The sequence below is a fragment of the Chiloscyllium plagiosum genome, chromosome 11 (genome assembly GCF_004010195.1).
Source record: "Chiloscyllium plagiosum isolate BGI_BamShark_2017 chromosome 11, ASM401019v2, whole genome shotgun sequence".
Lineage (NCBI taxonomy): Eukaryota > Metazoa > Chordata > Chondrichthyes > Orectolobiformes > Hemiscylliidae > Chiloscyllium > Chiloscyllium plagiosum.
This window is the reverse complement of record NC_057720.1, coordinates 80,330,378-80,402,466: the sequence shown is the minus strand read 5'-3', so window position 1 is coordinate 80,402,466 and position 72,089 is coordinate 80,330,378. Positions and strand designations below refer to the sequence as shown.

General features: G+C 42.4%; 1 long non-coding RNA gene across 1 annotated transcript; it reads left to right on the top strand.

Moving 5' to 3' along the window:
• Window positions 1-24,826: 24,826 nt before the first annotated feature.
• LOC122554614 lies at window positions 24,827-51,938 on the top strand. Its single transcript, XR_006313038.1, has 3 exons — window positions 24,827-24,899; window positions 39,695-39,775; window positions 51,772-51,938. It is a non-coding gene; the product is annotated as an uncharacterized LOC122554614 (long non-coding RNA).
• Window positions 51,939-72,089: the final 20,151 nt, after the last annotated feature.

Genomic DNA, 72,089 nt, shown 5'->3' with positions numbered 1-72,089 from the left:
TGTCTGGGTGGAGTTGCACATTCTCTCTGTGTCTGCGTGAATTTGCTCCAGCTTCCTCCCACAGTCCAAAGATGTGCAGGTTAGGTGAATTGGCCACACTAAATTGCCCATTGTGTTCAGGGATGTGTGAATTTGTCAGGGAAAAATGTAGAGTAATGGGTCTGGGTGGGATACTGTTCGGAGGGTTGGTGTGGATTGTTGGACCAAAGTGCCTGTTTCCACACTGCAGGGATTCTAATTCTAGCTCCACAGAATTAGGTTTTGAACCTGCCTTCCATTTTCTCTGCAGGGTGATGAGCAGCTTCAACAGGGTGTATAGTGGATGGACACTCAGTGGGCTGTTGAAAGGGCTTCAGGTAAGATTCCACTTAACACAAATCCATGAGGTAGGACAATGCCCGAATCTCAAAGTGGCAATGTATTGGAATCAGAGCAGAAAATGCAAACTCAGTTATTGATTATTGTGCTTGATTTGCACTGGGCAGATTTCAAATCCATTTCATGTGATGCTAGCCACAACAGAGTCTTCTCCTGCAAAATCTTGCAGACAGCTTAGTTATACAAATAACAAGCTCTGTGAACTGATTCAACTTTTACTGTTTTCTAAGTATTTGCGTCAATGGTACTTCACTGGGCACTTGGGTGCTTCTGTGTCATCTGCTTGTAAATAAATGTTGTGGTTCAGCTTGAAAGCCTCGATCTGAGGTTATGACATTGACTCCATTTTTCAGGGTGGAAACAAGGCAGAGTTATCTATGTGTATGAAGACTCACTATATATTAACAAAGATTTAATTGTTACAGTCGCCCATTCACAATACACGCAGGTAATTCTAGTGCTTAGCAGCTCATTCTACTATAGAACTGCAATGAGCATGAGTCAACAGTGTTGGAGTGAAGGCCAAATTTTCCATAAGAAGGGAAGGAAAATGTTAAGTGGAGGAGCACTACGAGGATTGCCTATTCTCCATGATTGCCTAGAATTTCTGGGAACCGAAAGGTCAATCTTCAGGCCATGCCAGTAAGTGACTTAGGAGGAAATTCATTGAGTGTTTAAAAAAAAAAGAGCAAAAAGGCCTTTGAACAATTATGTTTGTTAGTTGGAAAATAAAATTGGTCATGGCAAATGTTTTTTCAACTGGTCCAAAATGACCTAATTGGGCAATGAAAAGTCAATCCATTTGCTGATTGGCAGTGGGAATGGACATATCAGGTGATCAATGAAAGTACGGGGAGGGTAGAATCAGGTGGTCGCATACTGAAACTCCACAAGGATTGCATCAAAGCAGAGTTGGAAACCGTTGGAGATGTCAAGCATCTTCCTTTCCTCCAAAAGGTGTTGCCCTTCCTTTGTCGTCACAAGAGTTGAAGTGCGTTGACAGAGAAGAGAGATCAGTCCCTCTCGAGTCCTCAGCTTGCAACCTGAGCTTTTAAAAGTAAAGTGGGACCTCTCAACTCTCGTAACAAGTAGCCTGAGGCTGTTTCAATAAAATCCTGAAAATGTCTTCATAAAATTCCACAAACAGCTGATCAATTTTCAATTATATACCAACTCTGTGCGTCAAGGATGAAATTAAACCCCAACTGATTGCCAGGGTTTCACTGCACAGAGTACCTTAATAAAGAGGTGTTGTCGTGATTTTGGAGTTGAGCGCTGAACTAATTAATTATAAATTAAAGGCCAATGGTTATTGCCAGAAGGTGTTCCATCACTTGTACAAATACATTAATCAGTGGATCAAGCTCCAACATTTTCTCTTGACTAGTCTGCAGCTCTATCTGCAATCTATGTGATTTGCAGAGTTCATCTATTTTCCCTCTTGTCATTATTAACTGTTTGATTCCCAAAGCAAATCATGCAATGTAGTGCTAACATTAGGCAAAGATAACTCCAGCTTTTCAAATACAGGCAAAAGAAACCAATCAAGGTCACTCAATATCAATACTAATTCTGAGCAATTATAATATTCTGTTTGCATGACAGAGTTTAAATGGTATACATTTTACATGTAATTAAATTGTGGCTGAATGAGTACGTAAGGGTGGTGAGGTTTCCCCAAACTGCAGCAGCAAATACAGAACAACCTCGATTATCTGAACGAGACAGGCTGGGAGTATTTCGGATAACTGCTTATTCAGATAATGCATTGTTCAGATAATAGATAACATTTTATGGCACCTTGAGAAATTCGGATAATTGATGTCTGGATAACTGAGGTTCTTCTGTAACTGCTAGGGCTATTTGTCCTGGGAATTTTTATGTCCTCTGCACAGCAGGATAATACATTTGTTTTCCTTGATACAGATATCCCCTTCTTTAATTCCCAATATTTACACAATTAACATATTCTCCCACTGGGCGAAAATGAGTACTGCATATGCTGGAGATCAAAGTCAAGATTAGAGTAGTGCTGGAAAAGCTCAGCAGGTCAGCCAGCATCCAAGGAGCAGGAAAATCAACATTTCAGGCAAAAGCTCTTCATCAGGAATGAGGCTGGAGCCTAGGGGGTGGAGAGATAAATGGGAGGTATGTGGGGCTGGGGGCAGGTAGCTGAGACTGCAACAGGTGGATGGAGGTGGGATAAAGGTGATAGGTCAGAGAGGAGGCTGGAGCAGATAGGTGGGAGAGAAGATAGACAGGTGGGACAGGTCATGAGGATGGGGCTGAGCTGGAATGTTGGAACTGGGATAAGGTGGGGGGAGGGGAAATGAGGAAACTAGTGAAGTCCACATTGATGCCATGGGGTTGTAGGGTCCTGAGGCAGAAGTTGAGGCGTTCTTCCTCCAGGCATTGGGTAGCAAGGGAGTGGCAATGGAGAAGACCCAGGACCTGCATGTCCTTAGCAGAGTGGGAGGGGGAATTGAAATGTTTGGCCATGGGGCGGTGGGGTTGGTTGGTATGAGTTTCCCAGAGATGTTCTCTGAAGCGCTCTGCAAGTAGATGTCTGGTCTCCCCAATGTAAAAGAGACTGCATCGGGAGCAATGGATACAATAAATGGCATGTGTGGAATTGCAGGTGAAACTTTGGTGAATGTGGAAGGCTCCTTTGAGGTCTTGGTCGAAGGTGAGGGGGGGAGGTGTGGGTGCAGGTTTTGCAATTCCTGCGGTGGCAGGGGAAGGTGCCAAGAGGGGGCATGGATCTGACCATGTAGTCACAAAGTGAACAGTCTTTATTGAAAACAGATAGGGGTGGGGAGAGAAATATATCTCTGGTGGTGGGGACCATTTGTAGGTAGCGGAACATCGCTGGGACACCCGGAGAACATTTCAACTTCCCCTCCCACTTTGCCAAGGACATGCAGGTCCTGGGCGTCCTCCATCACCACTCCCTTACCACCCGACGCCTGGAGGAAAAACGCCTCATCTTCTGACTTGGGACCCTTCAACCACACAGCTTCAACATTGACTTCAATAGTTTCCAAATTTCCCCTCCCCTCCCACTTCATACCAGATGAAGGGCTTTTGCCTGAAACATTGATTTTCCTGCTCCTCAGGTGCTGACTGACCCGCTGTCCTTTCCCAGCACCATTCTAACATTGTCGCACTGGGCCTAATTCTCTCTCCATGGCTCAACACACCTCATATCAGAGGAATGGTACAACTCTACAGCAAATCTTTACTGGGGGATATTGAGGGATTCAGTTGAGGGTTGAAGAGAGATAGATTCTCTCTTGTTGGAGATGGTCATTGCCTAATACAGTGGACTTGTTATTTGTCACTTTATCTACCCAAGTTTGCCTACATTTTGCTATTGATGAACAAGGACAGATTTGGACACAAGTGGTGCTGCTCATGGTGAAATATCAGCAAACATCCCCACTCTTGACCTTATGTTGGAGGGAAGGTCATTGAAAAAACAGTTGAAGATAAAGTGGGTCTGCTCCAGAGGTGTGGAATTGTTGAACAGGTTGATTTGAAAATATCTACCCTGAGGAACTCCTGCGGAAATGTCCGGGAACTGAGATTGACCTCCAACAACCCTAACTGTCTTCCTTTCCACTAGGTACGACTCCAACCAGCAGAGAGCATTACTCCTGACTCACTCTCACTTGGGCTCCTTAATGTCACAATGCACAGGGCAATCAATTTCAACACGCCTATGGAACATAGACCCCTTCTTCCTAACCGAATATGTAATGAGATTTGGAACTGAGTGGGCCTGGAAGAGGCTAAAAAGAGTATCAATTGCTATTGTGATCATTTGACAGCATTGTCTGCTTCGCCTCCTGTCACTTTGCATGTATGTCTGCAATCATATATTGCTCAATATTAAATCAGACTTGTCTCCTTTATCAGGACAATTCATTGGTGGAAGCCCAGATGTCAACTTTCTACTCTCTACTCTGCACACTGCACCTGGTCTGTGAAAGCCTTCGCTCTGGCAAACCATCTCGCTAAAAATTAATGCTAAACAGATTTCACTCAAGGCACATTTCTGCAGCATATCTTAAACAGAGTAAACAAAGCAGGAATTGGCACTTATTATAGTGTCTTTCATGCTCTCATATTCCCAAGTGTTTTACAGCTAAAACCATACTTCGTCTGTGCAGGCGTCGGTTGTAATATAGGCAATGCCATATTGGAGCAGTGTAAGCTCAGCGGGATAACAATGTGATAACCAGTTTCTCAGTGATGCTGCCTGAGAAACAGATATTACCTCAAACACCAGATTTTATTGATTGTACTACGTACATCTACCTAAACAGGACAGAGGGTGTCTTAGGTTAATAACTCATCCAAAGGTCAATACTTCTGATATTGCAGTATTTCTACTGCACTTGTTATCTGCCTGGAGGTTTTGCTCAGTTCCCAGAGAGGGATATGTGCTCACACGTTATGCAATCAGTAGCCTTAGCTGGTATTTAAATTTAACTCTTCTCAGTGGGGAAGCTTATTTTAAGACATGTCGCCAATTGGGAGACTTTACAAATCTCCCCAGTTTAGCTGAGTTCACTTGCTGGGGACTTATTTGCACTTAGCTAAGTGCTGATATTTGGGCATATTTTTACATTTTGGAGATAGTATAAAGTAGTATTACCATATTGATCACTGGGTGGGCGTATATGATGATTCCCCTTTCCAATGAAGGCAATAATTATGATGTGGAGCATTTTACAGGCAGACAAAGCAATATTGCTGACCATTCTCAGTCACTCAAGAGTTCAAATAACCTTTTGGTTTCAACTAGGTTTTGATGGATTGGTATAAAAAAAGATTAGTTTTATTTGATTGTTTTGTATTCAAATAATGGACTTTGTTGAGTAGCTAGATCTATTCGGTCTGTACAAAATCATGGTTTGGAGGAGCTGGTGTTGGACTGGGGTGGGCAAAGTTAAAAATCACACAACACCAGGTTATAGCCCTTCAGGTTTAATTGAAAGCACTAGCTTTCGGAGCGCTGTTCCTTCATCAGGTAGCTGTGAAGTATAAGATCACAGGACACAGAATTTATAGAAAATTTTACAGTATGATGTAACTGCAATTATACATTGAAAAAGACCTGGATTGTTTAAGTCCCTCAGCTTCTGGAATGAGCATGCCAGCCCTCTCTCATACACAAGTTCTCTCTCATACGCTCACACATACATACCCCACACTCACACTCAGACTTATACCCCTTTACACTGACACACACACAAACACATACACATACACAGACTCTCTCACAGACACTCATGCCCCACCCCCGCACACACACACACACACATGCACACACACGTAAGTTTGTGGGATGAATTTGTACTTGCAGAATTACGTTTTATTTTGCTTAAAAACTGCATGAATCCATGTAAGATTCTGTAAATCCCTTTTTTAGATTAGAATCAGTCTACACATTGGGGCACAGACATTCTCACACAGGGCACCTCACACCTTCAATGTGTTATCTGGGCCAACGTGGCACCTACTGGTAAAGTTCACTTGAGAATGTAACTTTAAAAAAGTTCTGGGATTTACATATGAAAGAACTGAAACCAACATGCCCATTCGAAAAGATGAGAGATTTAAACAATCCAGGACTTTTTCAATATATCATTTCAGTTACATCACACTGTAACCTTTTGCTATAAATTCTGTGTCCTACAATCTTATACTCCTCAACCACCCAATGAAGGAGCAGCGCTCGAAAGCTAGTGCTTCCAAATAAACCTGTTGGACTATAACCTGGTGTTGTGTGATTTTTAACTTCGTACTAAATTAGATAGCCACAAATCTACTTGCCACTTAACAGGACAAACTGTGAAAATGACAATATGGCAAACTGGGACAAAACTATATTGAGTTGTTGTGTATGAATTTAATACTTTCTGCTTTTCTCCCAAGGGTTATAATGTCCTGAAATTCTGTGAATAATTCACCCTGCATGATTCCATCCAGCTAAGAAATTACTTCCTGAGAACTTTGTAACAAATTGTAAGAAAATATAAATGTCAAGTCCCACAGGCAGAATTCGACTCATTTTTGACTCTCGTCGTACAAAAGAGGCTGTTCAGTCCACTGAATGTGTTTGTGCTGGCTTTTGGAAGATATACCCTATTAGTCAAATCAACCCAATTAAAAACCTCATCGCATATCTGGCTTCCTTCAGATTTGAAGAAGAGTAGCATTAACCCTGTTTTTCCTTTCACATACACGATAAAACCTGCTGAGTTTTTTCAACATTTTTTTTTGTTTTCATTTCAGTTTTCCAGAACCTGTAGCATTTCTTTTTGTCACCGATGTGTAATTATAATATTTTCTGAAGAAAACTAATCTGTCTTTAAAATCAATAGGGGGAGGGGGAGTCTTACAGTAATGAGAGTGCCATGGGCTATAGAGTGAACTGTGACAGAATCAGCTAAGAATTTGGACCATCCTGACTAAGAATCGTCACAGAGTGGAAACAGGCCCTTCGGCCCAACAAGTCCACACCGACCCTCTGATGAGTATAGAGAGGATATTATTGCACTAGAAAGGGTGCAGAAAAGATCTACTAGAATGCTACCTGGACTGGAAGGTTTGTTTAAAAGGAGAGGTTGGATAGAACATAGAACATTATAGTGCAGTACAGGCCCTTCGGCCCTCGAAGTTGCACCGATCTGTGGAGCTAATCTAAAGCCCATCTCACCTACACTATTCCATTATCATCCATACATTTATCCAATGACCATTTAAATGCCCTTAAAGTTGGCAAGACTACTACTGTTGCAGGCAGGGCATTCCACGCCATTTCTACTTTCTGAGTAAAGAACCTACCTCTGACATCGGTCTGATATCTATGACTCCTCAGCTTAAAGCTATGTCCCCTCAAGCTAGCCATCACCATCCAAGGAAAAAGGCTCTCATTGTCCACCCTATCTAATTTCTGATTATCTTGTACATCTCTATTAAGTCACCTCTTAACCTTTTTCTCTCTAACAAAAACAGCCTCAAGTCCCTCAGCCTTTCCTTATAAGACCTTCCCTCCACATCAGGTAACATCCTTGTAAATCTCCTCTGCACCCTTTCTAACGCTTCCACATCCTTCCTATAATGCGGCAATCAGAACTGTACGCAATACTCCAAGTGCGGCCGCACCAGAGTTTTGTACAGATGCAACATGACCTCATGGCTCTAAGACTCAATCCCTTTAGTAATAAAAGCTAACACACCATATGCATTCATAACAACCCTATCAGCCTGGGTGGCAACTTTCAGGGATCTATGAACATGGACACCAAGATCTCTCTGCTCATCCACACTACCAAGAATATTACCATTAGCCCAATACTCTGTATTCCTGTTACTCCTTCCAAAGTGAATCACTTCATGCTTTTCCACATTAAACTTCATTTGCCACCTCTCAGCCCAGCTCTGCAGATTAACAATGTCCCTATGTAACCTGCAACATCCTTCCACACTGTCCAGAACTTCACCGGCTTTAGTGTCATTCCCAAATTTACTCACCCATCCTTCTACACCCTCATTCAGGTCATTTATAAAAATGGTAAACAGCAATGGCGCCAAAACAGATCCTTGCAGTACACCACTATTAACTGAACTCAGGATGAACATTTCTCATCAACCACCAACCTCTGTCTTCTTTCAGCTAGTCAATTTCTGATCCAAACCACTAAATCAACCAAAATCCCATGCCTCCATATTTTCTGCAATAGCTAAAGTGGGGAATCTTATCAGAGATTAGCATCATAGAATTCTACCGTGTGGAAATAGGCCATTTAGCCCAACAAGTCCACACTGACCCTCTGAAAAGTATGCCTGATTAATGCACTAGCCTACATATCTCTAAACGCTATGAGCAATTTAGCACGGCCAATTCACCTGGCCTGCACTTCTTTGGATGTGGGAGTAAATCAGAGCACCTGGAGGAAACCCGCACAGACACAGGGAGAATGTGCAAATTCCACACGGACAATTGCCCAAGGCAGGAATTGAACCCGCATGCTTGGCATTGTGAGGTAGCAGTACTAACCACTGAGCCACCATGCTGCCCACTAGGTCCCCGTTAGGCTGGAACATTTTACTCTGGAGCGTAGGATGCAGAGGAGTTAACCTACAGAGGTCTATAAAGTCATGATAGGCATAGATAAAATAGATAGCCAACTTTTCCCCTGTTAGGGGAGTCTAAAACTAGAGGGCATAGAGTGGAGAGACGTACAGAAGGGTCCACAGAGGCTGGTGAGTGTCTGGCATAGGCTGCCAGAGGTAGTGATGGAAGTAAGTACAATTTTGTCATTTGAGAAACATTTGAACAGGTGCATAGATGGGATAGGTATGTAGGAATGTGGATCAAATGCAGGCAAGTAGGATGGGTTAACCATGGAAACTGGGTGGCAGGGCAAGTTGGGGCGAAGGGCCTGTTCCATGCTGGAGACCTCGATGACTCTATGGCCAGATTGAATGTTGGAACAGACTCGAAGGGCGAATTGCCTTCTGCTCTTACTTTCTGTATTAACACCATAATTCACCTCATTAATGCCCCGCATCTCACTCAATGCATGGGACGCGCTAAACATTGAGAAAGCTTGACATGGAAGTCAGAGCTGGTGTCTGGCAACTTCAGCTCACCACTGGCCCTGACAAGTCACCACATTGCTCATCATCATACCACATCTCAGGGCACAAACCATAGGCACCAGCCACATGCTGTCCTCACCCATGGACATTGATATCTGACACTTGCCAGCTCCTCATAGCCACCATGACATCCTTCCAAACCAAGGGCAGGCCAACTAGGAAACAGAGATCCGTGCATTGCAGGGCACATTGGCAACTGGCATTGTGATGCAGTAGCAAGGACTCTTTGTATAGAGTCATAGATTCATAGTTATAGAGAGGTACAACATGGAAACAGACCCTTCGGTCCAACTCGTACATGTTGACCAGGAATCCTAACCTAATCTAGTCCCATTGGCCAGCACCCCGCCCATACCACTGTAACCCTTCCTATTCATATACCCATCCAGATGTCTTTTAAATGTTGCAATTGTACCAGCTTCCACGACTTCCTCTGGCAGCTCAATCCATACACGTACCACCCTCTGTGTGAAAACGTTACCCGTTAGGTCCCTTTTATATCTTTCCCCTCTCACCCTAAACCTATGCCCTCTAGTTCTGGACTTCCTCACCCCAGGAAAAAGACTTTGTCTATTAACTCTACCCATGCCCCTCATGATTTTATAAACCTCTACAAGGTCACCCCTCAGAGTCCAACGCTCCAGAGGGATAGGCAACAGGTCAACAGGTCACAGATTGGACCAGGCTGCATCTCAGGGCTGCTCATTTGCCCTGTTAGCTCTCACTCACTTACTGCCTACCTGCATGCCAGCACCATCCTTACTTTACCTTGTCGTGCCTATTACTGCAGTCATGCAGCCAAGGTAGCTGGCTTTGCTGGTCAGGAGGCCTCAGTTAAGAGGGTGACATCTTGATGTACAGCAGTGTGTCCTACTCAAATTTCATGGCTGCTCCAGCAGCTTATGTGGCAAAGTCATACCACGTGAAGCAAGCAAGCAGCCCTCTTCCAAAGTCTTATGGGAGTGGTCCTCATCAAAATCCAACAAGGTCAGGGGGGGGTTCCCAGCAAAGTCAAACTTTATTGCATAGATGGGATAGGTATTTTCCTGAAGAAGAGCCTGTGCCCGAAACGTCGAATCTCCTGCTCCCTGGATGCTGCCTGACTTGCTGTGCTGTTCCAGCAATAAAGTTTCAACTTTGATCTCCAGCATCTGCTGACCTCACTTTCTCCTCCCAACAAAGTCAGCCAAGGGTAGCCTCCCAAACCAGTCCAGGAGATTGGCCATAGACAGGTGTCTGGTAATGGTGTTCTCAGTCAGGGAGTCTGTGCCCCCACTGTCTGGGGAGTGCTGTAACTCCATAGCACCCAGTCCAGAGGTGGTTAGAGTAATGCAGTCAGGGAGATGTAAAGCCACCAGTCACGGAGACTGAGCACTTCTCATCTGGGGCTGTCCAGTTAGGTCATCCTGGAGGCTGGAGAATGGTTAATGCATCATTCCATCCAGAAACTAAGGACCAAACGGTGTTGACAGGGAGGTTGGATGGGTTGCTGCAGGAAGGAGGCTCAGTAACCGATACTTCAGGATTGAGGGTCCAGGTTGTGGGGGAACAGCGATGACAGCTGGGCAACAGCAAGAGGCAAATAGTGTGAACTCCGGGTCAGAGATCATGCAGAACAGGAGAGGGATGATGGGGTGTCCATTCTCAGGACAACCATGGCTTCAAGGGAGGACAGGTGCTTGACCAAATCTGGCGTGGTCACTCCATATCATTCTTTGAACAATTCAGATTGACATGGGAACCTAATTTAAAAACCATCAGTCAGGCTCACAGCCTGAGGTGCTTGTGTGTGTTAGAAGCTACATGTACTAACACACGGGACCCTATTTTATGCAGGCAAAAGGATTTCATGCATACATTGTGCCCTTTTCATAAGGTAACCAAAGGGGTCGTGGAGATTACCAATCTCTGCAATTTTCCATTTCCATGGCAACTCACTGACCAATCAGACTCTACCTGCCTTGTCTGAGAACTAAGATTGACAGTTAACTGTCACTACTGCATTTCAAACCAATAAGGACCAACCAAACTGTACCCTCTTCTTATGACTTGTGTCCTGATCTTCAAGTCTATTTCTTGCATCCTAGTCTTAATGAGACAAAGAGATTTAACTTCTCACCTCCTTGTAGCAATGTTAAATATGACGTGAAGGCGCTGGTGTTGGACTGGGATGGACAAAGTTAAAAATCACACAACGTCAGGTTATAGTCCAACAGTTTTATTTGGAAGCATTAGCTTTCAGAGCACCGCTCCTTCATCAGGTAACTGTTAAATAATTCAAGCGTGTCTGGATCAACTATTGAAACCTCAAAAGATATGATGAAAGTTCCTGTAGTTTTGACTAAGGGACAGGAGGAATATCACAGGGAATTCAAGCATTGCTTCATGGAACACTAATACATCAGTGTTAACTTTGCAGGCATGTGATAAATAGATACAGCCTATTTTGAAACATTGAAACAGTCAAAGATTAAAAGCAAGGTACAAATATATGAGTTCATACAAATTCTTAGTTCATGGCCCTCTCTGATTATGACATTTTCTTTTACCCAAGTAGTCTCCTGTTCTTTCCACATAGCCCTGTGCATTTCGCCCCTTTACATTATGTATCCAATTTTCATTTGAAAATTACGATCGAATCTGTTTCTATCAACCTTTCAGGTTCTGCATTCCAGAATATAACACATTCAAAAAGTCAGCTAACTTTTTTTTTGCCCTTTTCAATCCCTTTAAATCCATGTCCTCTCATTGCTGGTCCTTCAGTAACTGGAAGCAATTTTTTCCTTATTTATTTTATCAAAAACCTTCATGATTTTTAACACCTCTGTTAAGTCTCTCCTTAATCTTCTCGGCTTTAATCCCAGCTTCTCCAAGTAACAGAAATCCTTCATCCAACAGGTGTGATTGCAGTATCACATAGCCACAAGCGCTGGAGAGACTCAGCAAGTCTGTCTGCTCGAATGAATCAAAGTTTTTGTTTCAAGGGCAGTATGTCACTGCTTCGGAACTCAGTTCAGTTCAAGGACATTGGTTAGGCCACTGTTGGAATATTGCGTGCAATTCTGGTCTCCTTCCTATCGGAAAGGTATTGTGAAACTTGAAAGATTTACAAGGATGTTGCCAAGGTTGGAGGATTTGAGCTATAAGGAGAGGCTGGGGCTGTTTTCCCTGGAGCGTTGGACTCTGAGGGGTGACTTTATAGAGGTTTACAAAATTATGAGGGGCATGGATAGGATAAATAGACAAAGCCTTTTCCCTGGGGTTGGGGAGTCCAGAACGAGAGGGCATAGGTTTAGGGTGAGAGGGGAAAGATATAAAAGAGACCTAAGGGGCTACTTTTTCACACAGAGGATGGTTAAATGAATAAGAGGGTTTGGAGGGATATGGGCCGGGTGCTGGCAGGTGGGACTAGATTGGGTTGGGATATCTGGTCGGCATGGACAGGTTGGACCGAAGGGTCTGTTTCCATGATGTACATCTCTATGACTCTATGACTCTATAAATACTGGTGGGGCTACTAAGATTTTGCAGTAGCCTCTGTTTTTATTTCAGAAGCTGCTGCATGTTGTTTTAACAATTGTAAGTAAATATGTTCTGCACCATCTTGTGATTATTGATACAGCCTCCATGTTACGAATTTGTACATCCTACCATTGATTTTGAAATGCAGTTTTGGTATCATCCCTTTGTGTGCATCAAAATGAAGAAGCCTTTCTATTTCAACAGTGTCTTTCATGTCCACAGACTTCCAAAAGCAATTAACAGCCAAGGAGAGGTGAACAGAGTCACTGTTACCATGTAGAAAACTAAAGGTGGCTATGTTACTTGCCTAAATATTTTGTAGAGCCTCCAGAGTTTCTTAAAATCTGTGGCCTGATTGTGATGGATACTGAGGATATGCTGAACCCACTCACTCCGGTCTTTTCGGCCTGTTTTTATGCAAAGTTACTGACCATTGCCAACTGTAATTTTTAAAGTTTTTTTTGGGGGGAGATGATGGCCTAGAGGTATTGTCGCTGGACTCTTAATCCAGAGACCCAGAGAATGTTCTGGTGACCTGGGCTTGATTTCCCACCGAGGCAAATAGTGCGACGCAAATTCAGTTCAAAACAATTTCCGGAGTTACGAGTTTAATGAGGACCATGAAATCATTGTCGATGATTAGGAAAAACCCACCTGGGAAGGAGACTGTGATCCTTATGTGGTCTGGCCAACCTATGATTCCAAAACCACAGCAATGGGCAGGGAGAAAGTTGTCAACCGCGGGAGCCATGGTTTACTAAGTTGAATCTCTCTTCAAGAGGAAAAAGAAGGCTTATGTTAGGATCAGCTGTGAAGGCTTAGTTAGGGCACTTGAGAGTTACAGGTTAGCCAAGAAATACCTAAAGTGAGAGCTAAGAAGAGCCAGGAGGGGATATGAGAAGTCTTTGATGGATAGGATCAAGGAAAACCCTAAGGCTTTCTATAGGTATATCAGGAATAAAAAAAAATGACAAGAGTAAGATTAGGGCCAATCAAGCATAGTAGTGTAAAGTTTTGCATGGAGTCAGAGGAGATAGGGGAAGCGCTAAATGAATATTACTTTTTGTCAATATTCATACTAGAAAAGGACAATGTTGTTCAGGCGAATACTGAGGTACAAGCTACTAGACTAGATGGGATTGAGGTTCACAAGGAGGAAGTGTTAGCAATTCTGGAAAATGTTAAAATAGATAAGTCCCCTGGGCTGGATGGGATTTATCCTAGGATTCTCTGCGAAGCTAAGGAGGAGATTGCCAAGCCTTTGGCTTTGATTTTTATGTCATCATTGTCTACAGGAATAGTGCCAGAAGACTGGAGGATAGCAAATGTTGTTCCCTTATTCAAGAAGGAGAGTAGAGACAACTCTGGAAATTATAGACCTGTGAGCTTTACTTCGGTTGTGGGTAAAGTGTTGGAAAGAGTTATAAGAGATAGGATTTATAATTGTCTGGAGAGGAATAAGTTGATTAGGGATAGTCAACATAGTTTTGTGAAGGGTAGATTTTGCCTCACAAACCTTATTGAGTTCTTTGAGAAGGTGATCAAACAGGTGGATGAGGGTAAAGCAGTTGATGTTGCGTCTAATGATTTCAGTAAGGCATTTAATAAGTTTCCCCATGGTAGGCTATTGCACAAAACATGGAGGCATGGAGGGATTGAGGGTGATTTAGCAGCTTGGATCAATAATTGGCGAGCTGAAGGAAGACAGAGGGTGGTGGTTGATGAGAAATGTTCATCCTGGAGTTCAGTTACTAGTGGGATACTGTAAGGATCTGTTTTGGGTCCACTGTTGTTTGTCATTTATATAAATGACCTGGGTGAGGGCATAGAAGGATAGGTCAGTAAATCTGCGGATGACACTAAAGTCAGTAGAGTTGTTCATAGTGACGAAGAATGTTGTAGGTTACATAGAGACATAGATAATCTGCAGAGCTGGGCTGAGAGGTAGTAAATGGAGTTTAATGCGGAAAAGTGTGAGGTGATTCACTTTGGAAGGGGTAACAGGAATGCAGAGTACTGGGCTAATGGTAAGATGCTTGGTAGTGCAGAGGAGCAGAAAGATCTCAGTGTCCAGGTACATAGATCCTTGAAAGTTGCCACCCAAGTTGATAGGGTTGTTAAGAAGATATACGGTATGTTAGCTTTTATTGGTAGAGGGACTGAGTTTCGGAACCATGAGGTCATGTTGCAGCTGTACAAAAAACTCTGGTCCGGCCATATTTGGAGTATTGCATACAGTTCTGGCCACCGCATTATAGGAAGGATGTGGAAGCTTTGGAAAGGGGTCAGAGGAGATTTACAAGGATGTTGCCTGGTATGGAGGGCCGGTCTTACGAGGAAAGGCTGAGGGACATGTTGTTTTTGTTAGAGAGAAAAGGGTTGAGAGATGACTTAATTGAGATATCAGAGATAATCAGAGGATTTGATAAGGTGGACAGTGAGAGCCTTTCCCTTCAGATAGTGATGGCTAGCATGAGGGGACATAGCTTTAAAGTGAGGGGTGATAGATATAGGTCAGATGTCAGAGGTAGTTTCTTTACTCAGACAGTAGTAGGGGCGTGGAACGCACTGCCTGCAACAGTAGTAGACTCGTCAACTTTAAGGGCACTTACATGGTCATTAGATAGACATATGGATGAAAATAGAATAGTGTAGAATAGATGGACTTCAGATTAGTTCCACAGGTCGGCGAAACATCGAGGGCAAAGGGGCTGTACTGCACTGTAATGTTCTATCTTCTAGTGATCGGGAAGCTGCTGGAGAAGATACTGAGGGATAGGATCTATTCCCATTTGGAATAAAATAGACTTATCAGAATTGGGCAGCATGGTTTTGTGGGGAGAAGGTCATGCCTTACAAACCTAATAGAATTCTTTGAGAAAGTGATGAAGTTGATTGATGGGGGAAGGCCTATGGATGTCATATATATGTACTTCAGTAAGGTATTTGATAAGGTTCCCATGGTAGGTTGATGGAGAAGGCAAAGTCACATGGGGTCCAGGGTGGTCTAGCTAGATGGATAGAGAACTGGCTGGGCAACAGAAGACAGACAGTAGTAGTGGAAGGGAGCTTCTCAAAATGGAGACCTATGACCAGTGGTGTCTCACAGGGATCTGTGCTGGGACCACTGTTGTTTGTGATATATATATATAAATGATTTGGAAGAAGGATTCAGTTACCTGATTAGCAAGTTTGCAGATGACACAAAGATTGGTGGAGTAGCAGATAGTGAAGAGATCTATCAGACAATACAGCAGAATATACATAGATTGGAGAGATGGGCAGAGAAATGGTAGATGGAGTTCAATCTGGGTAAATGCGATGTGATGCATTTTGGAAGATGCAATTCAAGGGCGAACTGTACAGTAAATTGAAAAGTCCTGGGGAAAATTGACATACAGAGAGATCTGGGTATTCAGGTCCATTGTTCCCTGAAGGTGGCAACACAGGTCAGTAAAGTGGGCAAGGTGGCGTAAAGCATGCTTTCCTTCATTGGTCGCGGTATTGAGTACTAGAGTTGGCAGGTCATGTTACAGTTGTGTAAGACTTTGGTTCAGCTGCTTTTGGAATACCTTGTACAGTTCTGGTCACCGCATTACCAAAAGGATGTGGATGCTTTGGAGAGGGTGCAGAGGAGGTTCACCAGGATGTTGCCTGGTATAGAGGCCACTGTTATGAAGAGAGATTGAATAGATTAAGATGATATTCATTAGAAAGACAGCGGTTGAAGGGGGACCTGATTGAGGTCTACAAAATCATGAGAGGTGTAGACAAGGTGGATAGCAAGAAGCTCTTTCCCAGAGTGGGGGACTCAATTACTAGGGGTCTCAAGTTCAAAGTGAGAGTGGAAAAGTTTAAGGGGGATATGTGTGGAAAGTTCTTTACACAGAGGGTGGTAGGTGCCTGGAAAGTGGTAGAGGCGGGAACAATAGCGTTATTTAAGATGTATCTAGACAGATACAAGAATGGGCAGGGAGCAAAGGGATACAGATCCTTAGAAAATAGGCAGCAGGTTTAAATAGAGGATATGGATTGGCACAGGCTTTGAGGGCTGAAGGGCCTGTTCCTGTGCTGTCATTTTCTTTGTTCTTTGTTCTCTTTGTTCTATGTTCTAATGTAGTTGACTCTGAACTGCCCTCTGAGATCGGCAATGAACGCTGACCCAGCTAACAATGCCCTTATGCCATGAATGAATAAAACAAAGCTTTAGGATTCAGAGTGAGTTCTAACCCCCGCTACTGTGCTTTGAATGAAATGTAATGAATCATTTCTTAGCTTTACTAACAAAGGCATTGTTTAGATCCAGCTGTACATTTCCTGTCTTCTGGGAGTTCCCTAGCATCTCTCTGCTATTTTACTGTGGGATGGTTATTTGGTCAAGAATGGGTTGTGTAAGAGATTTACAAAGGTAAAAACAATGACTGCAGATGCTGGAAACCAGATTCTGGATTAGTGATGCTGGAAGAGCACAGCAGTTCAGGCAGCTTCCTGCTGAAGGGCTTTTGCCTGAAACGTTGATTTTACTGCTCCTCGGATGCTGCCTGAACTGCTGTGCTCTTCCAGCACCACTAATCCAGAATAAGAGATTTACAAAGCCTAGCACAGATACTGCAGCTGCAGCCTATAGCTCAGTGGTTAGCACTGCAGCCTCACAGTGCCAGGGACCTGGGTTAATTTCTAGCCTTGGGTGACTGTCTGTTGGGAGTTTGCACATTCTCCCTGTGTCTTTGTGGGTTTCCTCCCACAGTCCAAAGATGTACAGGTTAGGTGAATTGACCAGGCTGAATTGCCCATAGTGTTCAGGATGTGTAGGGAAGATGCCTTAGTCAGGGGTAACTGTAGAGCAATAGGTTATGGGTGGGCTACTCTTTGGAGGGTCGGTGTGGATTTGTTGGGCCGAAGGGGCTGTTTCCACAGTGTGGGGCTTTTATAAATTGGACATCCAGTGATGACAGACATGCACAAAACTGGATTTAGGATATGAATCTTCACCCGTATCCTCAAAGAAAGGCAAATTGCAAACTCGCAGGATGGGTCAGCTGATGTGCTGCTGAAGTCAAGCAAGGCAGGAATGGCTCAAATAATATGCTTTTTGAGTTCATTGAGCTCGGCTGCTGAATAGGTTGGACTATTGTCTGACAGAAAAGGGATGGGTCAGCTGATGTGCTGCTGAAGTCAAGCAAGGCAGGAATGGCTCAAATAATATGCTTTTTGAGTTCATTGAGCTCGGCTGCTGAATAGGTTGGACTATTGTCTGACAGAAAAGGGATCGGATTGAATCACTAATTGATCTCCAGCCACATCCGTGGGCATCAGAGGACAAATGAGATGCCCTATGTATTTGAAAAGCTGACATAATAAGCAGTACTTAAGGTCAAGTCTCACAAAATAAAGTATAACTATGAGAGAGTTGTGTATCATTCCAGGAAGGAATCCATACCATTACGAAAAAGAGAGAGAAAAAATACATTAACACTGTTCTAGCAATGGATAATGCAGACAGCAGTTCCCCCTACTGGCTAATGATTATGCATTAACATCACTTCAGTACTGAATAGTACAGACCACACTGCCCCCCTGCTGTTTAAAATATATTAACAAGGCATTCCTTTCTTTAGTTCAAAGATGACTACTCAGAAGTCAAGCTCAATGGTTGGTGGAAATCAAAAGTAAAATGGAAAAATGCTCAGTAGACCTGTTAGCCTCCGTGGAGAGAGAAAAACAATGGAAATAAAACAGAAGAAAATAACAAAGCAACAATAACACTCATAACAAAATGGAGGCAGAGGTTACACCTGAAGTTGGAGAGTCTAGATGAAGTCCAGAACTGCTCAATTAAAGTTCAGATGCTGATTCTAGAGTTTGTTTTGAGCTTAACAGAACATGGCAACAGGCTCAAGACAAAAGATGTTAGAGTGGGAATTAGGTGAAGAGGAGGCAATGGCCTGGTGCTATTATCGCTAGATTATTAATTCAGAAACTCAGCTAATATTCTGAGGAACCTGTGTTCAAATCCTACATGGAAAATGGTGGAATTTGAATTCAATGAAGAATCTGGAGTTTATGACCATGAAACCATTGTGGGGGAGAGGGAAGAAACTACGTGGTTCACTTTAGGGAAGGAAATCTGTTATCTTTACCTGGTCTGGTCTACACTTGACTCCAAACCCACAGCAGTTAGGGGTGGTTAATAAATGCTGGCCTAGTCAGAGATGCCCATAATCCTGTGACTGAATCAACAAAAAGAAAATTAAAAGTGACAGGAGGCTTGTGTTTGCAGTCTGAACTCAAAGCTATAATGCAGATTGCACTTAATCTCATTGCAGAAGTCACATTGTTAAGCAGTAAAGACATGATATTGAACTGAAAAAATTATTGTAAATTGCTATTCCACTTGGTTGAATATTTTGGGTGTTGAGAACAGAAGATTCCTGTATTTGTGTGGAAAGGTACTGTAGAAAAGGGAGCAGCAAGTGGTGACAGAGGAAAAGCCCAGGGTGAAACAGATTTAATACAAGCTGCCAAACTACTGGCAGATGTTGGAAGTCCAAAATAAAACAAAGACAGACATTATTGGTAACATTCTACAGGGCAGGCAGCATCTGTGAAAAGAAAATAGTTAAAATCACAGGCTGATGAGTTGGAGGATTTGAGCTATAAAGAGAGTTTGAATAGGCTGGGGCTGTTTTACTCGGAGCATCGGAGGCTGAGGGGTGACCTTACAAAGGTTTATAAAATCATGAGAGGCATGGATAGGGCAAATAGACAAGGTCTTTTCCCTGGGGTGGGGGAGTCCAGAACTAGAGGGCATAGGTTTAGGATGAGAGGGGAAAGATATAAAAGAGACCTAAGGGGCAACCTTTTCACATAGAGGGTGGTATGTGCATGGAATGAGCTGCCAGAGGAAGTGGTGGAGGCTGGTATAATTGCAATATTTAAAAGGCATCTGGATGGGCATATGAATAGGAAGGGTTTGGAGGGATATGTGCTGTGTGCTGGCAAGTGGGACTAGATTAGGTTAGGATATCTGGTCGGCATGGAAGAGTTGGACCGAAGGGTCTGTTTCCGTGCTGTACATCTCTATGAATCTAAGATGACTTCATTTGAACAAATCAACATCGACCTGGACCATCCTTGCTGTCATTAGGAGCATTTACAAGTTGAAACACAGTCTGCTTGGCCGCATTACAGGCAAATGTTTCTTCGATTCCAGATCCTAGAGCAGGACTCGAGAGCTTATAGATTAAGGTCTGATCACTATGGACAGCATCACCTTACAGCCTCTTAGTAATACTGCTCCTGCAATTAATAGTGTAAGGTAAAGCACTCTTGATTTATACATGGACAAAGTACTAATATTACGCTCATTGTAAATTAAACAGGACACTATGCAGTGTAGAGACAATGTGTTAAAGTGAACCTATTGACAGGATTTCATCTCAAGCCTCTGAATGTCATATGAAGGTGTGCTCATTAAAGGTTTAGAGCCATTTATTTGCAAATGGGGATGCTGGTGTGCTGTGATGCAGGAGTCAACATTTAAAATCTCTGCACTCAATAAAGCTTCTGTCAGTGAACCGAGGGAGGTTTGAATCCATAATATTTTGTGTTTTATGCAAATTGTGACCTTGAATGTTGTTCATTCGTCCCTCACAACTTTTCATGTATAGACAGCAATCTTGTGGATATGTTCTCTAAGCTATAAATTGGCTTTCTTCTTGGCTTTGTGCTACAACAACAAGCCATTACAGTGTAATGTATGGAATTTACTTTGAAAATCTGCATTGTTCATTAAAAGCTCTCAATACATGCTGTAGAAAATCAAATCTAAGCGGATGTGCTCATCATGGACAGCGTGAAATTGTACCATGCTCTTAAAATATCTGTTGGCTGCTACAACTGCAGCTTTTAGCACTTTGGGTATCGGACTTCAAGGCAAAGGTGCTCTGAGAATCAACTTCAAAATGCACGATGAAAGTACAGTTCAGCCAAGAATCACCCTCCACACAGGGGAATCAAACAGTCAGCAACAAACTCTTCACTTGAATGTGTTTTGTACATTGAATGACCATTGAATGTTGTCCCCAATAGTGTGGAATAGATGGGACCGAGGACCCTTGACTGCTGCAGAATACTGTGCAAATACTGAAGGACATGCTGTAATCTGTGGCTAATACATACTTGACAATGGCTACTTCGTGAATATGGTGGGACCTGCAGGTGACACTCTCTCTGATGATTCCAGATTTTTATCCCATATTCTGATCATTACTTGAAATTAGTCCTTAATTTGCTTTTCACTTGTTTGAATTTTGACTTTTCTTTTGCCTCAATGTCACCATTCAATTTAATGTAATATTCTAGATTTGTAGTTCCTGTCCTATTCAATGTCTTATCTAGGTCCATAAGTTCACCTTCTGTGAAAACTGTAAATCTCAAATTTCTCCAATCTCCTCAAGTCTCAGTTGTCTCATGATCTGCTTTTAATTCTTCCCTGGGCTTCAATCAGGGATAAAATATTGTCCTTTGGTCCAAGTTAACAATGTGTGCTCACTGACTTCCAACCTTGAGTTATTAATTTCTCCAAACTCTGACCCCTTCAGACCAACTGCTGTTTGGATTGGTTTCAGCTCAAGAACAGAAGACTTTGTCACCTTGGCAATAAAACTGCTCTCAAATTGTATCATCATTACTCACTGCTAAACCCATCAATAAATGATGTCATCAAAAAACCCTGAGAATTCCAACACAGTTCTGGCTGACCTTCAATATTCTAGATTAGAGTGGTGCTGGAAAAGCACAGCAGGTCAGGCAGCATCCTCTTCAACATTACATCCTTTATAGACTTGAGGTCATCCCAAACACTCCATGTCCATGTTTTAATTCATGGCAAGTCTTGTTCGGATATTGTGTAAGTTAGGCCCATTCCATCCTCATCTTCAATAGTCCAAGCCTTTGTGACCAGGTCTCCAGAGACCTTGCAGTCCATACTCACTGAGGGAGAATTGTTGGATAATCAACTTGCATAAAACTGGCTTAATCTGCCATGGGCATTTTTGTGTCACAGGCCTTTGCCCCGTCCCCTTCTTTGAGTTAATCCACAGACTGTAGCCAAATTGCAGGAGCTCCTCGGGATCGTGTCATGGACTCAACCGTCTTCAGTTGCTTTATCAATGACCTTTCTTGCATTATAAGTTCAGAAGTGAATGTTTGCTAGTGATTGCACCATGTTCAGCACTATTAGCAACTCCTCAAATGATGAAGGAGTCCATGTTCAAATGCAACAAGATCTGGACAATATCAGGCTTGGGCTGACAAATGGCAAGTAACATTAACACCACAAAAATGCTAGGCATGACCATCCCCAATTAGAGACAATTTTAACTGCTATCCCTTGACATTCAACTGTATTGCCATCACTGAATCCCACACTATCAACATCCTGGGGCTTACCACTGACCAGAAACTCAACTGGACTCTCCATATAAATACAGAGACTACAAGAGCAGATAAAGGCTAGGAATACTGCAGCAAGTAACTCATCTCCTGATCCCCTAAACCCCATCTACCACCTAGAAGGCACAAGTCAGGAGTGTGATGGAATACTCTACACTTGCTTGGATGGCTGCAGCTCCAACAACACTCAAGAAACCATCCAGGACAAAGCAGCCCGCTTGATTGGCATCCCATACACAAACATCCAGTCCATCCACCACTGACACTCAGTAGCATCAGTGTGCACTATCAACTGATGAAATGCAGAAATTCAACAAAGATCCTCAGACAGCACCTTTCAAACTCGCAACCAATTCCATCTAAAAGCACAAGAGTGGCAGATACATGGGAACATCAACACTTGAAACTTTCCTTCCAAACACTCACCATCCTGACTTGGAAATATATCGCTGTTCCTTCACTGGATCAAAATCCTGGAATTCCCTCCCTAAGGGCATTGTGAGTCTACCTACAGCACATGGACTGCAGCGGTTCAAGAAGGCAGCTCACTGCCACCTTCTCAAGAGCAACTAGGGATGGGCAATGAACACTGGCCAGCCAGCGATGTCCATGTCCTACAAGTGAATAACAAAGATAGCAATCAGGGACTTGTGTGAATCACCAATCCAGCCGAATCCCCTGTTATCTTCCAATCCTTCAGGATTCCCTATTTTGCTTATTATCTCAGAGCATTTTAAATTAAATATATTAATTCCAGAACAGACAGAGAGGGAGAGGATACTGAGATGCTGCAAATACTTAGCAGTGGTAAAGTTTCTGGTCTGTAGACACATTGGAGAGATTGCAGAAAACGTTACAAGAAAGATTTCAATGATGAATGTAGTTGGAGAAGATAAGACTGTTTCCTTTGTTGAGGAGAAAGTCAACAGGGAGAATTGCTAAAAGTTTTCTAAATCCAGAGAGGACTGGACAGAGTAGACAGGGAGAAACTGTTCCCATTTACAAACAGATCAAGAACAAAACAGCACAGATTATAAATGATTTGCAAATGAAGAAGTTTTTTTACACATTAGGATATGGAATGGACTGCCTGGAAGTGGAGAGAAAGCAGGTTTAATTGAGACATTGATGCATTAGATGACTATTTAACTAGAAACAATAAAGCAAAGAACTGCTGACAGGGTCATATAGCACCACAACACAATGTCCAAACATAATTCCAAACTGAACCAGTCCCATCTGCCTGAGCTTTGCTCATATCCCTCCAAACATTTCTTATTCATGTGCTTATCCAAATCTCTTTTAAATGTTGTAACTGTACCCATATCCACCACTTCCTCTGGAAGTTCATTCCGCATATGAACCACTCTCTGTATAAAAATATTGCCCCCATGTCTATTTTGTTAAACGTTTTTCCCCACACCTTAAAAACACAATCCCTAGTCTTAAAATCCCCACCTCTAGGGAACAAACAGCTTATCTAAACCTGCTATGATTTTATAAAGCTCTATAAGGTCACCCCTTAGCATCTGTCACTCCAGTGAAAAGAGTCACAACCTCTCCAGTCTCCTCTTATAACTCAAACCCTCCATTCCCTGCAACATCCTGGTAAATCTTTCTGAACCCTCTCTAGGTTAGTATTATCCTTCCTATAACAAGGCAACCTGAATGGACACAGTACTCCAGGAAAGGCCTGGGTTGGGCGGCAACATGGTGGCTCAGTGGTTAGCACTGCTGCCTCACAAATTTGCACATTCTCCCTGTGTCTGTGGGGGTTTAGCTCTGGTTTCCTCCCACTGTCCAAAGATGGTCATGCTAAATTGCCCGTAGAGTTAGGGGGAATGGGTCTGGATGGGTTACTCTTCAGAGGATCAGTGTGGACTAGTTGGGCTGAAGGGCCTGTTTCCACACTGTAGGAAATCTAATCTTAAAAAAAATCCAGTCTAACCTCAACATGACACCCAGCTCCTCTACTCAAAGGTGTGAGCAATGAAGGCAAATGTATTAAATGCATTCTTAACCATCCTGTCAACATATGATGCAAACATCAAAGAATTATATACATGAACACCTAAGTCTCTCTGTTCTATAGCATAACCTAAGGCAATACTTTTAATTGTATATGTTTTGTCATTGTTTGTTTTACCAAAATGCAACACCTCACATTTATCCAAATTAAGCGCTATCTGCCACTCCTCAGCCAATTTACCCAGTTGATAAAGATCTGTTTGTAATCTTTGATAACCTTCTTTACTGTCCTTTATGCCACCAATTTTGGAGTCATCCACAAAATTACTGACCATGGCTTCTATATTCTCGTCAAAATCATTTATATAAATGACAAACAAAAGTGGACCCAGCACTGATCCCTGATAACAGAGATCTGAAACAAACAATAACAGAAATCACTGGAGAAACTCATCAGGTCTGACAACATCTGTGGAGAGAGAAAAACAGAGTTCATGTTTCAAGTCCATTTCAATCTTTCTGCAGGAAAGTAATACCGAACTGGAAACAATTTTGTGATTCTGTTCTTCTGAAACCTGCTGGTCAATGAACAGCTTGTATCATATGTGCACAATCATATTGTCAGGATCAAAACTCGTCCAGCAATATAGGCACAGCTTTACTATGTGGGTTAGAATCAATCAGCTCAATACAAACAGCCATAACATCACTGAGAAGGTATCATCTGTACATCAACTAATCTGCTCATTTCCCCATTTTTAAACAATATCCCATTTTGGCCACTAGAGGGAGCTTAAACAATTTATAGACATTTCCTGTCAGTGTGCTACAATACATTTTTGGGGTAAGTGGGACTTTAACATTATCGCTGCACTACAAAGACACTCATATGCACTGAGGTAATGTTTACCTTTCATTTTTTCCACAAAATCAGATATTTTAAAGTCATCAATTTACCTAAAGGTTTTTCAGTTTCTGGGGCAAAGTTTGCTCTGACCTCCTTCGAACTGCAGTTCCAACAATAAAACATCTCACTCCTACAAATACAATAGGCAGTTTTGCAAACCCACAAAAACAGACCATTCCTGCCACTGCTCCCTCATCAAATGTTCACAGCAGAAATCAGGGAGGGTGCATGGATATTGACCTTTATTCCAAGGTTTTTGGAATGCATGGTGGAGTGAGGTAGAGCTGCAGATGTATAGATCCTTAAAATGTCTGTCTGTCTGTCTTTATTTGTCCCATTACCATCTCCTGCTGCCTTTTACTAAAGATATCACAATAGTTAAGATTGATCCCAAGTGAAAACTTGCCTGGTCTCTTAAAATCTGATGTTGAGTTGTAAAGTCTGATGTGGTGAGGCAATCATTTCATTGCTGCCTATAGAGACAAAAAAAATTGCAGATGCTGGAATCCAAGGTAGACGGGCAGGAGGCTGGAAGAACACAGCAAGCCAGGCAGCATCGGGAGGTGGAGAAGTCGCAGTTTCAGGTGTAACTCTTCTTCAGGACTGAGTGTGAGTGTCGGGGGAGCTGCAGATAAAGGGTATGGCGGGGCAGGGTGGTGAGGTGGGCATAGGTGAGGTTATGACCTGGTGGCCTATGCCCTGAGGATCTTTTTGCTTTAGTCATGGAAATGCTCATGACAAAAAGTTAGAAATTGGAGCAACAGTAGGCCACTCAAATTTGCTCCATCATTCATTTGGAGTATGGCTGATGTACACTTCCCACCTACTGTGACTGGGATATTTTCTCATCAACCTGGTCAGAGATAGTATTACTGGGACTTAAACCCCAGTCTCCTGGCTCAGGGCGGGACACTATCACAAGAACCTATCTGAATATGATTAACTATTGTGATAATCATTGATGACTCCACTAATAACTGACCACCAATAACCCCTTACTCCCTTTCTTTCCAAGAAACCAACTACTTCTGCCTTAAAAATATTCAAAGACTCTGCTTCCACTCCCTTTTGTGAAAGAGAATTCCAAAGACTTGCCAATTTCAAAGACTTTCTCATCTCTGCATTAAGTGGACAATCCCTTACTTTTGAACTGTATACCTGAGTTCTAGATTCTCTGACGAAAGGAAGCATCCTTCCTGCATGTAAAGACCCCTCAGGATCGCATACGTTTCAATCAATATGCTTTCTAACCTTCTAAACCCCAGTGGATATATGCACACCCTGCCTACTCTTTCCTCATCAGACAATCTCAGGAAGCCCCACACCTCAGGAAGGACTCACTGGCACTGGAGCATGTCCAGCGGAGATTCACACCGATGATCCCTTGGAAGGGTAGGCCTAACATATGATGAACGGCTGAGGATCCTGGGATTGTATTCATTAGAGTTTAGAAGGTTGAGGGGAGATCTAATAGAAACTTACAAGATAATGCCTGGCTTAGAAAGGGTGGACGCTGGGAATCTGTTTCCGTTAGGCGGGAGACTTGGACCCGTGGGCACAGCCTTAAAGTTAGAGGGGTTCAATTTAGAACAGAAATGAGGAGACAGTTCTTCAGTCAGAGAGTGGTGGGCCTGTGGAATTCATTGCCACAGAGCGCAGTGGAGGCCGGGACGTTAAGTGTCTTCAAAGCAGAGATTGATAAATTCTTGATCTCGCAAGGGCTAAGGGGAGAGTGTTGGTAAGTGGAGTTGAACTACCAATCAGCCATGATTAAATGGCGGAGTGGACTTGATGGGCTGAACGGCCTTGCTTCCACTCCTATGTCTTATGGCCTTAACCTGCTCATTCTCGGCATCAGAGTCAAGAGTGTGGTGCTGGAAAAGCACAGCCAGTCAGGCAGCATCCGAGGAGCAGGAGAATCAACATTCCTGGCATATTCTCCTGCTCCTCAGATGCTGCCTGACCTGCTGTGCTTTTCCAGCACCACACTCCCGATTCTGATCTCCAGCATCTGCAGTCCTCACTTTCTCCTAGTTCATTCTAGGCATCAGTCTGGGAAACCTTGTCTGATCTGCTCCCAACATTAATACAATCTTGTTTAAATTTTTTTAAAATGTAGTCACCACAATTCTGCTCTTTTCTTGGAGCGAGAACTGGTAGTGGTTTAGCTTGAGGATCACCAAACCTGCGAGGAGAAAGTGAGGTCCGCAGATGCTGGAGATCAGAGATGGAAATGTGTTGCTGGAAAAGCGCAGCAGGTCAGGCAGCATCCAGGGAACAGGAGAATCGACGTTTCGGGCATTCCTGAAGAAGGGCTAATGCCCGAAACGTCGATTCTCCTGTTCCCTAGATGCTGCCTGACCTGCTGCGCTTTTCCAGCAACACATTTCCATCTCTGATCACCAAACCTGCCCGTGGCAGATTTAACCTGCAGAGAAGAGGTGAGAAGGAAAATCCTTTATGATAACCTCAGCCAGTGCAGAAATTCATAGAATCCCTACAGTGTGGAAACAGGCTCTTCAGCCCAACAAATCCACACCAACCCTCCAAAGAGTAACCCATCCAGACCCATTCCCCTATTATTACCCCTGACTAATGCACCTAGCATCCCTGAACACTATGGGCAAATTAGCATGACCAACTTACCTAACCTGCACATCTTTGGATTGTGGGAGGAAACTGGAGCACCCGGAGGAAACCCATGCAGAGGCGGGGAGAATATGCAAACTCCACACAGACAGTCGCCTGAGGCAGGAATTGAACCTAGGTCCCTAGCGCTGTGAGGCAGCAAGGCTAACCACTGAGCCATTATGCCGCCCAGAATTGGAAGCATACTGTTAGCATCATTCTTTCCTTTGCACTCCAGCTATCCAGTCAACTGAGCTAACCAGCACTTTACCAATACCATATGCAGCATTCTTTACATGGTCCCACCAATGTCCTGAACCCTGGTCTGACTGGAACAATGAGTAATGGCTTGAGTTTTCTCGGTACTCCTCAGTTCAAAATTGTTTTGTCTGACATCTGGTGAGAATGGGAACTATTGATGGCATGGTTATTTGAGAAATAATTGGAAGAAGAACAGAAAAGTTAAGTGAATTAAAGACAGATCATGTTCAGAAAATAAAATAGAGAAGGGAGAGTTGTTTCAGTTCAGAGGAAAAGGAAGTTCAGTCAGAAAGGAAATGGTAAACAAAATGAAGTCACTTTATGTCTGACTGTTTTAAAATTGCATACATCTCGATCTGTAGTTGAGTACTTCAATCTTTTCCTATTCTGGCCTCAAGAAGATGATTGATGTTCCTTTAAGAATTATCATGTCATTAAAAGTTGTTAATTGCCAGACCTAACTTGCAGAAGTGAGGTTAATGAACAATTAATGTTCTAATCTAGAAATGTTTATTTTTATATACAATATAGAGGGTATTGGGGCCATGTTTGTGCAAAGAAGCTTATATTGACCAACAAGATTCAAAGCTCATGCCATATCTCATAATAGCCTAAATTTACTCCTGAATTTCGTACCATTCATTATTAACGTGTCCTTGCTATCCCAGCTAGCCTGTTTCCTTGTCACTTGAATAGGTGAATGGTGAGTCTGAACACTGGCACAAAAATCTTGAATAATGTGAAGATTGTGGCGATGCTGAAACACACAGGCCTTCATCCTTTAACATACTCAGTGTTTGCTGTTTGGTTCTGGAAGAGAGGACTGGAGACTGTGAGCAAGGCGGCTGTGCGCTCCCTTTCCAGCAGAGGGAGCTAACATCTCATAGTTCAATCACTGCGCTTTCTCACTCCCATACTGTGGCTTCTAACACATCCTTCACTTGCAGAAAGACAAGGAACTTCCTTTTCCTCTGAACTGAAACTAATCTTCCTTCTCTATTTTATTTTCTGAACCTGACCTGTCGCTAATTCACTTAACATTTCTTAATGTAGATCAAACTTATCTGGAACTGTGAGGAAAGGCTGATTTTGACGTTGGTTGACTCAGCTCCATTCTCACAGTCCAAAACGACATCTCGTTTTACTTGCCTTTCCTGCAATGCGTGGTGCTCAAGACATTACATGTACATGTCGTTAGCGCCCTACCACACTTATACTGACCATGCAGATTACCTGTCACCGTGGACAATATGGTACAATTTAGCCTGGCCAATCCATCCAAACCTGCATATCTTTGGACCCTGGGAGGAAACCAGAGCACCCGGAGGGATCCCACAAAGACACGGGGAGAATATACAAACTCCGTATAGACAATCGCCCAGAGATGGAATCAAACCCAGGTCCCTGGCACTCGTTAGACAGCGGTGCTAACCACTGGGGCCACTGTGTCAAACTACGCCTCGGGTAATGTCTGCAGTTTTGATCTCCTTACCTATGAAAAGCTATACTTGCCATAGAGGGAGTGTAGTGAAGTTACCAAGTTGATTGATTTCACTCTTGCAATGGCAGTTTTGTTGTATGAGGAGAGGTTAGGTCAACTAGGCCTTTATTCACTGGAGTTTAGATTAGATTAGATTCCCTACAGTGTGGAAACAGGCCCTTCGGCCCAACAACTCCACACCGACCCTCCGAAGAGTAACCCACCCAGACCCATTTCCCTCTGACTAATGCACCTAACGCTATGGGCAATTTAACATGGCCAATTCACCTGAATTGCACATCTTTGGAATGTGGGAGGAAGCCCACGCAGACATGGGGAGAATGTGCAAACTCCACATAGGCACTCACCCGAGGCTGGAATCAAACGTGGAACCCTGGTCCTGTGAGGCAGCAGTGCTAACCACTGAGCCACCGTGTTTATAAAGAATGAGAAGAGATCTCATTATAACACAACAGGTTGAACAAACTGCTTGCAAGAATGATGTTTCCCCAGTGGGTGGTCTAGAACAAGGGGGTCATGATCTCAGGATGTGTAATTTTTTTGGACTGAAACAAGGAATTCTTTCTGTGACGTTTCTGTCACTGTGTTGGAGGTTTTTCAGAAAAGATTTACTGAATAGATTTTTGTAATGTATGTGTTGTCTCTTGAGGATAGACTGGATTTGTTTTGACTGGAGTTCGAAAGAGTGAGGAGTGACTTGACCAAAGTGTAAAAATCCTAAACGGGTGGACTTGGAAAGGATGTTTCCTCTTATGGGTGAGTCTAGAACCAGGTGGCCTTGGTTGTCTTTTTCGGAGAGAAGGGTGGGAGATTCACATGGATGATCTCTTGGAATGGTAGGCCTAACATATGATGAACGTCTGAGGAACTTGGGATTGTATTAATTAGAGTTCAGAAGATTAAGGGGAGATCTAATAGAAACTAATGCCCGAAACGTCGATTCTCCTGTTCCCTAGATGCTGCCTGACCTGCTGCGCTTCTCCAGCAACACATTTCCGTCTCTGATCTCCAGCATCTGCAGACCTCATTTTCTCCACTTACAAGATAATGCCTGGCTTAGAAAGGGTGGACACTGGGAAATCTTTTTCTGTCAGACGGGGATATTAGGACCTGTGTGCACAGCCATAGAATTAGAGGGAGTCAATTTAGAACAGAAATAAGGAGACATTTCTTCACCCAGAGAGTGGTGGGCCTGTAGAATTCATTGCCACAGAGCGCAGTGGAAGCCAGGATGTTAAATGCCTTCAAGGCAGAGATTAATAAATGCTTAATCTCGCAAGGAATTAAGGGCTACAGAAAGAGTGCGGGTAGGTGGAGTTGAAATGCCCATCAGCCATGATTAGGGGCGGCACGGTGGCTCAGTGGTTAGCACTGCTGCCTCACAGCACCAGGGACCCGGGTTCGATTCCAGCCTCGGGTGACTGCCTATGTAGAGCTTGCACACTCTCCCCGTGTCTGCGTGGGTTTCCTCTGGGTACTCCAGTTTCCCCCCACAATCCTAAAGATGTGCACATCAGGTGAATTGGCCATGCTAAATTGCCCATAGTGTTAGGTGCATTAGACAGGGGTAAATATAGAGTTGGGGTGGGTTACTCTTCGGAGGGTTGGTGTGGACTTGTTGGGCTGAAGGGCCTGTTTCCATACTGTAGGGAATCTAATCAAATGGTGGAGTGGATTCGATGGGCTGAATGTCCTTACTTCCACTCCTATTTCTAATGGTCTTACGGGCATTTATTCTCTCAGAAAGCAGTGCAAATTTGGAACTCTCTGCCTCAAAAGACAGTGAAGGCCAGATCATTGGATATTTTACCAAGTCATGCAGTCATACAGCACGGAAACTGACCCTTTGCTCCAACCATAATCCCAAACTCAACCGGTCGCACCTGCCTGCTCCAGGCCCACCTCCCTGCAAACCTTTCCTATTCATGTACTTATCCAAATGCCTTTTAAACCTTGTGACTGTACCCACATCCACCACTTCCTCTGGCAGTTCATTGCACACGCAAAACACCCTCTGTGTAAAAAAAATGCACCTCATGTTTATTTAAAAAAATTTTTTAATCTTACATCAGGGCTGAATAGACTCTGAATAGGCAGGAGCATCAACGGTTATGCAGGTCAACAAGAATGTGGAATCCAAAATACAAACCAATCAGCTAGAAGCCTATTGAATGTTGGGTATCAGTCAGGGGACAATTGGTCTGTTTCTGCTTCTATTTCCTCTGTTCCTATATTTAATGCACACGAGGACACCCACCAGCCTGCCCATCATGGCATACCATTGGAATTCCAGCGTGTCATTTTGCTTCGGTTGACTTCTGCACAAGTGGATAACAGCAATCCAGAATCTCTCTATTCAATGTGAACAGCTTATGTTTATTTGGTAAATCTTTAAACTATCCCAAGGTGCTTTACCGGGGCTTGCTTCATCACCATGGAACATCGCTCTACCAAAAAAGATATTGGCACGGGTGATCGAAAGGTCGAGTCAGAGAGCTGGGTTTGTAAGGAGCTTTGTAGAGGGAGGAGAGAGAGCTAGAGAGCTGAAGGAGTTTGGGAGAGAATTCTAGAGCGTAGGGGAAAGAAATGACACAAGGTTGCTGAGGTAGACGTCTGTGATCTTAGTAGCAGTGCAGGTCTATGACCTGAAGCTCACTCAGGGTTAAAACCAACATTTCAAGTGGTTTAGTACAGCCTCAGACTGCTGCCAGTAAGAGGATACAGTTAGTGTCTCGGGAATAGAGTTTGGAGCAGGGACCAAAGACAACAACATCATCTTCCCCTATATTTAGTTGTAAGGAATTGCTGCTTACACAGTTCTGTGTTTTACCAACTTGTCCAATCATTTCCCCTGGTTGAACTTATCACCAACAGAAAGTCAGTTTTGAGGAAAATTTTGATTACCCATGATTAGATTAGATTACTTACAGTGTGGAAACAGGCCCTTCAGCCCAACAAGTCCACACCGACCCGCAACCCACCCATACCCCTACACTTACCCCTTTTAACGTAACACTACTGGCAATTTAGCATGGCCAATTCACCTGACCCGCATATCTTTGTGACTGTGGGAGGAAACCCACGCAGACACGGGGAGAACGTGCAAAGTCCACACAGTCGCCTGAGTCGGGAATTGAACCCGGGTCTCTGGCGCTGTGAGGCAGCATTGCCAACCACTGTGCCACCGTGCCGCCCACATAATGATTTGGAGAGTGACTGGAGTGATCTACCTGTATTTACTACCCCATCTATTGATAAGCCACAGACTGGACAACCCAATCAGCGCTAATTAATGAGTCATGAAGTTCCGATTAGTGCTTCCCCAATATATAATCCTTGATTATAGACTTCAGCATCTTCCTCACTACAGAGGTTAAGCTAACTGGTCTACAATTCCCCATCTTTTGTCTCACTCCCTTTTTAAACAGTGACGTCACATTTGCTGTTTTTCAATATGCTAGAACTGCCGTAACATCCAGCGAATTTTGGAAAATTACCACCAGTGCATTGCTATTTCTCCTGCCATCTCTTTCCGTACCCTGGGATACATTCCATCAGGGTCAAGAGATTTGTCTATCCTTAGCTCCATTAGCTTACCCAACACTACCTATTCCGCAATAATGATTGTTTCCAGGTTCACACCTACCTTAGCGTGGGTTTCCTCCGGGTGCTCCGGTTTCCTCCCACAATCCAAAAATGTGCAGGGGTTAGGTGAATTGGCCATGCTAAATTGCCCGTAGTGTTGGGTATAGGGGTAAATGTAGGAGAATGGGTCTGGTGGGTTACGCTTCGGCGGGTCGGTGTGGACTTGTTGGGCCGAAGGGCCTGTTTCCACACTGTAAGTAATCTAATCTAATCTAATCTAATCTAATCTAATCTAATCTAATCTAATCTAGTAATCTAATCTACCTTTGTCTCTTTGTCAGTTACTGGCATGTTATTAGTGTCCTCCACTGTGAAGATACAAAATGCCTGTTCAATGCCTCAGCCATTTCATCATATCCCATAACTAAATGCCCCTTCTCATCCTCTAAAGGACCAATGTTTACTTTAGACACTCTTTTCCATTTTATATATTTATAGAAACTTTTGCTATCTGTCTTTATATTCTGAGCTAGTTTATTCTCATAATCTATCTAACTTTTCATTACAACATTTTTTTTGTGGCTTTCTGTTGACCTTTAAGGTTTTCCCAATCTCCTAGTTTCCTGCTGTTCTTGGCCACTTTTTGTGCCATCTCGTTCAATTTGATCGTCTCCCTTATTTCCTTAGATATCCAAAGCAGATTATGCCTTTTCTCAAAGTCCTTCCTTTTCACTGGAATATACTTTTGCTGAGCACTTTGAAAAATTGCTTTGAAAGTCATAGAGTCATACAGATGTACAGCATGGAAATAGACCCTTCGGTCCAATCAGTCCATGCCGACCAGATATCCCAACCCAATCTAGTCCCACCTGCCAGCACCCGGCCCATATCCCTCCAAACACTTCCTATTCATATACCTATCCAAATGCCTCTTAAATGTTGCAATTGAACCAGCCTCCTCCACTTCCTCTGGCAGCTCATTCCATACACGTACTACCTCTGTGTGAAAAAGTTGCCCCTTAAGTCTCTTTTATATCTTTCCCCTTTCACCCTAAACCTATGCCCTCTAGTTCCTCTACTGCTCGTCAACTGTCGCACCACAAAGTCTCGGTTTCCAGTCTATTTTAGCCAGGTCCTCCCTCATTCTATTGTAGTCTCCCTTGTATAAGACAGGACCCTGGTATTGAATTTTATCCTCACACTCTCCATCTGTATTCTAAATTCAACCATACTGTGATCACTCCTTCGAAGAGGATCCCTAAATATGAGATCATTACTTATTCCTGTCTCATTACACAGGACCAGATCTAGGATAGCTTGCTCCCTCTCAAACAAGACTAACTGGAGAGCTGTAGCCTGGCATTGACAGAGCAGGACTATCAGGTCTGGTTCCGTCTCAGCAAAGATCAAATAAGAATGATGAAGCAAATTATGGGATCATTCAGTCATTCAAGTCTGTGCTGGTTCTCTGAAATTCATAGCATCATGGAACTCCTATAGTGTGGAATCAGGCCATTTGGCCCATAGACTCCACACTGATCCTCCAAAGAGCAGCCATCCCCACCCAGACCCCTACCCTATCCCTGTAACCCTGCATTTCCCATGACTAACCCACAATAGCCTGCACATCCCTGAATATTATGAGCAATTTAGCACAGCCAATCCACCCTAACCTGACATCTTCGTAGGAAACCGGAGCACCTGCAGGAAACTCACGCAGACACGGGGAGAAAGTGCAAACTCCGCACAACTACTCACCCGAGAGTGGGTCCCTGGCATTGTGAAGCAGCAGTGCCAACCACGGAGCCACAGTGCCACCGAAATTACCTGCAGGCTTACTGTTGAATTTGCATCTACCGCTCCTTTTTGCAATCTGTGCATTTCTGCTCATTTCAAATTACTGTGTCTAAAAGCATTTTGCCTCATCTCCCAATGGGTCTTTTGTCAAATTGCTTCGGAACTCTGCTGCCATTTCCTCTCCCTCAGTCTCCTAACTCAAAACATCTTATCTACTCTCTCCAGAATTTGAACATCTTTTTTAAGATTCCCAGCTTTAAGTAACATATGTCAATGTCTCTAATCTCTCTATTCAGTTGGAATCCCTCATCTCTGGTATCATTTGAGTAAATCCTGACTCTATTCTCTATAAAACTTTAACATCCGCTCAACTTGGGTGGTCCCCAGAATTGTGAACAAAATTCTCGCCTTAACAATGACTTACAAGGATTTTACATGGCTGCCTGGCTTTTGTATTGTAATGGTCCGAACTTAACACTGTGAAAGTAGCTGGGTTTTGAATGATCACATGCAAATTTCTGGTTGTGACACTCACTAGCAGCTTGTCAGTTGATTATTTGCAAATACTGAATGATACATCACTCTAGCATTGCAGCCTGTGCCACTGTAGTTGCTGTGGAAAACAGTGACTGAGAAAGGGTACAATTCACTACCTCATTTTCCTCACCTCTTCCAATATGCTTCTCAAAAGTCAGCTGTCAGTAGCTCCTTTCCCCTTGTCAGTGCCAGCCCCCGATGACCCTCATAGCATCCGGCAGCAGAGATATGGATACCTAACAGGTTGGGGTACAATGATCAGTACAGAAGGTTATATGGATGTTTCCATCTGACAAGCATAGCCAAGCCAGCATGGAAGGCTAATAACATACGATTACAGAATTATCAAGCTCTAGGACCTCTGAGTTGGTGACCCCATCCCAGCAAGGGATGCCCAAGAACATATCTGAGGCAAGCCGTTCAGCCTTTTCATGATGAAGAGCTTATGCTCGAAATGTCGACTGTCCTGCTCCTTGGATGCTGCCTGCCCGGCTGTGCTTTTCCAGCGCCACACTGTTTGACAGTATTTTCCACTGTCCAGCATATATCCACTGTGGAGGAGTCCACTGGCAACATAGGCTGACGACTGCCATAGTTTGCTATTTTGGATCAGCTTGCTGTCGTTCCACGCTCGCTTATTCCAACTTGGAAAGAGTTTCATACAAGTTTAAATATTGATGTAAAATTAACTGCATTATGTGCAATTGTGGAGATTATACAAAGTGAACTTCCGCAAACACATGTTCCTTCCAAGCCCCAGAGCTGCTCATGTTGGCAGTTCACTGTTCGTCGGTGATTACAGCTAAAATGAGGGCTTCCCAATTCATCTATTTCTGCAGAATTGCAGTTATATCAACAGATTGATGGTTATAAGGATCATAGGAGGAACCCCAGAGGTGCGGAGCATTATGGAGTGGTTGCAATCCTCATGTACCTCATATGCAATCCTCTTATGCAATCCTCCGCATATACCTCACTGCGGTATGCAGTTTGGCAAAATTGAAGTCTTCCACCAAAAAGGATCAGCTGGCCACCATGATGCTGTGCCCCATTCCAAACGTTCTGGTGTTAACTCTCAATTTCAAGCCCAATCGCTTTTGAACTGAGTGGAACTATGCATTTTTTTTTGTGAAGAAATCACAGATTCAGTTGGTTTACATGCATGAGCAGTAAATGATTCATCACACAACTCCCCAGTCAGAATAAGGACTATATATCACACTTGGGTGGAGCATAAAGACCGACATGGACTGGTTGAGCTGAGTGGCCTGTTTCCTGTATAAGCCATACTGAGGGAAGGCATTTGAAATAAATTTGAAGCCTAGTCCCAGTCAACGGTCTCAGGTGGACATGGAAGAACCCAAGATATCTTTTCAATGATAAACAGAGCTGTTCTGCCCACTGTCCTGGCAATAACTTATCCCTTAACCAATGGCCATACAAACACATCATCTATCTATTATCACATTGTTATTTGTGGAACTTCCTTATGTATAAATTGGTAACCATGTCTCTGTACAAAATAACAGCAACTATGACTTCCAAAGGACACTATTAGCTTTTTTTTAGAATCCCTATAGTGTGGAAACAGGCCATTTGGCCCAACAAATCCACACCAACTCTCTGAAGAGTATCCCACTCAGACCCATTCCCCTACCCTCTTACTTTACATTTACCTCTGACTAATGCACCAAACTACACATCCCTGAACGCTATGGGATATTCAGCATGGCCAATTCACCTAACCTGCTCATCTTTGGACTGTGGTGAAAACCAGAGCACCTGGAGAAAACCCACACAGGCATGGGGCGAATGTACAAACTCCACACAGTTGTCCAAAGCTGGAATCGAACATAGGTGCCACCCCAAAGCTTTGGAGTGTTTTGGGACGAACTAAAGTTATGAAAAGCAGCACTATATAAATGCAAATCATCTTCCTTTTCTTTTTAGCTTATGGGGTGTGCGTGTTTATAAACTAAGCCACATGAGAAACTGTCCAACCAGCCTCTAAGCTGCTGAGTCAAAGTTTCCAAACATTGCACAGATCCAACCACAAATATGTCTGTCAAATCTTCAACATGTGCTGTACATTACTGTTGCTAGCAATCCTGTGGCAAAAGACCTAGCGACAGAGGAAGAGGAAGCTTAACTGCTTTGTAGTGCAGAAAAGAGTTACAGAAGAAGTCAGTTTTATTGAAGATTTGCAATATTAAGTGGCAAACTTATGGGATAGGCAACCTGAGGCACCACGGCAGCAAATTTCCTTCTTTAATGGGATTGTTCTCATCGGAAAAATACCCTGGTTTCCAAAGCTGCATGACCATTGATTGCATGTCACAACCTGTGTGTCTGTAAATATTGCTTCAGCAAGTTGAATCCAATGCACACAAAGCAGCAATAACAGCAAATGAAACAGCACGTCATCCCATTGGATTTATGTCTCTTACATATTCCCAGGGGTGAGAAAGCCAATGACCACTGGTCATTGGTACAGGTGCATAACACAGTACCTGTATAAACCCCTTCTGAAATCTCTTCATGGACCTGTCCTGTACTACACAGAGGGTCTCATGTCACCTCAATGATCAAGATTAAACATTTACTGATGTGTGCCCAGTGTTGTCCTTGTCGTTTTGATGTGCCAGAGGAATGCCTTCAATTAGCAGAATGTGCATTTCCTCTCATCCACACCATTTTAACTCAGCACAGCTGCAAGGGCAGCACAGTGGCTCAGTGGTTAGCACTGCCGCCCTCACAGTGCTAGGGACCTAGGTTCGATTCCAGCCTTGGGTAACTGTCTCTGTGGAGCTTGTACCATTTCCCTGCATCTGTGTGGCTTGCTTCCTACAGTCCAACGATGGGACGGTTAGGGATTCTATGAAAGTCAGTTTGAAATTCCTTTACACAGCCAATGTCCCCTCTCCTGAGAGGGTTCTGAAGGCAGATTCATTTGTGGGACTGAATAAGCACTTGAAGAGAGAGAGAGAGAGAGAGAGAGAGAGAGAGATAAAAAGCAGGGCTACAAGGAAGGGGTGGAAAAGTGGGAAGAGCTGAGTTGCCCTCACAGAGAGCTGGCATGGACACAACTGGCTGAGTGGCCTCCTATGCATGCTGGAAATGGTTATATTGTTTGTCCAGTTGGCATTGAGCTTTGCCAGAGCACTGCAACAGGCCTGAGACAGGAATGTTGGCGTGGGAACAGGGTGCTGTGTTGGAATGGCTGTCTCAGCCTACTGCCGTGCTCCAGTGTATTTCAGTGCAAGCAGGAGGAACAACACCTCATCTCCCGCTGAGGTACTTTACTGCCTTCAGGACTCAATACTGACTTTAACAATTTCAGAATGTGAACACGTTCCTCCATGTTTGTTTGTGAATAGGAGAGGTTTGGAGGGATATGGGTCAGGAGCAGGCAGGTGGGGCTACTTTAGTTTGGGATTATGGTTGACATGGACTGGTTGGATGAAGGGTCTGTTTCCTATGACTCTATGTTTGTTTGTCTCCCTCAAGGTCCTGCTTTGTTTGTTGGCTCCCAACAGCCAACCTATTTTCAACCATTTACACTTCTCATTAACTCCCTCCCAGACAGCATTTATCTCTCTGGCTTATTGTCCCTCTTTGCTTACCCATCCCTTTGCTTACCCATCTCCCTCTCTCTGTCTCTGTCTCTCTCTCTCTCTGTGTCTCTTTCTCTCTTTGGGCAGCTTCTCCATGTATTCTATTCACCCCAACATCAGCATAAATACACTCACTTTCCCAGTTATTTTCTGCTCTGACGAAAGGTTGTTGGACTGGAAATGGTAATGCCTTTTCTCATTGCAGATGCTGAGTTCTGCTGAGTTTCTCCAGCATTTGCTGTTTTAGTTCCCCCAGCCATCTGTCCTGGTGACTCCTCCTTTGACTCGGTGTCGTCCTTTTAGTCTGACTACTACAAGAGAAGTGTCCTGTCATCCTTTATAGGTGCTATATCAATGTCGTTCTTATTGTGCATTGCAGATAAAGCACGGGGGGGTGGGGGGTTGGGGGGGGGGGTGGGGGGGAAGAAAAGGGCTGCATTGCAAAAGGTGCAGCCCAGTAGCCAGCTCCCTGGTCTCCCTTCCCCTTGTCTCATTGGTTAAAGTGATTACTTTCCCTACCCATTGATTCCACTCTCATTCAGTCCATGCCCTGAAAAGTGCCAGGTTTTGATGAGGCACTGCAAAGTTAAAGAAACAGACTTGAATGTAAACCACGGGCGCTTTCAGTGTCACCAAAGAACACAAGGAGAGGAAAAATAAAGCCTCCCTCTGTGATCTGTCTTCAACGGTTTAATACATTCGGGAAAAGAGAGGAAAGTAAATTTTAGTAGAGAAAACGTTCGACAATTTGAACTGCATAACCTCCGTGAAAACTCCAGCAATATTAACAAAGCATTTGCAATAACTTTCTGTTGCCTTTTAAATCTACACTGAACTTTCTCTTGCTGCTGGTTTTTGTTGCAGAGCTGGCCTAAGCACAGGGCTGTGTTTCCTGTTCTGCACTCACACACCAGCTTTCAAAGCGAAGGACCTTTGGCCTCCCAGGTATGTGTTTATCAAGGGTACATCCAGCTGGCTTTATTTGATTTTGATAACATTGCACAGCAGTTCAAACAGTTTTATCAAAGTAAATGAACATGCGCAGCTGCACTTGAGAGCAAATTTTGCAAATAACTGTTGAAAGAATTCAACGAAGTAGAAAGATCCAGTGCCAGAAACAATTCTCTCACTTCAGAAAATTAGATTTCACCAGTGATTTTTCCTTTGAGAACCCAAGAATAATAGCAAAACTCCAAGTAAAGGAGGATGAAAAGCTACCTCCCACTGTGGATGTGTTTGTCTTGAATTGTTGGTGCGATGTAAAATGAAATTTATTTTCTTAATAACGGTATAGTCAGGGTGCTGGGCTGTAAGTTCTCAGGGACTTGTCTGTCTCTAAGGGACGATGAGAATGGTTACTGGCAAATATTAAATTCATCTGGTTACAGCATATTGGGTTACCCTGAACTACCTTCAGAAAGTATGAGCATCTACTCACTTGTGGTTTGTTGCAATTTCGAATCCCCTTCACTACTGTATGCTCTGGTTCCTGTTGGCTATTAGCTGACTGCCTTCCAGCCATTATTCCAAGTGGATGTTCTACATATGTGTGTGTGCCTTGGTGATGAATATTGCAAAAGGTGGGGAAGAGAACTCATATCAATCCCATCCATTATACCCCTCTCCAAACACACCGGCAGCATACCCACACTGAGGAATGGAATGTTTGTATGTAATATTTAGTTGCAATAAATGTCTGTTTGGATTCTTCAATACCACAATGTGAACACCCACTTTCTTACTTTATGGGAAATAATGTAAGCTTTGCTACATCCTGTTAGAAACAAAATCACATGATTTGTTAATCTCATTATAATTAGCCCTGATTATCTCTAATCTTTTCCTTATATTACTCTTTCACCATATTCTCCTTCCCCATGCCTAACCCATTCATTTATGTCGAGAGTGTGGTGCTGGAAAACCACTTCAGGAATGATTCCTGATGAAGGGCTTTTGCCCAAAACATCGATTCTCCTGCCCCTTGGATGCTGCCTGACCTGCTGCGCTTTTCTAGTGCCACACTCTTGACTCTAAACTCCAGCATCTGCAGTCGTCACTTTCACCATTCATTTATGTTACTACTCTTGAAAAAAAATCTCCCTCAAGTCTCTTAATACTGTATTTAAATTCCCAGTAGGCTGGCCTTTGGTCTAATTTATCATGAATTGTAGCACTGGGAGATATTGATATTGAGGAATGTTGGTCAGGGTCCTCCAGGTAGCGATAGGCCCAGAGCCTGGACTCTTGGCAACAGTAGGCCTGGAGCCTGGGCTTTTTGCGATATCGGCGAGGCTGCAGCGGCTGGAGAGCTGGGGTCTCCTGGGAGGCATTGGTGTCACCACCACTGCTCACTGAGCAGGACTCCTTGAGGACCAGAACACCTCGCAGAAGACCTAAAGCTTTGCTTCGGTCTGAAGATAAACTCTTATTTAAGTAATTTCTTCTTATTCTTATTGTAACTCAAAATGGTGCTGGATTGTGGTGACAAAAGACTTTTCATTATATCTTCAAGATATATGTGACAATAAATCATTCATCCATAGATAAATCAGACCATCTTTGATGCCCTCCTCCCTACTCAAACCATTAAATCTCTTTCATCTAAAGCATTCTTTTGGTATACGCTCATCAATATATCATCCATCTAACTAACCTCGGCATCTGCAACCACATAGTCTTATTTCGCTTACATCTGGGTGGCACGGTGGTTCAATGGTTAGCATTGCAGCCTCACCGCACCAGAGTTCCAGGTTCGATTCCAGCCTCGGGAGACTGTCACCATTATGTTAACAGTGCTATATAAATGAAAGTTGTTGCACTGCTCAATACCATACTGGAGTTTGCACATTCTCCCTGTGTCTGCGTGGGTTTGCTCTGGTTTCCTCCCACAGTCCAAAGATGTGCAGGTCAGGTGAATTGGCCATGTTAAATTGCCCATAGTGTTAGGTGCATTAGTCAGAGTGAAATGGGTCTGGGTGGGTTACTCTTCGGAGGGTCGATGTGGAGTTGTTGGGCTGAAGGGCCTGTTTGCACACTGTAGGGAATCTAATCTAATCTGAAGGATCTATGTTGAACACCTTTTGTATGGAACTGGTTTGACCAGCCATTCCCATAGCTTTAGATCATAGAGGCATTTTCTCTTGTCTAACCCTACAATGCTCCTAGGCATCTACTTCATTCTGACCTTTGTGCATTTTCAATTGCTTCATCATTAATAGTTACAATGTAGTTAACCCTATTGCAGTACCTTCAGCTCAGAGACTCTGTGCTCTGGAATTACCTTCCTGTCTCTGTCTGCCTTTCGTTTCTCCTTGACAATGCTCCTCAAAGCTTATCTCTTTGACTAAGCATTGTGCCATCTGTTCTCACGCCACCTTATGTGGCTTGAAATGGCTCAATGTCTGACTAGGAATGGAATGAATTGTTGGGCGGTGGTGGAGGAGTTGCAAGGCAGGGGTGTGACCACACAGCACCGCGACCTTATTGAATGGTGGAGCAGTCTGGAGGAGCTGAAAGGTCTATTCCTGCTCCTAGCTCATATTTCTTTGGTCGACGTCAGATAGCATTTGTTAAAACCCTATAAAGAACTGTGGGTTCTTTCATTATGTTAACGGTGCTATATAAATGAAAGTTGTTGCACTGCTCAATACCATACTAGCATGGCAGACCTTAATGGTTCCAGCGTTATCTTTTGTCACTGTTCTGATCTGTGCCACTCTGACCAATAACATTTTGTTCCTAACAAATGTTAAATTTTCATACGAGAAATGAGATTCCTTTGAATTGAAGTTTCTTTGTGTATGCCATGAATGAAGTTGATAAGTCTCCTTCCAGTCTTCTTCAAATACTGTGTGTTACGTACACCAGGCTGCACAAACAGTAACTGCTGGAAAAGCTCAACAGGTCTGGCAGCATCTGTGGAGAGAAATCAGAGTTAATGTTTCAGGTCCAGTGACCCTTCCCCAGAATGCCAGGCTAGTTGTCTGAAAAGTAGCAAATACCACACTGTCAAGATGATATGTCAATGGCTAAAGGATTATATTCACAGTTAATTACACAGAGACAGAAAAATATTGTGACATATTGCTGGGACAATTGCTGGAAAAACCACAATGGTTCAATCCGTCCTAAATGATTTAAATGTTTCTTCAAAATATATGTCCAAGGTAGTTTGATAATTTACCAACTTCTTGTGGAAAAGAATTTTGTGGACCTCTCAACCCTATCTTTGTATACAGCTGATGATATCTGTCCAGGGGATTAATTATAGTTGTTCGTCTAAACTCCGTTGAAACAAAAGATAAGTAGCAGTGATGGCCTTTCTGCATCCAACTAAGTGCTTTTAGCCAGAGCTACTAATGTTGAGATATTAGGCTGTTATAACTCAATGAATTCTTGTGAAAAGCAACACATGTCCATACCCAAAGATCCTTGATCCATTCTGCACAACCAAGGGATTGTATTCAATCACTGTGCTCTTTTTCACTTATCCAGGAACTATGCCAATAGTTCCTCATTGTGTCACCTTATCCAACCAGACCCAACTTGCCAAGTAATCAACACTCTTTTCTCTTGTAATTATAGTTGTTGCAATCCCAAAATGGCGACGTCTCCACCTACTGATGCTACCTTGGTTGCTGTATTCCTCCAGCCTCCTGCCTGCCTACTTTGGATTCCAGCATCTGCAGTATTTTTTTGTCTCTAACATTTTGAAATTTGGCATTCTTACACTTGTCCTGATGAAGTGCAAGATAAAAAGCCTTGTCAGTCTTGAATTTTTCAGCAATATCCGAGTTCTGTACTACCACGTGTTAGCAATCCCATCCTCAGCATAACAGTAAAATGATATTGTGATGTGACAGCAAACCTGATGGGCAGGGTTGTGGGTGGAGGGGTGTTTGACTTCATCTATCTCTGGCTCAGGAAAGGGAAAAAGAAAACATACACAGCCTCAAATGCATGTAAATATAGTTTTGCTCAAGGAAGAGATGCCTTTGATTTGTTTGGACAGAGTTTGTATGTTTGTTTCCTTGATAAGCTACTGTACAGAACTGAACTGCATTGGTGACTACAGAGGTACCTTAATTATCTGAATGTTGATTATCCATAATCAACATAATATCCGAACAAGACTGCTTGGTTAAACTGTGTTATCCAGCATTCGATTATCCGAGCAAGTACTCCTCGCACGTGTCAGTCGGATAATTGAGGTTCCTCTGTATATATATTAAAAGATATTTTGATGCATGAAGCATATTTTTGAAATTAAAAAAGGAAGCAGTAAGTTAAGTATGTAAAATAAAGCCTAATCAGATTTGTGGTCAAAGGAAGCAAAGTGATATAATATCCAAAGAATTATTGCGTTTGATGATTTGTATCATTGTTTGTTATTATTTAATATATGCTGGTATGCATTTATAAACACATGTGGTGTTTGATTGGCACTGCATATGCTTTGTTTCGGTTATTCATGGGATGTGACTGTCACCAGCAAAGTCAGCAATTAACCCCCATCTCTAATTTCTCTTGAGACAGTGGTGATGAGCCACCAATTTAATCTTGTAGTCCCAGTGGCATAGGAGCATCAATAGTACTCTTAGACAGGGAGTTCCAGAATCTTAACTCAGCAACTGCAATGTTGTTCCAAGTCAAGATGGTTGGTGGCTTGAAAGGGAATTCGCAGTTAGTGGGATTCCTGCTGCTGGTCTGGAGCCATGAAAGACCTTCCTTAAAGGGAATTAGTGATCCCGATGGATGTTTCTGACAATCCAGCAGACTTGTGGTCTGCAGCTAGCTTCTTATCCCAGGTTTTTCCTTGAAATTGAATTGAAATTTCCTCAGTTGCCATGGCAGGATTTGATCTCATGTCTCTGGGTTATTCATCCAAGCCTTTCAATTACTAAGCTAGTAACATAACCAGCATTCCATGAAATACATGAGTCTTCACTCAACATTAAGTGGACAACTGGCTACTGCATACTATGACACTGTAATGATGTGTTGAGAACATTCAAGGTCTCAAGCAAATTGTAACTCCCACTGATTAAAAGTTCTCAACGCGTGAGGGGTTCACGAGAAATGGAGGGGAAACTTGTTCAGAAGCTGGTGGCTCTGCACACTCCTATGTTGATTCCCCAAGCTTCACAGTGAGATGCTACCAATATGACTCACACAGCTTTCCCCATTGATCTAATTAGAGAACACCTCACAGGTTGCACTTCAGGTAACAGAAGCACAACAGGTAGCCTCACAGGTTGCACTTCAGGTAACAGAAGCACAACAGTAACAGGGACAACAGGTAACCAGGAAAGCCACTAGAATATTAGCCTTTATTTCAAGAAGGTTGGAATACAAGTGTGCAACTGTACAAGGTGCTGGAGAGACCATGTCTGGAGCACTGTGAGCAGTTTTAGTCCTTTTATTTAAGGGAAGAATAGAGGCAGTTCAAAGAAGGTTCATTAGGATGATCCCGGTACGGAGGGATTGTCTTATGAGCAAAGGCTAAACAGGTTGGGACATTACTCACTGGAATTTAGAAGAATGGGAGGTGATCTCATTAAAACATATCAGATTCTTAAGGTGTTTGACAGTGTTAATGCTGAGAGGAGTTTCCCCTCATGGGAGAGTCAAGGACCAGAGGGTATAGTCTCAGAATAAAGGGGCACCAATTTAAGACTGAGGTGCGAAGCAATTTTTCTCTTAGATGGTTGTGTGCTTTTGGAACTCCTTGCCACAGAGAGCTGTGGGGAAGAGTTCTTCTGTATATTTAAAGCTGGCATAGATTCTTGATGAGTCGGGGGAATCAAGGGTTGTGGGGGAAAGTGGGCATATGGAATGTCTGATCAGCCATGACCTTATTGAATGGCAGAGCAGGCTGGAGGGGCTGAATGACCTGCTCCTGCTCCTGTTTCTTATAATCTTATTATCAGACCCCATGGAATCAAGGCAAGTCTCCACAGCAACGCTTGAAGCATCGCTACAGGACTAAATTTCCCCTATAAAGAGTCCAACAGTACAGAAGGAAGCCATTTGGTCTATCATGCCTATGATCATGCCTCCTTGAAAGGATACCCAATTAGTATCTACTCCCTGCTCTTTACTTCATAACCTCTTTCCTTTTCCATATCCATGTAATTGCTCTTTGAAACATACTATTGATTTTGCTTTCAGACAGTACAGTGCACATCACAACAATTTAATGTGTTAACAAAAAAGTTCTTCACAATTCACTGCTCGTTATCAATAGTCACACCAGTGGAAACCATTTTCCTTTTCCTCGATGGAATTCTTCTTCTGATCTTCATAGTTACTCTATCAAACCCCTTGCAGATTTAAACACCTCCATTAAATCTTTATTACATTCTCAACTCTAAGGAGAAAAAGAAAGCAACTTCTGATGCAACTGAATTCCCTCACCACCCTGTCCCCTTTGCATCATTACCAATGCCTTACTGATAATATTAAACTTCTGTGAAGACTGGAGTTCCAACTCACTCAAGTGTAACAATTGTTTAATTACGCAATCATGATTTTCAAAGGAAGAGTTGATTAGATGACACTGTTTGGCCTATTGTCTTACATTTGCAGCAAGCAAGTGTCAGGAGGTAAATGTTTACAATAGTGTTGACACCCACAAAAGAGTCACAATAACTCATTGTGCTTTCTGCATAGGTCTTCTTGTTATGGCTTACCTAACTCTTGTTGTTGCTGTATTATAAGCACCAATCAATACATCAACCACAGAGAATGTTTTATTCAAAGCGTCTTGGTCCAGTTCGAGGCTCAGTGGTTTTTTTAAAAGATGACAGTACTGGAAATATAATTTCAATATTTCTACTGTATTTCTTCTAGTTTGTAACACAATTCACAATTGTTTTAAAGAGGGATGTTGGTGGCCCACTAAACTTCAGGGATAGTTTGCGATTCGTTAGAATGGAAAGCGTCATGTAAGTATTGCTATGGCATCCATTATGGCTGACCATCTCAAAAACAACTTAACACACAAATGTAGCCTTAGAAACTACAGAGCTGCAATTTAGATGTACGGTAAAGTGAGCAGTACTTTAAAAAAAACTTTCTTGCATTTACATAGCATTCCCCCCCCCAAAGAAGTAACTTCACGGGAGTGTTATTAACTAAATGTTGTCTTCCAGTTACAGAATGGGATATTAAAGCAGATGACCAGGCATTTTGTCAAACAGATAGATTTTAAGGAGCACCTTAATGAAGGAGAGGTAGAGAGTTGGAGAAATTTGGACAAGAAATTTAGAGATTTTAATGTCAAGGTTGGAGTGATTAATATTGGAAAAAGTGACAGACTCAAAATTGAAGAGGCACAGAGATTGATGAAGGCTATATGGCTCGAGGGAGTTGCAGAGATTAGGAATGTGAGACCTTGGAGAGACTTGAAGAAATGGTTAAGACTTGACAAAGGAAGACTTTGTGTGACCATTGGCAAATGTAGTGTCAGGCGATCACCATTTGATTCCAGACAGAATATTGACAGAGCTTAATTAGGAGAAGTTTAATTTTACAAGCAACATAGAAAGGAAGTGGGCCTGAATTTTTGGATTTGTCAAGCCTACAGGGTAACCAATATGCAGTTAAGGGTTTCAACAGCAGATGAGCCGAGATTAGAGAATCATACTAATGGGAAGAAAGGGTTTTGATACACAGACAACAGTACTCAGAGAGAAAAAATTGATCTGATCCATTGGAGTGGACTCTACGTAAAGCAAGCCAGGATCAGTGTCCTGGTTAATTGTCCATATCTAGACTGGTGACCAGAGCTTTAAACTAACAGGTATATTGTTTGGATGAAGGGAGACTTAGAAATCCGAGGAGAAATTGTCAAGACAACATATCAGTGTAGCAATATGGGTGAATACAAGCAAGTTGGGCAGGAAGGGAGAGAGAATTTACCAGGAATAGTGCAACAGCAAATAAGGTGCATGTAGGCAGTTACAGCAACAAAACGCGATACTAAAGGCTCTTCATCTAGATATGAGTTTAAATGCGAAACATCCGCAACAGTTAATGGTGGTATTAATTGAGATAAACAATTTAGATCTAATTCCTAATACAGAGCAACAGTTACATGGCGACACCACTTGGGAAATTAATATTCCAAAGTACACAATATTCCAAAATGACAGATAAAATGGCAGAGGAAGAGGGTTAGCCCTGAAACTAAAGGAGTGCTGTGATGTGCTGTGGCTTAATGCCTGTGAATACTTACAACATATGTATGCATGTAGGGAATTGAGTTCTTGTCATGCCAAATACCTTGGAGTTTATTAATAACACTATTTGCATTTACTCAGGGAGAGGTCACAACCACAGGAACCCCTCAGGATGCATAGGGTCCAACCTGATAAAATAGGCAGTTAGTGATGTCAGTAAGAATCAGATATTTTGAGGTTATTCCATAGTTCATCTTTAGAAACAGCAATGAAATAATTCATTTGTTATTTTTTGATGGTTTTCTTGGAGGGAAGAATGTTGGCAGGGACACTGGAAGAAGTGTTGTTGACGTTCTACAGAACAGATGCATATCATGCAAATTTTCAGGGTGATTTTATTTGCATATGTTGTCTTTTAGCATAGATCTGAACTAATGACATCTCTGCTTTCTGCAGATTGTAACACTGAGAGCTTATACCTATCGCCTTGTACATTTACAACCACCCAATCATGCCCAAGTTACATAATTACTCTGAAATGCTAAGATAATTTACTTTACTTCTAAGATAACGATCCCACTGTCAATGTGTTTGCTAACGATTTCCAATGAGAAGGGTTTTGGCATATAATTCATTAAACAAATTTGGTCAAAATTAAATTCCTAAATATTCACCATTTTTATGCGGCTTTTTATGAGTTAGCTCCTATTGTGCTGGCAGAGTATGTACACAGGTGCATTTTGTGGTCACAAATTGTGGACTGTTCAAACTCAGTCTGTGAACTTAAACTGAGGGAACAAATTTATTTTCATTGAAGCAAGTTAGCATTACATTAGGGTAACTCAAGTGCTAACAAAAGCTGCCAACATGTCCTTAATGACTTTTGCCTCCAACTGCAGAAGGTGTAACACCTTATAGAGGTATATAAAATCATGAAGGGCATGGGTAGGGTAAATAGACAATGTATTTTCCCAGGCATGCGGGCGTCTGGAACTAAAGGGCACAGGTTTAGGGTGAGAGGGGAAGAATTTAAAAGGGACCTAAGGGACAACTTTTCGTGTAGTGGGTGGTGTGTGTATAGAATGACCTGCCAGAGGAATTGGTAGTGGCTGGTATAATTACAGCATTTAAAAGGCATCTGGATGGTTAATTGAATAGGAAGGGTTTAGAGGGATATGGGCCAAGCGCTGGTAAATGGGACTAGATTAATTTAGAGTTAATCTGGTCAGCATGGACGAGTTGGACTGAAGGGTCTGTTTCCATGCTGTACATTTCAATGACTCCATGACTCTAAACATAGCAGAACTTGTTGGAAAAAACTCAGCAGGTCAGGCAGCTTCTGTGGAAAGAAGAACAGAATTACTGTTTCGGGTCCAGATCAGAAGCTTGTACCTTGCTACCTTGAAGTAGCTTCATTGTTCATAAATATTTGTTATATTAAGTCATGGAACACCAACTGGGCTGTCTGAAACCTTCAAGACTGTGTTTGGAAGTTTGTAGAGTAGATTTGGCTCTCATAGATTTTGTGAATATTTCATTCTGTCAACCATTTCACCACGTCTTCTGTTTTAGGAGGTGTCATTTTCACAACTCAACTCAACTGGGATAGGTATGTAATATGAGAGACCCATAATGAACCAGTCTGGTGGAGTCTGAGCAGTGTACTTCTCCTGTGCTTTGTAACATGCTGTGCAGTGTACTTTGCCTGCAGAAAATAAAGAAGATAGAGTTGTTACTACTTGGAGCTTGAAGCAGTGGGTGAGCTTGAAAATTCAAGCACAATCTTCAGGAATTGGAAAACTTGACTATAACCACACAAAGTCAAGAGTGTGTTGCTGGGAAAGCACAGCAGGCCAGGCAGCATCCGAGGAGCAGGAGAATTGACTTTTTGGGCATAAGCCTTTCACAGAGATGAAGCTTGTGGGCTGAGGAGTTGAGAGATAAATGGGATGGGGGCATGGGTGGGGTTGGGGGAAGGTAGCTGAGAAAGCGATAGGTGGATGAAGCTGAGGGAGAAGGTGATAGGTCGGGGGGGGGGGGGGGGTGGGGGAGTGATGGGCAGGTCCAGAGGGCGGTGCCGAGTTGGAAGCTTAGGAATGGGATAATGCGGAGGGAGGGGAAATGAGTAAGCTGTTGAAATCTACATTTATCCCGTGTGGTTGCAGGGTCCCAAGGCGGAATATGAGGTGTTCTTCCTCCAGACATCAGATGATAATGGTTTGACAGTGGAGGAGGCCCAGGACCTGCATGTCCTTGACTTCAACTCCCCCTCCCACAATGTCCAGGACATGCAGGTCCTGTGCCTCCTCCACTGCCAAACTGTCACCACCTGATGCCTGGAGGAGGAACACCTCATACGCGGGATTTAGAGTGAGGAGATTGGAAGAGTGACATGTGTGGCTGTGCATCTGGAGTTTGGGAAGTTTGTTTACAATTAATTAAGAAAAAATCTTAATTATTAAATGTTTCCAGGCAACACGATTTAGTCATGCTTTCCTACGCCACCTTTGGTAATGACGCAGTTTTATCTTTTTTTTAATGAAAAACATGGAATTTCCTATGTGGACAATTATTCTCGATATACAAGTAACAGCAATGATAAATGAAGAAAACAATTTTTAAAAATTCTATACAAGTGCAGAAGGTATTTTTGCTATGTGACTGTATCATCTCGCAAAGTCGGTAGACAGAATGTAAAAGGAGCTTTTGAAAATCAAAAGGTGGCCTTCAAGAAAATCTGACAATAAATTCTTGAATGAAAACTTTGAACCCGCCACCTACACACCTCACTTACCTATCTACTTCACCCAACTACCCACTTATCCATTCATTACAATTCTTTCAAAGACTGAACATTCAAATTGTAACCAGGCAGGTCGCCCATAAAATAATTGATTTATGATGAGTTTTGATAAAGTGGCCATAAACTAAGGCATGCTGGGAAAAAAAAGCCAGTTTGACTAACATGATGCCAATAAGCATCATGCAGAACTCAGACAGGCTGCAGCTGCCCACAGATGGCTTGCCAACAAACCTGAAAGCTGCAGACCCTGCAATACACACCTCAAGTTGGACTCGAATGGGACAATGAGATGTCACTCTTGGGACAATCAGGAGCATAGAGTTGGACACGGAGACGCCTAGCACCCTTATTTGCAGGAAGCTACCTGCACCCAGCACCTACTATGATGGGCACCTAAGGGTCACCCTGCCATCGACGTGCCAACCCCTGAGTGGGTCCGATCGATGAGGGTAATCAAACATGATTAATTCATTGGAAGATACTCAAGACCCTCCTAGAAAGGCACAAAGACTTTGGAGTATAAGAATTGCTGTCAAACCACGCTCAGGGTGGTAACTCGTGAATAACCACCGAATGAGAAGACATCCCTAAGACCCTCGGAAGAAGACCAGATGACATCACCATGTGGAGCCCGGCCAAGTTCTCGTGTGGTGGTATATGATTGTACAAAGTTAAGTTAAAGCAAAAGATGGTTTGTAATGTTTATCGTTAGTTTATAATATACTTTATTGTTCCAACATTAATTGTGTTGGATAACATGTATTATTGTGCATCATTATTAAGAGTTGACTCACAGTTCTTTTGCTGAATGTAAGAAGTTAAACACATATTGTGCAGGTGCAACAAAATACTTACCAGAGTATGACAGCTAGTATCCTAAAATATGAGTGTGTTCTCTTTCCCTCTAAATCTAGTCCTCTCTGACAGAGATCTCTTGCTGTGCATTTCTTTGACAGGCAGGACTAGAAGATCCTGGAAGAAATGTGCGAACTGGGAAAATCTCCATGTGACGCAGCAATGGGCAATGCACATAACATTTTCACGGCTCAGAACGTTCAGGCCATTCGGTGCTTCTGCATACAAATCCCGCAAAAGAATACAAGAAAAGATCACCTCACATTGCTCTCGGAGATGAAATATTTGTCTTTAGGACAGCATTGCTGGAACTCCTGGCTTCTTCAGAAAGGTCAAGGTTCATCTGGTTTCCATTGACTGCACTGCAATAGAATAGCAGCATTTTCTGTTTTACTCTGAAGTACACCATTGATTATTCCCTATGGCAGAAGTCGCAAAAGGTGAAGCCTTTATATTTCATTTGCTTTGGTACAGGTGCACTTGAGATTACAAAACCTACATTATTTGACAACAAGGTCTTATGGTTCAATAACTAGTGCCCCTGAACTTATTTGAGGACTTGATAACCAAGTAGGGTGCATTCGGAATGTGGCCATACAGATTGAGTATTGACTTTGAAATCTTGTCAATTCAAAGTTAAAAATCACACGACACCAGGTTATAGCCCAACAGGTTTATTTTGCAGCACTAGCTTTTGGAGCGCCATTCCTTCATCAGGAACAACCACCTGATGAAGGAGTGACGCTCCGAAAGCTAGTGCTTCTAAATAAACCTGTTGGACTATAGCCTGGTGTTGTGTGATTTTTAACTTGGTCCACCCCAGTCCAACCCGGCACGTCCAAGTCTTGTCACTACAAGTGGATGGCAAGTAATTATTCATCAGCTTTGTGATAAAAGCGATTTAAGCCTCTCCCATTGCTATTTGTAGCTCCAGGTTACAACATGCATGTAAAAATGCACAATGCCACGGTAATATGGATCCCTGGGGAACAATTTGTCTGGATCAGATTTGTGCCAACAGCACATGTTTCAATCCCCTGTTCTGCCTGTACATTCGGGACTCGCCTCATTTAGCCTAAAGCTGTGGGTCATACATGTTTTTGGATAAAGAAGTGAAGAAGAAGAATTTGCTGTCACCAAAAAGCAGATTGTCAATGGGAGGAAGATTGCTTAATGATATAATCATCTGCCTACCACTATTGGAAACTGCAGAGAGAACTGTGAGTTTGCTCTATGCAATAGACTAGAAGACTATTGGCCCTATTTCAGCAGCATGCAACCAGATGTGCACAGTCTCATGTTTTCTGCTTTATACATCTATATTTGGTATCCAATTCATAGGGCACCCAGTTTGGACTTAAAGAATGAAGAGAATTGAAATGTTCATTGTATAACAGTTTCTATTAAAACCTCCCGTGTTTAACCAGTAAACGTGTTCATTCTACCCCCTTTGCCTATCCAGGTAAAGTCTAAGCCTTGTATAACTTACCTGGCAGTTTGGTAACTTCAATACAAATAAACTGCCACAAATGGGTGGAATGTACATGAATTCACAAACATTCATTCACACACATACATGGGCACACATACATGTGCAACCACATGTACGTGTAGACACACGACCACACATGCACACACAGCCACACATACACATGCACACACATCAAGCTTGTATCTTGCTGAGAGAGGTAGATGAATTGAAAAATTGATCAAGTTAGACAGCCTTAGTACAGTTCTTAAAAGATTGTCCACTGTCTGAATGTACTTTTGCTGTAGATTTATCATCTTTGTTGCATTCTGATGTTTGCCTTGGGATAACAGAATGAAATGGGGATGCTAAAATGACATGACAATTTTTCTCAGCAATCCAATGACAAAAAACTCAATGCACTCAAAACCATAAATTGTCCCCAGACTAGCAAAGAAAATCTTTAACTTCCACATAACCATGACTTTGAAATGCCAATTACTTGAATGTGAACAGAGGGTTTGAGCATTCTATTATTTGATATTTATATGAACAAATCTTCAAAAGGTTTATTGCAGCATTAATGCCCACACTCAACGTGACTGAAATATGCTCATGACCTTATAGTAAGGTAGTGAGAGAGTGCAGAGTAAGCTTAAGATTCGTATTAAACTTATGTAAGGACAATTTTGAGTGTATAAGGCCAAATCTGGCAAAAGTGACCTGGAAAATTAGGTTGAGGTCAAGCTTGCAGAGATGCAATAGCAGATATTTAAATAGATATTAATCATTTCACATAGAGAGTGGTAGGAGCTTGGAATCCAAGCCAGAAGAGGTGGTGGAAGCAGGCAGACTGGCAACATTAAAGAGGGATCTGGATGGTGACATGAACAGGGAGGGAATATGGACTAAATAAGGACAGAAGATTTGTCCTTTAGTTTAGTTAGGGCATGATGGTTGGCACAGGCTTGGAGGGCTGAAGGGCCTGTTCCTGGGCTGTACTTTGCTTTTATTCTTTTCGCTCTATTTCGGAAAGATACATTCCAGTGCAAAAGACACATTCCTGTGGGAAAGCTGCACCGTTTATAGCTAACTGAGGAGGTAAAAAATAATCAAACTGAAAGAAAAAACATACGGTTCACAGCAGATTAGTACCAAGAGTCCCACTTTGGCCTAAGCCCCAAGATGTTAGTAAGGAGGAATTTGCAGGTTTCCGAGAACTGGGTGTGCCCCTATTTCTGAAGCATAAGTCAACACCAGGTGGTCTGTCCTGTATAATTCTTTATAGGCTTTGCTGTAGCATTGTTACAACTGAATGGTTTGCTAGATGGTTCCATAGAATGTTTAAGAATTTAACAACTTTGCTGTTGTTCTGGAATCACACGTAAGCCACAATAAATAATAATGGCAAATTTATTTCCTAAAACAACTTTAGTATATCAGATGGATTTTTATAATAATTAACTATTACTGAGGCTACCTTTTAATTCCAGATTCAAGGATCAAATTTAAATTTACAGGGTGCAATGTCAGATTTAAATCCAGGTCTCAGCTTGACCAGTGACATTATTGCCAAACCACAAGTTCCCCTTTCATTAAAAGAGGTGTTTCCATGGAGAAAGTAGGGGTCCTTTCTCTACAAGCGACAGGAAAATGTTCAAGCTATATACTTTGTTAAATCAGCAGGAGCTCCAGGAGTCTGTAGGTCCCTATTGCTTCCTTTAAGGCAATGTCATTCTCAATCTGGCTCAAATTCCCAACCAACGAGCACTTATTTCTCCTGTAGTATAAGTTGTTGTTGTTGCTTAAAATTTGGCATTCTTGCATTTGTCCTGATGAATCTTGGAGTATAATGATTAACCTTGCTAATAGTAATGTTTCAGACAGCTTTTGAAGCACCTAATCGAAGATGATCATATACTGGAATCAGCCTGATGTAGTGAAATCTGGACCGTGGTGGTACACAGTTTAGCATTTGGCTACATTTAAAATTCAACCCTCTCTGGGAATGAATCTATGTTTCTTAATTTTGCCTTAAGTGATGTGAATCTTCATTAAATCATTGCACAACGGTACGGGGACAGAAATTGAATAGAAATGTTTAGCACTTAATTTTTGGTGTAAAACTTTGGGAAAGAGTGTAAAAGAAAGACATACAATTTTTATATAGTTCCTTTTCGTATCCTGAGAGCACTGTTAAGCACTTTTGAAATGAAGTCACCATTGTCTTTTTGCTGCTCTTACATTACCAAGCATGCATCACAATTCTTGTGAATAACAAGGAGATAATGGTTAGATAATCTATGTTTGTGGAATTGATCGAGGTAAATACTGACCAGGACTCTGGCAAGAATTCCCTTCAAAATTGAGATGTAGATACCTCCATCTTTACTTATTTGGGCAGTCTGGAACTTGACTTAACATATCGTCTGAAAGACAGCACCTATGAAAGTACTGGATTTGTGATGAAAATTTAAAATATTTTGTTTGGGAATATGTATTCTTAAATAGATTTGGAAGTGAGCATAAGAGGATGGTTAGTAAGTTTGCAGATGACACCAAAATTGGAGATGTGGTGAACAGTGAAGAAGGTGACCTCCAATTATAATGGGATCTTGATCAGATAGGCCTATGGGCTGAGAAGTGGCAGGTGGCGTTTAATTTAGATAAATGCGAGGTGCTGCATTTTGGGAAAGCAAATCTTAGCAGGACTTATACACTTAATGGTAAGGTCCTAGGGGGTGTTGCTGAATAAAGAGACCTTGGAGCGCAGGTTCATAGCTCCTTGAAAGTGGAGTCGCAGGTAGATAGGATAATGAAGAAGGTGTTTGGTATGCTTTCCTTTATTGAACTTTTAAACGTGTGGTGGCTTTAGCACGGTTACATTGCCAACACTTTGAATGCTATTTCTAAAGTGCTATTACACTGCATTATAGAAGAACTGATTGTTAATCAAAGCCAGAAACAAAGTATTAGCCAGTCAGGCCTTCAGTAGTTAATGTCAATGCATACTTGCTCACATACACACGATGCGCATTCGCACGTGCACACACAGACATGCATATTTTCTCACAAATGCACACACACACATGCACACACATACATTTTCACATACATGCAGGGATATTGGTATGCATATGCACAGCAGAAACATGTGCACACGCATGCACAAATGCAAGAACACAAGAGCAGGCAGATCTCAAAGAAGACATGGTGGATGGCAATTTGCAGTCCCAATCCTGGCTGGTCCTTCTCTCCCTGGTCTAGGTATCTGTGGTATCTAGATAATGTGATTCATTAGTTTTTTTTAATTCAATGTGCTGAACATCAAAAACAATATTAGTAAGGAAAGCTCTGCTGCCCAGAAGAGTTGGCATTGGGATGTTAAAATTGGATGAAGAATTCTAAACAGGGAAGGCAAAAGCCATATGCTGTGGTCAGTTGGAATGTGCACTTGGATCTGTTGGGCATCCAGAGTTGGCTGTAAATACATTGACTGCACCTAGAAATACTCAGACTGTAAAGCTGTCAATGTTTAGTCTGTTAATAGCAGAGGCAGATTGCTTTATACACATTAAAGCTTTTGAGATATTAAAAGTCCACAATTATGCAACTAGTTTGAGAATTTTGATTAAATTTGAAAATAAAGAGTGAAAAGTTTTTAACATATAAATAAATAATTGTGAACTATCCTAATGTGTCACTTTGTGCCTGAAAGCAATTTGCCTTAATCTGTAGTGTAATGCTACTAGGCTGAATGTTTGCAAAGAATTAATTCAAAAGGACCAATATTTTATTAACTTCATTTAAAATTCAATTGGCAAGTTAATTAAGAATAAGGTGATGAATATATTCTCCAGCAACTGAATGGATTTTGGTTCAATGGACCCCATGGAGAATAGGACACAAACATTGATGTGAACTATCAGCAAGAGTAGGCCGTTTGCCCACTTGAACTGGCTCCACAATTCAATAAGATCATGATCGATCTGATTACTCTGCAATACCACTTAGCCCTTGATAACAATTCACCTTTTCCATTTTTAATTAGTATTCCATGAATCTGCTCCATAAATCTGCTGTTTCTTTGCCAGTAACTAATGTTCTATGCACTGTGGGACCACCTACACCAGCCATGCCACCCACTTTTATCCAGCTCAAACCTTCACTGCCTCTCATTCTAAGAGAAAACACCGACAATAGGGCAGAAAGAGCCCAGACAGATGGAGGGGTGCCCATCATTAGTTACCTCAGCCCCTATGAGAAAGAATCCTGGCCGTCTCAGGGCCTCTCCTATGGGGATGCCAAGACATTCATGTCCCACCAACTAAGTAACCACCCCTTGTCATTCCACTAGAAATCTCACAGTCAACCCCACTGTCAGCGTCACTCTAACCATTGGCTCCTTCAGTTTTTCTCTCTCTTGCACCTGAAGGTACCAGTGAGATGTCCACGGCCTCAGCACAGAAATGGTTGGCTCTGCTACTTCCTCGGCCTCTAAGCGCAGCACGGTTGCTCAGTGGTTAGCACTGCTGCCTCATAGCGCCAGGGACCCGTGTTCAATTCCAGCCTCGGGCGACTGTCTGTGTGGAGTTTGCTCATTCTCTCCTGTCTGCGTGGGTTTCATCGGATGCTTCAGTTTCATCCCACGGTCAAAAGGTGTGCAGCTTAGGTGGATTGGCTGTGGTAAATGCAGAGGTTATGGAGTTAGTGTGGATGGGATGCTCTTTGGAATGTGGTGCAGACTCAGTGGGCTGAATGGCCTCTGTCTGCACTCTAGAGATTTTGTGAACATCACTTCTGTACTCTCTCCAAAACCTCTTTCTGCACTGTTGGGATTCTATGACTTCTAAGCATACAAAGAACTCAAAGGAAACATTCTCTCGATGTCTACCATCTTCCGGCCAGCTCAGGTACTGACACCTTGATGCAAATGTGAGGTTTCGAGGGTCTATGGGCACGACGTGATGGGAACTTCACTGTAACAGAAGAAGAAAGGCTTCCAGGCCATTGGCACAGCACCAGAGACCTGCCCAGCCCCGGGAAGGAGAGTACTCTGTGGCAACAGCAATCAGGGACCTTATCAACATAGAGTCATAGACTCATACAACACGGACACAAACCCTACCGCCCAGTGTGTCTATACAGCCCAAGTTTCCTAACTGAACTTGTCCCATTTACAGGCATTTGGCCCATCCTTCTAAACCTTTCCTATCCATGAACCTGGGACTGTGTGTAATGTTATTCCCTTTAATCGGTGGGTCCTGCAGACCCTTCTCTCACACGGCAAGACACTTGCCGCTCACCTACTCCATGTTGTGGTGGCAGTCATTTTCCATTCCCATTTTTGAATTCTAGATATAAGAAAGGTGACGGTGAGTATTCTCCAGTCAGTGGCTTCCAGCCTCTCTCTCTACATCAGGCTGCAGAAATCCACAGCCCTTTCTGTCAATCCCATAGGCCTCAGACCTCTCACGGTCCCCAGCCAACCTGTCTGCATGAGTCTGCTGGCCATTACACCTGAATAAGATTCCTAAAGAAAGGTTACAACCGAAAGGTTGACTTCTCCACCTCCTGATGCTATCTGGCTTGCTGTGTTCTTCCAGCCTCCTGCCTGCCTACTTTGGATTCCAGCATCGGCAGTTTTTTTTTGTCTCTGGCCATTACACCCCTGTGTATGAGGGGGCAATGCCACGTCACACTCTGTGCTCCCAACCCTTTGGAGCCTGGCCCTCAATATAGACAATGGAGAATTCCAACAACTCAATGTCATCCATCATTTCAGGCTGCAGGGCAATAGTGAAAAGGCATTCAAGAAGGTCTGTTAGAATGAAACAAACGTCAGCTTAGATCGGTTGAACAATCCCACTGGCCATGCAATCTCTGGATGAAGAAATTTCTCCTCATCTCAGTCCAAAATGGCCTACCCTGTATCCGCAAACCGTGATCCTGGTACTGGATTCCCCAGTCATTGGGAACTTCCTTCCAGCGTCCACCTGTCTAGTCATGTTAGAATTCATTAGGATTCTAACATAATTCAAAATATGCATTTAATTGGTATGTCACCACTTTGTTCTCCCTTGTATCCTCCCCTGTTCTAGTTGCATTCTGATTGACTTCACTGATCTTTTTCTCTTCACATACCTATGGAAGCTTTTAAAATCAGTTTGTATGCTCCCCACAAGCTTACTTTCATATTCTATATTTCCCATTTTCATCAATCCCTTTGTCAGATAAATAAATTTGGGCTACAACTGCTGGCACAGCCAACAATGGCATTAATGAGCAGATTAAAAAAAGGAATCTCTTGACTGTAAGCAAACCCCTAAATTTACACTAGTACCTCATCTCAGTCAGGCCTGGCCACACTCTGTGTTTTGTTGCAACTGTAGCGCTGGTGGGAAGTGGACAATCAAGTTGTCATAGTCTCACCAGACCATGGGGCTGCTCTCTCATTAGAGAGAGAGAGAGAGAGAGAGAGACAACCGGTGGTGATTAAACCTGAGGCTCATCACATTTCAAGCGAGGGGAGAGATTGAGAAGGAGAGATTTCCATCATAACTTCAGCCCATGCAGGGATTGAACACACAACATTGGCATCACACTGTTTCATAAACCAACCATCCAGCCAACTGAGCTTGATCAGCAGTGGAGGGTAAAGGCTACCTGCATTGACCATCATGGCAGGAGCGGACTGGGGTTAATTGGAGCGCTTGTCATTGATATCACGGCCACTGGGATTGTTCAACCCATCTAAGCTGACATTTGTTCCATTCGAACAGACCTTCTCGAATGCCTCTTTGCTATTGCCCTGCACCCTGAAATGACGGATGAGCTGCAGATGCTTTAACCACGTCAATATTGTCTTGTTTCACACCCACCCAACTTTTCCTTGCCTCACTCCATTTCTTGTTTTGCTGCTTTCAGAGATCCAATGATTGCCACCTCACTGGCCAGCAGTTCCTGAAGGTGAAGGCTCAGAAGAAGATCAGGCCTCAGAGGATGAAACGCCATCAATTAATCTGACAGAAACAGCCACCAGATCAGATCCCGGTGCTATACCACATGGTGAGAAAATAGGTGTGAGGAGGTTCCAACCAGTCCAAGGAGAAAGGGCAGTGTAAGCATCAGCAACCTGGATGGTTAGGGAGCCAGCATAAATAAGGACACTGATGGGATAGGAGACCAGGATTGTTGATAGACTGACAGATAGACTTTTGTCACTGTCAAGAGATATGGATAGGTCCTTCTCCAGTTTGTCACAGGACTATGTGCTGGGTTTGGAGTCCGTCATTTCTAGTGTGCAAGTGATGCCCAACTTCAATGATAACACTTGTGAACCTGTTTCTGCATCTATTGTCGCACTGCTAGAAACCATTCATTGTCTCGTTGCTACAGTGGAAACACAGACTGAGGGCAGGAAATTTGCAAGCGAACAATGACTGTTTTGAGATCAGTGAAAGAGGGAAGTTTGCACTTTCGGTTTGTTCTGAGTTAGTAGATCGCAGATAAGCAGACGTTGACAGGGCTGTAATTAGCCTGAGTATTTTTGGGCTAGGAAACTTTGGTGGTTGATGCTTGCATTCTTAATCTGATTGTTTTAGACTGCTTGAACACACCCGTGTGTACATAAGATTAGATGTGAGACAATGAATCCATCATCAGGACATTTCAGATTCTGCATCACATTATTTAGCCTGCAGAACAAATATGATTTAATTTCTGTTAGTAATTGCAGTAATGTTTGCAAAGTAGGACTGTCCTTTTAACATTGTTATTTTCATGTCACAAGATTAAATTTACGACACTTGGCTTTAAAAAAATGTCTTAAAAGGGGAGAGAGATGCAGAGATCCATAGGGATGTTAGAGGTATAGAGACAGTCATAAGCAGATGTAGGCATGCTCCCCATGGTAATAGGATTAATATCAGAATGTGCATAGGAAGGAATGGGCAGAGTATTGGAAACTGAAAATGGTTGCAGATTAAATGAGAAGTGAGGCAATGTAGTGATTTGAAAATAAGGGTGTAAATTTTAATTTGGACACATGACAGGCTCAATGAAAATTCATTGTAAGAAAGTTAGCGCAGAAATGATGTGAAAGTGGCTGTAGTTTCAGAGCAGTGACGTTTACTAAGGGTGCATTTTGAGAGGTCAGTCAAGATGATATTGGTGTCATCAAATCTAAAGGCAGCAAAGGCATTTTATGGACAGGGATGCCCTGATATGGACCCTCAACTCAACCTATTCCACTCACTGGGAAATCTGAGCAGGTCTGGCAGCATCTGTGGAGAGAAAGCAGAGTTAACGTTTTGTGTTCGATGATTGGATACAAAACATTAATTCTGCTTTCTCTCCGCAGATGCTTCCAGATCCGATCAGTTTTCCCAGCAATTTTCTCAGTTTTCCAGCATCCAGAGTTCTTTGGTTTTTTCTACTCCACTCACTAATGTGCCCTATAAACTGGAACTGGGAAATAACACTTGCTGTCTCAGGACTTTTCTATTAACGAAAATCAATGGCTGGCAAAATCTTGGAGACACACAATTTTTCAATATGCAAAATCATAAAATCAATATTATTCTACAACAGGAATATTACTTCCATGCACCCTCACCAGTTGCACTTCACCAATGTCTTAAGCTGCCATTGGCAATGGTTTATTCATTGAAATGACAACATGCATTTTAAATCAATGACTAAGATTTGATTGCCTGTCCTATAACTCTTTATATGACACAATATCAATATTGTTTTTAAATGCTCCTTGAAAGGGCCTTTGAGTATGTTAAAGAACTATAAAAGGACGGGCTTTTATTTTGAGTGAGGGGAATAGCATGATATACTCCCTTGCCCTATGTCCACAAATGTTCCATTCTCAGTTCCTTAACAGATGCTTGATTATACCAACAAAAATCACAGTGAGTTGACAAAATATGATATATTTAGTTCTAAGCTGGCCAATGTTGGCAAAAATGTCATTTTGTGGAAAAATAGTCTTCCTGCTTTATTTTAAAAAAAAAGAGGATCATATTATTTGAAAAATGTGCAATGTGACCACAACGTCCTCTATTGGAATTCAGTTTAACAGTTAGGGGTGACTGGATAAATTTATCACAGGGTGACTGTCTAGGCTCTATTTTGCTTCATTCTGACTGCAATTCAAATAAAGTAGTTTAATATTCATCTATAAACGTGTTGCCGCTCATAAAGACTGCTGGTCTCTTTCTGGTTATCTTCCTATTCATTAAGAAATTCTATTTGTAACATTCACATTTGTTTCCCAGTGCTTTGGAATGAGTAAAAGTACTTGAAAATAGTAAATAATGTTGACTGGAATGTGTATTATCTGAATGGAATATGGCACTTATATATGAAGGCACAATAATCACTGGAAATCATTTTTGCGATTTAAATAGTTTTGATGAGTTGATGGTGTTGTGGTAATATCACTGGACTAAGAACCTAGAACCTAGAACCTACTGTTTGGGTCAAATGCGTTTGAATCCCACAATGGCAGCAGGTGAAATTTGAATTAAGTAAAACGTGGAATAAAAAACTAGCCTCATGACGACCATTTTGATTGTCTTAACAATCTGTCTGATTCATTAATAGGGAAGAAAATCCACCATTCTTGTCAGGCCTATAAGTGACTTCAGAACCACAGCAATGTGGTTAACTCAAAACAGTAGTCTGGGGAATTAGCATTAAGCAATAAATGTTTGCCTAGTCAGGGATATCTATGCCCCATGAGTGAATGAAAGAAAGTAACAAATGACAATTTCTGATCTTATGGGCTTAATGCCGATACATAATTTCCATCAAGTTTTGTGAAGCACTGTTTGATATTTTCCCTGCTTAATCTCCTACACTCCACATTTTATGTCTGTACACTTTTGCATGTTGAGTTAGATCTTGTGATAACTTGAATGGCTCACAACAAGTTAGTACTATATCCACTTGTGCAGCCATGCACGTATACCTATTGATAGAAGAGGGCACATCCTTTAGCAAACAAGGTGGTCAGAATGAGGTATGTAGATGTAAATGCAGATTAAATAATTTGAGGTTAATCACAATGCAGACTATTTCAGACATGAACAATAGAAAAACAAAATGAGAAGACTTGCTTTTGCATCATGCCATTCATAACTTCAGGATGTCCTAAAGGATTTTACGGCCAATTAAGTACTTAGTGAACTGTAATTGCTGTTGGAATTTAAGAATCCATGTTGGGAGGAAATTTTACCAACAGCTATTTAATAATGATCATTATGCTGTTTTATTGAAGTTGGTTGAAGGACAAATATTCTCCAGGTGTTGACAGAAACTCTCCCCTGTATTTCTTCAAAATATTCTGATGGTATCCTCTATATTCAGCACAGAGATGTCATTTTAAAGTCTCAGCCATAATTCAGCAGTGCACCACTCATTGGTTACCACATGGGAGTGTCAGACTTGATGAGATACAGGTACTTCGATATAATAGCATAATTGCAGGTTAATGCGTGTTTAAATGGTATGTGAACGAGCCTAATTGACAGGATGTAAGCTATGTTAGGAACAATGAGAAGTGCGAGGAAGGAAGACATGGGCAATTGAGCGTGTAGGAAATAGAATTGAACATTACTAAAGGGAGAAAGAAAGTTGTTTTTCCATCCTGCTATCATCAGGATGAGGATGCAAGTAACCAGAGTTAAAAAAAGAACACCAGTTTACATTGTATGAGAAGATGTGCTGAGCAGTTGGCAGGGAGATGCAGCAAAACATTACAACTTCCAATCTTAGTTCTTAAACTAATTCTTCCAATTTTTTTTTCTCTGTTGTTCTTTGCTGACGTTGTCCACATTGTGTTTAATCATAAACTATTTCACTTGCATTCACTTCTGATACTTTCTTCTGGTTTTGTATTTGGTTTGCTAAAGGATGTTCCCTCGCCTGTCAACATGTATATGTGCATTGCTTCATGACTGATTGGTCAGGGTGATGCTACGAATAGTGCAACAGGGATTGATAGTCTCCATGGCTACGCTGATCAAATTATCATTTGTTATATATCATGCAAACTGAGAAAGTAGATTATGGTCATAACGTTTGACACTGAATCACACCCGTTCTAGCTCACATTACTCTGGAAAGGGAAGGTATCTCAAAATAAAGTAACAACCGCTGAAACTAGATGTTTCATGCTAATTCATTATTTCTACCTTGAGCAGGATGCTTCGGTGAATCCAAACGATGTTTTGCTTATCACGCAAACAGGTAATGTGAAGTATCAATTTTAGTGTGATTCTAGGTGGGGCCAAGACCCCTTGCAGACTAGATCAAAAAGCAGACTCCCATTGGTTATTCAGCAGGCAACATACCAGTTGTGCTCAAATAGCTCATGCTTGCAAGCTTCAGAACACTATGACCTATATTCAATGTGATTCTACTATTGGACAACATTTACTATATAATCCAGACCATGCAAATAATTATGCCAGAAACCAATTTAAGATGTTCAGTCTGGCTCACAAGGATAACAAATTTGCCCACATTGGAAGTTACCTCTAGTAGCATCCAAATTCCATTTCATGGCGACAAAAGAAATTCAAAGATGATTGCAAAAGGATTGTGTTTCTTTAGGGGTAAAATATGACCAGTACACCAAAGACAGCCTCTTTTCTTGAATATTGCCATGGGGCAATTTTTAATTAACTGTAAGAGGAGATGGCTGAACATCACATTTCTATATTTGCACCTCTGATCGTGTAGTATTCCCTCAGTAAGGGGAAGGACCAGTCTCTATTTTTGATGTAGATTACCTACAGCCTACAACCCTCAGACTCAGATGTTTCTTGATTTGTTCATGGTTTGTTGGCATCGCTGGCTCGGCCAACACTTATTGCCCATCCCTAGCTGCCCACGGTTACCAATCCATCACATTGCTATGTATCTGTAGTCATATGTCAGCCAGGTCAGGTAAGCAATACTGATTTCCTTCCCAAAGGGAATTAGGAAAACCAGATAGATTTGTTAGAGCAATGGCCATTAGATTAACTTGCTTGTCATGGAATTTAAATTTCGCAATTTGCCATGGTGGGATTTCTAGGTTTCAAGATAGCCTGACATTTTGCATTGCTTGTATCACTGTGTCACCCCATCATCTGACACATATCTTATTTACAACATATCTTGAACTGGCTAGCCTTCTATTTGTACAACCACAGACGCCATTGTCAGGAAATTGATTCTGCCTAAGTAGCAGTTTTAACAGGAAGGATAAATGAACTGACAGGGTCAGGCCTGCATTGCAGCATTGCTTGAGGCACAATGCAGAACAAACTTCTTTCACTTCCTTGTAAAACTTTGCCTATTTGTTATCTTTAAAGTGCATTAACTTACATCCTCATTATTCTAGACATGCTGTTAATACTGAGGGTGAAATACAATCATGTATTAGATCCTACTGAATGCCTCACTTCCCACCCAGATAAAATGATGGAACCAATTCTCAGTAGCAAGCTTGATAATTGTTTGTGCAGTCATAGACATTACAGTTGTTGAACAGAAGACACAAGGTGTAACGTGCATGTGCTCGGCACTGCCTGGAAGTCAAGATGCCAGAAAGTCTGATTGATATTTTTCCAATAAACTACCCTTGGGCTAGTTGTAACTGATTCCCTGTGAACCTTTGTGATCTCTTTGACCTTGGTTTCCAATGTTCTCTGTGGCCAATCACTGTTGGCTGCTGTTTAATTTAGTTTGGCCAATTTTCTATCAAGCCTGATTTTCTCCAGCTGCTGGTCAATTAGAACATCCCATTTTGGGCCTGTGATCACTTGGCCACAGTCCATCCTGTTGATCCCTGAAAGTATCTGGTGAAAATAGGATCACAGGCTCTGACCATGCTCCTGTGCAAGTACACATCAAGCCTCAAACGAAGATATTCAAACTCCCTGAGTATCTTTATTCAAGCACTATTGCCCGTGAGGCAGACAAAGAGAGACAGAACTTGGTTTGTGGTTCAACTCAATTTTACTAACAATATGTTCCTTATTAACATTTCACAAATTCCCACAATATTTACTGTATATCTAGCTGTATCTCTCTGGAAAGGGATACTCCCTACAGCGATCCATTTGTTTGAGCTGGGCCATTGGAATCTCTGTATAACATGGGGCTGGCTCTGATCCACAAAAGTGGATAAGACCATAAGACCATACGACATAGGAGCGGAAGTAAGGCCATTCAGCCCATTGAGTCTACTCTGCCATTTAATCATGGCTGATGGGCATTTCAACTCCACTTACCCGCACTCACCCCGTAGCCCTTAATTCCTTGCAAGATTAAGAATTTATCAGTCTCTGCCTTGACGACATTTAATGGCCTGGCCTCCACTATGCTCCGTGGCAATGAATTCCACGTGCCCACCACTCTCTGGCTAAAGAAATGTCTCCTCATTTCTGTTCTAAATTGACCCCTTCTAATTTTAAGGCTGTGCCCACAAGTCCTGACGGAAACAACTTCCCTGCGTCCACCCTTTCTAAGCCATGCATTATCTTGTATGTTTCTCTTAGGTCTCCTCTCAACCTTCTGAACTCTAATGAATTCAATCCCAGGATCCTCAGCCGTTCATCATATGTTAGGCCTACCATTCCAAGGGATAATCCATGTGAACCTCCGCTGGACACGCTCCAGTGCCAATATGTCTTTCCTGAGCTGTGGGGCCCAAAATTGGACACAGTATTCTAAATGGAGCCTAACTAGAGCTTTATAAAGTCTCAGAAGCACGTCACTGCTTTTATATTCTAAACCTCTTGAGATAAATGACAACATTACATTCGCTTTCTTAATCATTGACTCAACTTGCAAGTTAACATTTAGAGAATCCTGGACTAGCACTCCCAGATCCCTTTGTACTTCAGCTTTATAAATTTATTCACTGTTTAGAAAATAGTCCATGCCCGTATTTCTTTTTCCAAAGTGCAAGACCTCGCATTTACTCATGTTGAATTTCCTGGACCACTCTCCCAAACTGTCTAAATCTTTCTACAGCCTCCCCACTTCCTCAGTACTACCTGCCTGTCCACCTAACTTCGTATCATCAGCAAACTTCACTAGAATGCCCCCAGTCCTTTCATTCAGATCATTCATATATAATGTGAACAGCTGCGGCCCCAACACTGAACCCTGCGGGACACCACTTGTCACTAGCTTCCATTTCGAAAAAAAAACTTTTATTCCAACTCTCTGCCTTCTGTCAGACAGCCAATCCTCAATCCATGCCAGTAGCTCACCTCGAACACCATGCGCCCTCACCTTATTTAGCAGCCTCCCATGAGCCACCTTATCAAAGGCCTTTTAGAAGTCTAGATAGATAATTTCCCTTGTCTAACCTACTTGTTACCTCTTCAAAGAATTCTAACAAGTTTGTCAGGCACAATCTTCCTTTACTAAATCCATGCTGATTTGTTCTAATCCAACCTTGTACTTCCAAGAATTTAGAAATCTCATCCTTAACAATGGATTCGAGAATTTTACCAACAACCAAGGTTAGGCTAATCGGTCTATAATTTTCTATCTTTTGTCTTGATCCTTTCTTGAACAAAGTGGTTACAACAGCTGTTTTACAATCATCTGGGACTTTCCCTGGCTCTAGTGACTTTTGAAAGATCACAATCAATACCTCCACTATTTCCTCAGCCACCTCCCTCAGAACTCTAGGATGTAGCCCATCGGGGTCAGGAGATTTGTCAGTTTTTATACCTTTCAGCTTTTCTAGCACTTTCTCGTTTGTGGTCCAAAGTGTGCTGCTGCCTCTTGTTTCTTTCTTATGTATTGAAAAAAACTTTTACTATCATTTCTTAAATATTACTGGCTAGGCTACCTTCATATTTGATCCTCTCCTTCCTTATTTCTCTCTTTGTTATCCTCTGTTTGTTTTCTTCCCAATCTTCTGATTTCCCAGAGCTCTTGGCCATTTTATAGGCTGTCTATTTTTCTTTATTACATTTCCTGAGTTCCTTTGTCAGCCATGGCTGTCTAATTCCACACACACCCCACCCCACCCCAGATAATCTTTCTTTTCCTTGGGATGAATCTCTGTACTGTGTCCTCAATTACACCCAGCAACTCCTGCCATTGTTGCTCTACGTCGATTTTCCTGGTCCTCGGATGCTGCCTAACCTGCTGTGCTTTTCCAGCACCACTCTAATCTAGACTCTGGTTTCCAGCATCTGCAGTCCTTGTTTTTACCATTGTTGCTCTACTGTCTTCCCCACTAGGCTCTACTTCCAGTCGATTTTCGGCAGTTCCTCTCTCATGCCCCTGTAATTACCTTTATTTAACTTTAACACCATTACATCCAATTTTGCCTTCTCTTGTTAAAACTGCAGACTGAACTCTACCGTATTATGATCGCTGCCACCTAAGTGTTCCCTTACTTTAAGATCTTTTATAAAGTCTGGCTCATTACATAGCATTAATTGCAGAATAACCTGCTGCCTTGTGAGCTCCATCACAAGCTGTTCCGAAAAGCCATCCTGTAAGCATTCCATGAATTCCCTTTCTTTGGATCCACCAGCAACATTATTCACCCAGTCCACCTACATAGTGAAGATCCCCATGATCACCGTGACCTTGCCTTTCTGACATGCCCTGTCTATTTCCTGGTACATCTTGCCCACCTGGTCCTGACCACTCTTAGGAGGTCCGTACATAACTCCCATTAAGGATTTTTAATTCACTTTATGGTTCCTCAACTCCACCCACACAGACTCCAAATCACCTGATCCTATATCATTCAGTACCATAGATTTAATTTCATTCTTAACCAGCAAGGCAACTAACAAGGATCTCGGGTTGGACCTTCTCCTGGGTTCTCTTTGGTTGCTGCATGGTCTTCCACAACGAATCTTGTTGCAAGTCTTTGCTGAGGGAGGGGCTTTGGGTGTGGGTTTTTTATCCCCTCACCCAGACCTTCCTGAATGTTCTGTGACCTTTGGCCAATGAGGTATTGACCAGGATTAAAGCATCCAATGGGGTCATGCCAATACTCTTCCTTGTTGCCATGCCAGGCCAGGCACATTCTCAGGCACTGGCTGGAAGTCAAGGTGCCAGAAAGTCTGATTAATACTTCTTCAATACACAACTCTCAGGCTGTTTGCAACTGACTCCTTTGAACCTTTGTGACCTCTTTGACCTCAGTTTCCTTTGTTCTCTGTGGCCAATCGCTGCTGGCCGCTGTTTAATTTAGTTTGGCCAATTTTCTGTCAAGCCTGATTTCTCTGGCTGTGTGTCAGTTTAGCATGTCCCATTTTGGGCCACAGTTCCTCTTGTTGTTCCTTTAAAGCTAAACTGGGATCACATAGCTTAGACCATACTCTTGTGTAGACATGTATAAAGTCTGAGATGGACAGCTGAACTCCCTGAATATCTTGGATCCCCATTGTACATAGACAGCAATGACCTATACATTTTCTTCCTTACACACATCAATAAGGTATATATAACTTTGTACTATATGCATAATTAATACATAAATTGAGAATTAGCAACTATTTACATACGCTGGTACATCTGAAGCATCTTAGATGTTAGGGAGCACTTGATAGAGTAAACTTTCTATCATGCAACAATTTATGTAATACTTCGAAATGCAGTGTGGTTCATCAATTTCTTGGGTCCCACTATAGGAGCATACAGTCCATAGTTAGCTTTTGGACAGGTTCCTTCTTCCAATGGATAAATGTAACCATGAGGATGGTTAGGTAAATCAATGTAAACAGGATGAACAACACAACCAGGTATGATAGGAGACGTATCCATGGATGTGTCTGCACATTTCAGCCCCAGTCCAAGGCATCATCCCACCAATTAGTCATAGAGTCACAGCGTCATAGAGATGTACAGCACGGAAACAAATCCTTCAGTCCAACTCTTCCATGCCGACCAGATATCCTAACCTAATCTAGTCTCATTTGCCAGCACTTGGCCCATGTCCCTCTAAAGGCTTCCTATTCATATACCCATCCAAATGCCTTTTAAATGTTGTAATTGTACCAGCCTCCATCACTTACTCTGGCAATATACATGTACCATTCTCTGCATGAAAAAGTTGCCCCTTAGGTCCCTTTTAAATTTTTCCCCTCTCACCCTAAATCTATGCCCTCTAGTTCTAGATACCCCCACCCCAGGGAAAAGGCCTTGTCTATTTACCCTACCTAAGCTTCTCATGATTTTATAAACCTCTATAAAGTCACTCCTCAGCCTCCGACGCTCCAGGCAAAACAGCCTGTTCAGCCTCTTCCAGTAGCTCAAATCCTCCAAACTTGGCAACATCCTTATAAATATTTTCTGAACACTTCAAAGTTTCACAACATCCTTCCAAAAGAAAGGAGACCAGAATTGCACACAATATTCAAAAAATGGCCTAATCAATGTCCTGTACAGCTGCAACATAAATTTCCAACTCCTATATTCAATGCTCTGACCAATAAAGGAAAGCATACCAAACGCCTTCTTCATTATCCTCTTTACCTGCAACTCCATTTTCAAGGAGCTATGAACCTGCACTCCAAGGTTTCTCTGTTCAGCAACACTCCCCATGGCTTTACCATGAAGTATATAAGTCCTGCCCTCATTTGTCTTTCCAAAATATATCTAAATTTATCTAAATTAAAGTCCATCTGCCACTCCTCAGCCCAATGGCCCATCTGATCCTGTTGTACGCTGAGGTAACCTTCTTCGCTGTCACTAAACCTCCAATTTTGGCGTCGTCTTCAAACTTACTAACTGTACCTCCTATGTCGACATCCAAATCATTTATGTAAATTGTGAAAAACAATGGACCCAGCACCAATCCTTGTGGCACTCCACTGGTCACAGGCCTCCAGTCTGAAAAACAACCCTCCACCACCACCTTCTGTCTTCTACCTTTGAGCCAGTTCTGTATACAAATGGCTAGTCCTCCCTTATTCCATGAGATCCAACCCTGCCACCAGTCTCCCATGAGGAACCTTGTCGAACGCCTTACTGAAGTCCATATAGATCACATCCACTGCTCTGCCTTCATCAATCCTCTTTGTTACTTCCTCAAAAACCTCAGTCAAATTCGTGAGACATGATTTCCCATGCACAAAGCCATGTTGATTATCCCTAATCAGTCCTTGCCTTTCCAAATACATGAAAATCCCATCCCGTAGGATTCCCATCAACAACTTGCCCACCACCAACATCAGGCTCACTGGTCTATAGTTCCCTGGTTTCTCCTTACCACCCTTCTTAAATAATAGCACCACGTTAGCCATCTTCCAGTCTTCCACCTCCCCCGTGACTATTGATGATACAAATATCTGAGCAAGAGGTCCAGTAATCACTTCCCTAACTTCTCACAGAGTTCTATGATACATGTGATCAAATCCTGGGGAATTATCCACATTTCTGTAATTCAAGACATCCAGCATCTCCTCCTCTGAAATATGGACATGTTTCAAGATGTTACCATCTATTTCCCCACATTCTATATCATCCATGTCCTTTTCCAAAGTAGACACTGATGCACAATACTCGTCCAGTATCTCCTCCATCTTCTGTGGTTCGACATGTAGGCCACCTTGCTGCTGTTTGACGGGCCCTATTCTCTCCCTAGTGATCATTTTGTCCGAATATGTCACAATGCCATCTTCACAGCTTTGGGCAGTTTGGAAAATAAATTTGAGCAGGGGTGCAGTTCAGAATGGTTTCCCATCTGCCCGGGAATAACCTCTAACTTCCCACAGAGGCAGCAAGTCAGCCACATCGTTGCAGGTATAGGTGCTGTCTGATATGTGTGTGCTGGTGGGGCATAAACACACTTAAAGCGTGTGTGTCTGCTGGTGGGGGATAAACAGACTGTCTGTGTGTGTGTCTGTTGGTGGGGGATATACACACTGTCTGAGTGTGTGTCTGCTGGTGGGGGATATACAC